Source organism: Scophthalmus maximus, chromosome 22, assembly GCF_022379125.1.
Source record: "Scophthalmus maximus strain ysfricsl-2021 chromosome 22, ASM2237912v1, whole genome shotgun sequence".
In the NCBI taxonomy this organism is placed as follows: domain Eukaryota; kingdom Metazoa; phylum Chordata; class Actinopteri; order Pleuronectiformes; family Scophthalmidae; genus Scophthalmus; species Scophthalmus maximus.
Window position 1 is genome coordinate 9,965,724 of NC_061536.1, and position 72,089 is coordinate 10,037,812.

At 44.3% G+C, this 72,089-nt stretch overlaps 3 protein-coding genes across 5 annotated transcripts in view; 1 reads left to right on the forward strand and 2 right to left on the reverse strand.

Annotated features, from left to right (window-relative positions):
- Positions 1-1,037: 1,037 nt before the first annotated feature.
- On the reverse strand, positions 1,038-18,633 carry tmem170b (transmembrane protein 170B). Of its 2 annotated transcripts, XM_035620878.2 has the most exons (5): positions 18,358-18,633; positions 13,452-13,589; positions 10,749-11,289; positions 5,934-6,104; positions 1,038-4,606 (listed from the first exon to the last, which is right to left on the reverse strand). In XM_035620878.2, exons 3-5 carry the CDS (start codon positions 10,915-10,917, stop codon positions 4,476-4,478), a joined length of 471 nt encoding a protein of 156 aa, XP_035476771.1. In that variant the 5' UTR covers positions 10,918-11,289; positions 13,452-13,589; positions 18,358-18,633; the 3' UTR covers positions 1,038-4,475. The 2 variants fall into 2 exon arrangements, with proteins under 2 accessions (XP_035476771.1, XP_047186142.1); XM_047330186.1 differs by lacking the exons at positions 13,452-13,589; positions 18,358-18,633 and having other exon boundaries at positions 10,749-11,446.
- A 4,925-nt stretch (positions 18,634-23,558) lies between these two features.
- Positions 23,559-27,420, reverse strand: LOC118292503 (myosin heavy chain-like). Its single transcript, XM_035621490.1, has one exon. It carries the CDS (start codon positions 27,418-27,420, stop codon positions 24,325-24,327), a length of 3,096 nt encoding a protein of 1,031 aa, XP_035477383.1. The 3' UTR covers positions 23,559-24,324.
- A 31,016-nt stretch (positions 27,421-58,436) lies between these two features.
- The window catches only part of nedd9 (neural precursor cell expressed, developmentally down-regulated 9), a 33,585-nt gene continuing 19,932 nt past the window's right edge, over positions 58,437-72,089 (forward strand). The window contains exons 1-2 of one of the 2 annotated variants that reach the window (XM_035620701.2): positions 61,571-61,699; positions 61,799-61,831. In XM_035620701.2, the coding sequence (XP_035476594.2) occupies positions 61,820-61,831 (12 nt within the window). In that variant the 5' untranslated portion in view covers positions 61,571-61,699; positions 61,799-61,819. Of the gene's footprint in view, positions 58,592-61,570; positions 61,700-61,798; positions 61,832-72,089 lie in introns of those variants that run through there. The other variant, XM_035620702.2, reaches the window with a different exon arrangement.

Genomic DNA, 72,089 nt, shown 5'->3' on the forward strand with positions numbered 1-72,089 from the left:
TGATTACTTAGAAAACACTAATTACAAACAAAACACCCCTTTTAATTCCAGGCCCCAGCCCACTACCTTTGGGCCATGCGTAGTGTGTCGCCTTCTCTCTCCCCCCCAGTGCTACGCCCGTGCGCGTATGACGCGGTGACGCACCGGAGCGGCCTGAGGCCTGGTCGCAGCCGTGCCAGGCGCGGTGTGGCGTCCCCTCTCCGATGAGCTCCGTCTGCCCCGGTGCCACCAGGAGACGAGCGACGGCTGGTGATGACGCCTCCGAGCCTGCGGGGGACAATAGAGACAGAGACACAGTGAATAATAATAATTATGCGTTCACAAACCGGTCTTTGTACTTGATGCTCCCTCTGATTCCATTCAGAGGGATGGGGATGAACACAGCAGTAAACTAATACTAATGAGTTGGATTCTTTAAAATCTACAGTCATGGATGAAAACGAGTGACGTAAGAGACCCTGAAGTAAAACACACAAGCCTTTTTCTTTAAAGGCATGAAAGAACTTAGAAGTTCTAAGGCACAGGTTCCCTCAAAACTGTATTTAAGAACAAAACAATTGTACTATATTCCAACACTTTTAAGAAGCTTTCAAACGAGCGCTCCAGAGCCAGTATCAGCTCTCGAGCGGACAAATAACTCCCAAATCAAAAAAACAAAAATCCCTAATAAACAACAGAAGATCTGCGTCAGTCTGAGGTTACAGATGGCACGGTGACTGAATTTCAAGATCGGATTGGATCCACACTTTTCCAGCCTTTAAAGAGCCTTTAGAGAGGGGGGGGGGTCAGTTTCTGCCTTCAACTAATGGAGTATTTCCCCGCTCTTTCACCTCTTAAGTAATGACAGGAAAGAGGAGGGAGGTGAGGATAAGGATGAAAGAAAGAAAGATAAAAAAAGAAGAGCTGGAAGGAGAAAGTAAAGAGGCAGCCAGAAACTGGAGGGAGAGTGATGGTGGACCACGAAGGGCACAGAGGAGGTAGACGGATGAAGAGACGACTGACAAGGTCGTCAAGAAGGGAAACAGCACTCGTGACTGTTTATACTGCAAAAAAGTTTTTTTTTTATTTCAACTTACTGTCGAGTATGTACAGGAGAACAATTTTGTACATAAATAGGCAATAGTTATAAATATCAGCAGTTTGGCTGGTACAAAATTAAAAAAAGAACATATTGTACACTATCTACAAAGTGCCACTTTGGGTTTTTGTACCACATTGTCTCTTGTTGGGATTGTCCGTGTTAGTCCATTCACACTGCACACGCAGTCACAGCCGGTACGTAGTACGTGACCGGGGGGGGGGGGGGGGGGACAGACATGTGGCATTTAACACAACGGCGGGACTTGAGGGGGGCAGCTTTTAGTTATAAGCCCATGAAGGGGCCCGGGCTCATTGAGCGGGGCGTCTCACTGCAGTGCGATGGCCGTTCTCGAAGTCTAGAGTTTTTATCAGTTGCTGGGTGTCTCCTTAGATATTGTAGTGTGCACACACACACACACACACACACACACACACACACACACACACACACACACACACACACACACACACACACACACACACACACACACACACACACACACACACACACACACACACACACACACACACACACACACACACACACACACACACACACACACACACACACACACACACACCAGCTGAATCACAATACCCGGAGCAAAAAAACCCCAAAAACTTCATGACCGATCATGGCACTGGGTGTGAATACTCCCGTCTGTGTGAAAATTAAAAGTATTATCCAGTGGTTAGCTGGTTCACATCAGCTGTTGGTTACACTTTTCATTGTGTACTTTGTACACGGTGGCTATGTATATACAGCTCAGGATGTACAGTAAGTGCACCGGCCGGACGACCCCAGTACAGTTCTAGGCGTCTCGGCAGCAGAAAAGTACACGTTATGTAAGACACCTGCTCAGTGAAACTGCTGAACAGTGTCACCTGCAATTAGGTCCTCGCCCTCATCGACACTTTAGGGGTCCGCTAAAGAATGTGCACAACCCCCGCTAATGAAAATAAATGAATATCCAATTTTCCACTACTCACATGCACAACCACACCACACTCCTATGGTCCACACGTACCTACGAAACATGCACAAAACCGCCCCACGAGCAGCTTCACAGAGAAATCATTGCCATGACGGCAGGTGAGTCATCATCACCAGCAGCAACTGGCATTTGGTCCCTGAAAGAACTGAGCTAAAAACATTCACAACGGGTGCGATGGACGACTCGCCCGAGCATTCGGTGGATAAAGATGACTTCAGGTGCCTCTTTTTTCCTCCTTCATTTTACAAATATGAATTTCACTCTGGGATTTTTTTGCGGGAGGAATTGGGATAGAAACATGTTGTCTCTGTAGCAACAGCCTCAATCATCTTTCAGGCTCCTGCCGCCACTTCACCTCTGTGCAACATCGCCCTCTTGTGTGCCGAGTGGGCACTGAAGGTGAACCGTGTCGGTTACATAACCATTCACCTTCAGGGCCTCACAGCGCACACACAGGTAACAACACACAAAAAATTTTGTGGTCAAATTCCCATCAACAGCGGATTTATGAAAGTCTGGGGGCTCTTTGATCCTCGAGCCAACGTGCAATTGTTTCTAAAACTGAGTGAAACAAATAAATCTCGGCTCAATTAAAAAGATGATGAATGAATAAAGCTAAATGTTAGTGATACTTTGGCATTACAACCTAACTCCTCTCACCCAGGGTGCGGTGCTATGTACAAAGGAATTGATATTGGAATACATTTATGAGTCAAGTGATGAGCAATTAATGCAAATTTAACCTTTTCTTTCTATTCTTCAAAAATATCAGTGAAGACCTCTAAGAAGTAAGTACAGTAGTTTGAAGCACACTCTTCATATATGATGCGTTACAAAGGAAAATCCCACCAAAACAAAATTATAAGTGTCTTTTCTGTGTATAGTAATAGCTGTTAAACATACCGGGGTCGGGTCACACCAGAGTCGCACACTGTTCTAAAAACAAGGCAGATTAAATTCAGTGCAATATGCAAAGTTGAATTTAAGGAACATGGGTTAATAAACAACACAAAGAAACGAGGGAGCCATAGTAAAACAATGGCGATCTGAGCAGCAGAATCGGTCTGACCTTCTCTCCGGGGAGGGATGGATTTCCTCGGGGGAAAGCAGCAGTTTATATTAATATTAATGCACCTTTTCTTATTACCAGATTAAGAGAATCCTAATCTTAATCAAACCAGACCTGGAATTAAGACTGATGAAGACAAACTGAACAGCCTTTGCACTACTGAGGGTTGGTCCAGGCCTTTCTGTGTCTACGTTAAAGAAGTATTTCCAACGCTTATTTGTTTTGCTTGTTGAGCATTGACTGTAAAGAGTGACAGCACTCCCATGTCTGTACAGTAGAAACGAAGCTGTAACTAGGAGGTGGCTTAGTTTAGCATAGAGGCCCCGCACCAGACGATTCAGTCTAGAGGCCGGGACACACACTCTGCGCTTAGAACATACGATTTTCAAAGTGCAGATTCCAGGGACTCACAAGAGTGTGTGCTCTGTTTTGCTCGGGACAACATGGCTGAGAAGACGGAGTCAACAGCTCACAATACAGGATCATTTTGGCAGATGATCTCTTCAGATTGGCCACGAATTGGAAAATCTCGCTTCATATTTACTGTACAGACATAAGAGTGGGAAGTGAATAAGCATATTTCAACAGGACAAACCAAATGTAGCAGCGATGCTGGTTTTCTCCTCCAAAACGACTGATTTCTTATGCAAAAAACTTCTCAAAAACCCACAAAGCGCAAGATTCAAAGCTGCATCTTGCTCGTGAGTTGGATGGTGCACCTTCAAGCCGTCGCAAGAAAAGGGAACGATAGTGATGTTCTGCATTTGAACATCCTGTGTGAGGCCGACATTTCATACTGGTGAGGAGAGAGTTTTTGCTGATGAAATCTGTCGGGTTTTCATTCCCTAAACACCCCTTGTTGCTCAACTTTCGTTCTCACACTGGATCACTCATTGGATCATTATTATTACAGGTCGTCACTGTTACTTCACTTTTTAAAAAAATCTGTTATTTTCCCCCCCACGAGTACGACAGACAGCCTTCAAGAGTCAGTGGCCACGAAGGCATCTGGACGTCCCAGAGAAGGTCGTTGGCACAAAGAACATGGCTTCCACGTCCAGAGGATGAGGTTTGGCGCCATCTCCGCCTGCTGTTGCTCTTCGACATGGCGACCACTGGTCCGCATTAAGTTCCCCTCGAACTTGCAGTGTGATTGTGGCAGTACCAGAACAGAGACACAGAGGGGAGGGGGCGCTCTCTGCCCTGCATCCGGCCCTTAAAGGTCCAGAGCATTTCTGCCTCCTCTTCTTCTACGGAGCCGGTCAGGATGAACGCCTTTGAGTCTCTGACTGGCTCCATTCGTCAGCTCTGCTCTCGTCGAGGGTTTTCTTTTACAGAGTGGCCAGGATACGTGAGAAGGATATGACGACAGAGAGGGTGGTCTGGCCAACGCCGAGCACCAGAGCCTCCAGAGGGGCCATGTCCTTCCCTGCCACGCGGTAAACCCCCGCCACCGCTGCGCCTGACAGAGACAAAAAGAAACACACGCACACATCAGCTGTTTTTAATACCATACGTGCAAGAAATACTCAGATACTTTACTTGAGCTTGTATCTGGAAATTTTCTGTAACTTGTCCTGCCAGGCCCCGGGTAAAATTTCCTAGCAATTAGGCAACTAATAATATCGATTAATCTGCAGATTCTTTCTTCGATAAATTGTTTATTCTATAAAAGATATATGACTTTAATGACTTTAAAAAGATGTTGAAAAATAGTTGAGCAGATTAATTGCATCTCTTTACAAATTGATAACTTCACTAATCGTGGCAGGTCTGGGAATAAAAAGTGCAATATTTGTGGATGTAAATGTAGAGGAGGCAAAGTATAAAGTAGAATAAATTGGATATTCTCAAGTAAAGTACGACCCAATCCCTCAAGAAAAGTATTTGAGTAAATGTTCCACAGACTCAAAACCACTCAAAGAATCTTTGGGTAGAAAAAGTCCATAGCAGCAAAGATTGGCGGCCTTATGACACAGTTTAGGTTGGCGGCAGGAAGCAGCAGGTGCAGATGGACTTCCAACAAGCTCCAAAAAACACAAAGTACATACTTAAGCACAGCACTCGAGTACAAACACAGCCGTCTGTCACGGCCTGGCAGGATCACCGCAGACCACAGAGGACAGACACTTCCATCTTCGTCTTTTCTGTCCGTCAGCGCTGCGAGTGCACTGCCCCGTCGAGTATTCCCTCCCTGTCTGAATGCTTATTGAAATGTGCTCGTGAGCACACAGCCACACGCTGCGTCGACTCGGCCCTATCTCCTCATGATAGTTTGTCACGCTCGTTCCTCACACTGTGCTGTAATGGAAGCACACGGGGGACCGGGGAACCTTTTTACGAATCTGTAATCCCACCATCTAAACAGTGGCCTCATTCTGGTTCAAAACTAATGAAAACAGAGATGCATTTGGAATTGAAGACCCTGAAAACATCGATTCTCAGCGATGGGGTCCTCCTAAAGGTACAAGCCAAAAAATTGGGATATTTAATCTCGTCATTATCGGCCAGACGAAGCTGAAGCTTCCTGTGCTACCTAAACAAAAAGAAACCACGTCTGAAAATCCCTCTCTCTCCCTCCCTCTCTGACTCTCTGTCAGCTCCTGTCTGGCTCTGGTTGACAGGAGTCAACAAACAAACTCCAAGCATCCTGTCTTCCTCTTCCCTGCCTGTCACCTCCCTTCTTTTTCTGGATGACTGGATACTGAACGCAGTCGAAGTAAGTCTTCAAAATAGAAAGAAGAAGTAGTAGAAGAAGAAGAAGTATTACAAAAAGGGAAGTTACTTACTGGTGATGACGCCTCCGCAGAGGGATGCCAGGAAGCCCACGCTGACCAGCACCAGGGTGATGAGGCGGCCCCGCTTGTGGCGCTGCAGCATGACCAACATGAGCAGCCCCACCGCCCCGTGGACAAAGAGCGAGGAGAAGAGGCACCACAGGAACACCCAGTACCACATCTCTGACAGGGAGACACAGCACAGGCAGGAAGTTTGATCAGATACAAGTGCAACGAAATTATGACTGAACAGATGGAAAATTGGAGATCACACAGTTGTAACAAGAAATGAAGATATGTGTCATTAAAGACTATATCCAGCTGCACCATGGGAAATGTAGTCTTCCGTGTTTTATGGCTCCAAACCAATACTGTCAATCTAAAAGTCAGGATGTCTCAGCCTCTGTTACTTTGATTCTTACCAAGTCCCAGTAAAAACATTAAATCGGTACATTTGAGAGACGATAGAATAAAAACGATCCACATGCATTGTTGTGCGACGACTGAGGTTTCATTGTATTCTTGGAGGGGAACACGATCCCGCTACGTGGGCCGCTGGCAGACTTCCTGATGCATTTTACAGATTTACACGTTACAGAACCGTCTGCTGAGACGCTGTTGGAGCTGCGCGAGTAGCTGTGTAGAGCCAAGGAGGGATTTCAATCTCCAGCCGCCGCCACAGTGTAAGTCAGGGCTCATCGAGGAGGCAGCCGACCATGGTGATGGAGCTGAGGCGAGATGTACGAAGCGGCTCCGAGTGAGATTTCAGACGAGCGGCTCGGAGCTAGACATTAAGCGGTAAATGGAATATCTCAAACAACATCTTAATTTGTTGTTTGTGAGTGTATCAGCTGGACTGCAGACACACAATCAAGTATTTTTTAATTCAGTTATCAATTTGATCGATTCACAATTCATCTAATTATAAACTGAGCTCCATTAAACACAGTTTGTTGTCTCCGAGGAAACATATCAAGCCATTCAACCGGGTCAAGATTGTGCAGCCTTAATAAATGATGTCATTAGAAAGTAATTAAAGCAAACAGCTTAACAGAAGATGGACCAAATCGGAGGTCGTCAGCCCCATTCAATATCTCTCATCGGCTTCCTCCTCGTCAGACTTCGCCAGCGAGGGTCCCCGCTTTGAACCGCTGGTTATGAGGGAGAGGAGAAGCCAATTCGCCATGAGATTATTCAAGAAGAAAGAGAGATCGGCCGAGGATGAGGAATGTCTTGTAAAGGGCAGAGCCTTTTTTTTTTTTTTTTTTTTTGAGGGGGACAAAGCGATGTAAACAGGAAACGTGACATTGTTGCGTGGTGTAAATATCCAAAGACTTCCAAAGTATTTCTGAAGGCGGGAGCCCAGAGGGAGCTCTTAAGCATATCCATTTAACCTAGTTGTTCCACAGTCGACTGAGTGCCTACATCTACTTATTGATCTGGCAGTGGACCCGTCGAGCTCGGCCCAGGGAGCGTGTGACAGCGCAGTGACACAACGGCTTTTTTGTTCTGCATGACTGCGCCCAGTTAGGTCACGCATCACAGGCCGTCCACCGCCGTTTTTTCTACAACCACCGACGTCCATCCGACAAGAGAGGAGGGAGCCGTCTGCGATGGGATAGAACAGTAACAGTCAAGTGTGGTATAGAAGACAGTGGCTGCATATTATTCTACTCATTATTCTCCTGTCCTCAGACCTGTGGCCCCACTCACTAATTGGGGTCCACCATCATCGGGGAAGTTCAACTACTCTAATACTGAATATTGAATGATTTGTGTTTTAGTAGTAGTAATCAGTATATATAATCTATAGCGTGCCCTTTAACTGTGAGAAACTGTAACAGGCATGTTTCACTATTTTCAGACATTTTAAAGATGAAACGATATTTCGAGAAAAAAATGGGTATAGTATTCAATTATAAAAAATCATTGGTAGTTGCGACCCTGATATGAAGTAGTAAAATCTACTGATGTATCGATATTGACAATTACAGTATTGTATGTATCACTCCAATTGGCCACTTTTATGAAGAATTTTTACATTTTCCTGATATTTCCTTGGCACGTTTTGATTGCAGGAGGTTTATGAAGCACCATGGAGAATTTATACATCATATTACTGGTATTTTAACATAAGTAAGGGATCTGAATGCTTCAGACCACTGCTGAGCACTGCTGGGCGGACTCTGACATTAACAGCTGGAGAGAACCAAGTGCCAGTGAAATCTGTCTTTGGTGGATAAATGGGTAACGGTTTACCTGCCAAGCCGGCCGGGATCATATAGACCCACGTTTAAACCTCTGTTGCACTTACAAGCTTGATTTAACGTGGTCAAGTTTTACAGGAAAAACTATTTCCACAGATGCTTTGAGTGGAAATACATGTCTCATTATTTACGCTGGCTGTTAAGAAATGACTCTTGGCACGTAGTTGTTTTTTTTTTTTTCTTTCAGTTTAGCAAATGTTGGAAGGTGAGTTGAACATTTAATTACAGGAGAGAGCAGTGCAGGTGGCCAGGGCTCAGAAAGAGCACCCACCACACGGGCTGAGAGATGTGCTGTGTCATGTTCAGAAGATGCGAGTGAACACGGGCCAGAACAGGCAGTCCGAGCGCGGCATTAACTTCTGCTAATCCGCAAACTACAGACTGTGGTCTGTGTCGGCACGGCATGCTTTTAGAGCTCGCCTGTCAACGGCGAGGCAGCGGAATAGAAAAGGAGGTCGCTCGATAAGAGGTCAGGTGTGAGATATTTTTTACATGCAGGCCGCTGGTGAACATACGAGTCAAAAGTGCTGCGAAGCTGCAGACTCTCAAAGGAGGAACCCCCGCAGGGAAGCTGAGCTCGGACATCGGGAGGAAGAGTGGTGACTTTTTCCTGGCATTGGGAGAGAGGGAGAGCTGGGAGAACGTTGGTTGGTGGTGGTGATAAAGCTGGTACACTGTCTTGATTTCCGAATTTGTTGAATTTGTGCATTTCCATGTCATTAAACATGCAATAATTCATGTTTTGTCCACATGGGGGCATCGTTATAAGCGGTAAACACAACCGTGACACATTTCCACCTAATAGAGCTGATATGGCCAATGTGTTATATATACATTATTTACCCTAATTTTGGTCTCCGCCAACTCCTGAGGGTAATATTTGGTTCTTTAGCTGATGCTCTTCTGTATTCACCGGCTACTAGTCACTTAGTTTGTGCCTTTTGCTACTGGGTATTGGATTTATGAGAAGTACAGTGAGAGAATGAACCAAAACATAAAGATTGTGGATGGTAAAAAAAACCTAAACAATGAGGTAAAAGACACAAAAATGAGGAGACACAAATCGTAAAAACCTTGGAACACGAAACCAAACATTTATCTGCGTGTTACCATGTAGGTCAATGCACAGAACCTTTAAAGTTTCCCCTAACAGAGTCTTAAAATACAGTGAACCCTGCTCACCCAGAGGAGCCTGGTGTCAGCTCCTCACAGGTTTTTCTAGGCGCTAGTTGCAGATCTGCTTCCGCAAAAAACTCTACATGCGCTGCAGCTTCCTGCTGAGTCAGCATCATTGACTACCCCCTTTTTTTTTTTTTTTGTCCTTTGCTTGATGTGTTTCTCAACACAGGATGCCAGCTGCGCTTCACGGGACGGGTCTGTGCCGACTCGCCATGACGCCCTTAGCTTCACTCTCACTCTGCAGCGAGGAATTCAAGAATATCTATCATCTTGTATTGATTCGACAGACCAATCCTGCTGTTTCTATATATACAGTATATACACAAATTCCAACTTTCACAAATAATGACAATGTTCTAAGCCGTGTTGTTGCTCACCCTGTCTGCAGACGAGAGAAGACGATTCCTTAATTGTTCTTTTTTAAATTTCATGTGGACTTCATCTCTCTCAAAGCTTCATGACACAGATCAGCCATCCTCCAGCAAAAGCTGTGAGATCATCACCTCTATCCAAGGTAGAATATCTGGTGCATAGTTGTCAAGTCGTGTCCACAAAAAAAAGATCTCTGAACGAGGGAGGAGGCCAAAGCCTGCAAGTTTCGCTTATTTAGTGTACAGGAAGCATCGGTAGCAAGAAGAGGCGACACTCCGGCTATCGGCCCATAATGATGATGATCCAAACACATATCGCTGCTTATTATTAATATCCACATTTAGGATGGTATCGCCTGGTCCTGTCATTAAAAAGCACGGGTTTTCACACACTCTCACACACACACACACACACACACACACACACACACACACACACACACACACACACACACACACACACACACACACACACACACACACACACACACACACACACACACACACACACACACACACACACACACACACACACACGAGTTGAGGATGCTGCTTCTTAATTGCCCGTTGATTACTGGACTGCCAGACAATAGGGAGGAGGAGGATGGAAGGGAGAGAGGGTGCAACACTTCATTTACTACCCAGTCAAAGCACATTCACGCAGCGGGGTGATTAAACTAGCCGCATGGTGTGATTCATTTCATGTCATCCACTGACTCTGCACGCGTGGACAACAGTGGCAGTCATTCTGTAGATGGGCTACTGAGATGGTAGCCTACATAGTCTCCCCCCCCCCCCCCCCCAAAGACGGATCTGCCCCTTAGCAGGTGATCAGAAACGTCATAAATATAGGTTTTTATTTCTGATTAAAGATGGAGGCACAGAGGTGTGCAGCTCTATAAGGTTACTGCTGCTGATGGTGGTGATGATGATGATAGTAGTGTGTGTGTGTGTGTGTGTGCACAGATGGAAACAGATTAACAACAACGGCACCTTTACATTCCGCATACCTGTGAAGTGCTGCAGCGTCGTGCCTTGCACCCAGAGGCTCAGCACCTGCTGCACCGACAGATTCACAGAATAATCCCTGGTCGTTGTCATGTTACTGCCGCCGCCGCCGCCGCCCGGGCTCGCACCCCTCTTTATCGAATAGCTGTACTTGGCTTTGGTCGAAGGCATGGAGGAGACCGGGGTGGCATGGGGATTGTGAGGCGGCTCTCTCCCCACCCTCCCCCCCACCCCCGGCGCGCCTTGCCTCGCCTCGCCTCGCCTCTACCGGTGCCTCTGCTTCGGCTTGACGTCCGTCTCCGCGCCGGGAAGGGAAGGGCCGCTGGCTGGTCGCTTCATCCTCGGTGGTGTCGGCTGCGGTGTGGAGGCCATGATGGGGGCTATCAGCGGGCGAGCGGGCGGACACACGCGCCGTCCTATATCGGCTAGCCCCTGCTACATAACCGTTAAAGGGCCAGCCGTCTCTTTTTGTGAAGGGGGGGCGGGGTGGAGGGGCGGCTCACGGTTTGCGACGCCACATCTTCAGGATCCTCGAGTCGCTTTCTGAAACAAAAGAGAGGTCGGTGGCGTTTCAGCAAAACACTAAGTGTGCGAAGTTTCTGGATTAGCGGCAGTGGAGCCACGTAATCAATCAAGCTAGGCAGCTATTAGCCGCTGTTAGCGCATGCAGGTGGCACGAGCTCGCCGGCAACTCAGCCAATCAGAGCCGTGGACCCACAACTGCTCATATACAAAACATATACAACATTTTGACATTTATATACATGAAAGTTGCATTAACTGTGAAGCAATGTTTATTTCATGTTCATTCATTTGTTGTGAAATAAATAAATGAATACATAAATAAATAAAAAAGGGTGTTGCCAATGACGACGGAAGGATGCAGGAACTGTCCGTGGTGCTGATTGGCTCCTGCCACACCACCCCAAAAACGCCTGATATCACAAATGGATAACATGATAGGATGGATGTAAAGCAAGATAGAAAGGAATAGTCAGTTTTAGTAGCAGATTCTGGCTAAAATAAAAATTAAATATACTGTATATATATGATGTTTACCAAATGTTAAAATGAAAGTCTAATAACCTTAAATGTTGAAAGAAATCCAACTGTTAATGTTGAGCTGGAGTAAAACACAGTAGTCCTCCTTTCACAGAGCATCTGTGTTGGACAGACGGTGACAAATGAAATGCTTCGTCAGCCCCAGTAGGATTTAGACACAGAATCTGAAAACACACGGAAGCTATTTCAAAAAGTGTGAAGATTTATACTTATACTACGTGACGCAAAGTTCAGCACCAGGGGAAAAAAGGTGATAAAAGTTGGATGTGTGAAGGCAGAGAGGGAACCTGAGTGTTACGTAGACACTGAATGTTCTGGAACATTTCTCTGAGGAGTGCAGTATTTTAAGAAGTGTCCTGTCCCAGTTCAGATGTGTGAGGGTGAGGAAATGTCTGACATTTGACATTTTTTGCATGAATTAAAAGTTAACATGGTGGCATTTAAATAGGCTGAATCACTGGGTAATTCATGCACATTCATGCTTCCCTATAAATTCAGCTATATATTGTTGTTAGACAGGCAATGAGCTATTAGAAAAATAGTTAGTAGTATAATTTATCATTACGCTGGAGAAAGGAAGATACTAGTGAGTTTTTGTTCCTTAATCCTTCATATTTTTGCTGACCATTATGAACTATTTTGACTATATGCCACACAGCCATTATCCTCTATTCAAAATATTATATTTATATATAAAGAGATTTTATTTCCCTTTATTATTTTTTTTCTTTGTCAGGGTAAAATTATCTTAGCATGGAAATGCTGTGCAAGCACTGATTTTCACTGTGTTGCAAGTCTGCTAATTCCTTTTTTTTTATAGTATATGCAGATGGAAATAATAATATAACATTTTATTTAAAAAAACGGCATATACGACTTGGACTCAGGCTCAACAGGTTGGTCTTGTTTTTATAGCCAACGAATTAAACTCAGACGGTAATTTTTAAGACTTTAGTTCCTGCCTGTTCATTTTATTTTTGCATTGTACTTTTATATCGCATACAAATATTTACACCATAAGCAAAACCTTAACCACTACAGCTTCTCTATTGTATTACTTTTGCATTCATGCCAAAGTGTAACCCGAACCTGAAGGGGGAATTATTATTTCTTTTGTTTAATTTACTGGGGAGGAAGTTGTTTGGTTGTGGGCGATCAGCCGGGTAAAATGAACCGTGTTGGGAGAGGTTGAGCTCGTGGGTGGGGGAGATAAAGAAGCTGACACATCAATGGTCAGTGTAGTAGGATGAAAGAATCCTTTGACTCTCCCACAGCTCGCTGCATCTTTGAATTGATCTGAACTGTCTCCATGCATGGATCTGAGAACAAAAGATGTATTTACTCGACAAATTTCGCCTTTTAGTTCACTGCCAGCTATTAACCACAAATACAGGCTGGAAAAGATTCTTCTGGCTTTTGTCCCCAAGATAATTCTACTTTGTTTATTAAAGGAGGTGGGTTTTTTTCACCACCATGGAAAACAAACAAGTTATTAACATATCAAATACAGTCTCAGCAGATTTAATGAACCACTGACTGAATGCTAAAATAAAGGTCGGGCAGGATGTAGGTCAGAAACATAATTAATTATCCTTACTGAATAGGGCAGCAGACAGTTTAAAATGTCATATAAAATGTTTCACCGCTTTGATATTTCATCCCAACTGGGAAACTGCTTGCTGTGATCCAAGCAGTGATTCCTGCAGTCGGCCAGCAGGTGGATTCCTTCTTCCATTTTTCAGCTGGGTTTCCATGTGACTATCACGTCCATGTTCAGATGTCTACAAAACAAAACAACAAAAGGTCAGTGGGTTAGAAGGTCGTTGCAATTACAGTGAAAGACCTTTGGCTGGCTTTGAGACAAAAGTTTTGGTATATGACTCTTGACTCACTACTACTGGCATTGTCTCCCTATGTGTGTCACTAAGCAAAGTATCACAGCATGCTTTTGAACTGTCAGTCTCTGATTTTGAAAAGTGATGTGTAAACTTCAAAGGACATGTGAATCCCCCATTTTTTTTCCTCATGAGGGGCCTCAACAAATGTTTTTTGTCTGAAATGGGGATTTATTTTTTTAGGGGCAACATGAGACGTCACTTTATCCTGAATGGATTCACGCTGGCATTGTTGCTCACCCAAAGAGTCCGCCCGAGGTTCTGTGTGGACCTGCAGCATTTTGGACCTATTATCCAAAGTTTGATCTCATGTACATTGAGCCTATTGTATTCATTTTCGCCTTGCTGTAACCAAATCCGCTAGGTGAGACGTCTAACCCTTGAACCCATTCATCTGCGGGTGCTGTGGTCTTTCTGTTGTTTTTCATTTTTTTCGGTCTTGCCCCACCTCAGGCAGATGGCCTTCACCCAGGTGAGTCATCAGCAGAGCCCCCTCATCTGGCAAACATCTCTGTCACTGCGAGGACATAAACTGGAACCAACCGGCTGTGTGATGACTCAAGGTACTGCTGCAGTCGCCTTCCACAATTTTCAGTTTTCTCCTTTTGGTTTCTTTTTGGGTGAACATCTTTCTTAATTGGATTCAACACGTTAGATTGAACCTCTACACAATTCAAAGCACTCAATTTGAGGAAATCAAGTTTTAAAATGCGAAACAGGCAAACTTCCACAAAGGCAATAAGGTTCTAAAAATACAAGAATTTTATGAGAAGATCGTGACTGATCAAAATCGTGTCTGTATTGTAAAAATGAAGCTGGAGCCAGGGGGAAGTTAGCTCGGGTTGTCATAAACACTGGAAACGGGAGGAAACAGTTAGCCTGTCTTTTTCCAAAGGTAAAAAAAAAAAATCCACCTACCAGCATAAATCCTAGATTCTTGACCTATTTCCTAGCACAGTATCTTGTTGCGTCGCATCATTGATGATCTTATTTGCCTGTTATTGTCAGTATTATGCTGAGCAAATGAGGTCAATAGCACTTTCCACTCGGATCAAGCGCTTTTCACAAAGGGAGGTAAACAGACAAAAAAATGAAAAGGTTTAAATTACTTGAAGTAAAAGAGGTTTGTTGTTAATAACCCGCAGCCCAGTTTTGACATCAGCGGCGTCTGTATTGTCACTAAATCTCACAATTCTTAAGTACTTTGATTAACTTCGCCTTGAAAAAAGAGGTTAAATGACCGAATGCATTATGCCAATCCTTAAATTAAGGGGCTATGTGGTTCATTTAATGGACAGGAAAAACCCAGTAGAACTAAATTCTTTGGAGCTACAGTACGTTGGTACACAAAGTCAAACAGAGTTCACGAGGGCAGGCACTCTGATTCCCTTTGTAGTGAGAACAAGGAGCTCCTGCAGGATCACAAGCAGGGTTATCGTGGCTCACCTTTGATGGCTCTCTAGAGGCAGGTGTTCACAATCACAGTTTAAACAGCGACTCCGTTTGAAGTGGCACGAGGGAACAAATGAAGGTTTGATCTTTCTTTGGCTCTGCATGAAAATAGCTGCACCTGAGTGGCGCTCGACCACAACCAACATCTACACCTGCACCTGACACAATCTGCCCCCAGGATGCACTTGACCTCATTCTGTCTGCTGTTTATCTTCTTTTATCTGCCAGGGAAGACTCTCAATCCCTTCAATAGTTGCAATGTTTCTTTTGGCACTTATTTCTTATTCTTACCCTCTAAAGAAAATACCCCTCTTTCTGTTTTGTATTGAGGGAAAAGGCAGCAACATGACATAAATGATTAACAGCTATGAGGGGAAGTAATTTATTTCAGTGGAAGCCAGGGCAAGATCTCAAGGTTTATGTGATTAGAGGGATCTCGTCCCTTTGAAGGGTTACATCAAAAAAAAGTGTTGAGTGACCACTGCCGCTGTTCAACTGTGGGAAACCCGGACCGAGGTCCAGATTGCTTGAGGCAATGCAATTCTGATGAAAGACAAACCGAAACTTTGCTATTGGTTTGAAAGGTTTAGCAGAGGCTCATAACTCGAGCAGCGGGTGAGTCATTACAAAGACGACGAGCTGCTTCATGTCCCTGCGCGTGGGTGGATCTGCTCTGTCGTTGAAGAAACTTTCCCTCAGGGCACATTTTCTGTTTTTGAGTCAAAAACAGGGAATTAATCATGGACAACAAGTGTAACCAAGTTGCCCTCATTCATAACGTTTCACTTTGATGGCTTTTCATAGCAGAAGAGCAAATTGTTGTGGTGGCCAAAACAGGCAAAATAAGCTAGCAGGTCAAAAAACTGCAAATTTTAAAGCAGATAACATGTAAATAAACTGAATAGCCTCAGATACATTGATGCACATTACAAATACAAAGACATATATCCATACTACAGGTACTGTAGGCAGTACTCTGGAACAGTGGTGCTTTGAGGGTTGGTTAGTTAGTTAGTTAGTACTAAAATGTCAACCTCATAGTTTTGCTAGAGGAAAAGTTGGGTGATCATCTGAGTCATCCTCCCATTAACCTTCAAAATCTGTACAAAACTTTATGGCAATCAATTCAATAGTTGCCGAGATATATCAGCTTGGACCAAAGTGGTTGACAGACTGAAAGACCATGCTGCTAACATGGCTAAAATTCGCATGTATACAGTAATACAACTGAGGCTCTGTCTCTGTTTCTGCACTGTAAACTGCAGTTGCAGTTTACTGCAGTTGAAACAGCCAAAATCTGAAACTTCACTTATTTTGACTTAACCCTTCCCAAGAGGCCCATATCCATCCCGGGGTCACTATAACTTGTCTGGAGAGAAGGGCGGAAAAAGGGGAAAGGAATACATGCCAGTGGTATGTGGGTGATGCAGACAAGCTTAACACCAAACTTTCCAGAAGCATAAATGTTCCCGGCATGTTTTGAGTCAGTCAAGCAGGCAGTCCCAACAGACCTATCAGCGTCTAGGATCTGGTTTTACACATCCTCCTGCAGTGGAGGGGGACACAATGACCCACTCAAGCTATTTCGGACACTGAGATGTTTCCATACCTGAGAAGAGACCGTATCACCAGCTAGGAATGTGTCAGAGTCTTATCAACATGGATAGACTCAATGGACAGTAGACAAACAAAGACTTAGGGGTATTTAAAGTCTTCCACTGCTCCACTAGGTTTTCTTCTTCAAAACACAAAAGTCTTTGGCAGATCATAACAACGTCAGTGGTTTTTTTGTCTGGCTGAGGTTGATCTCTCTGGGGAACTTACTCATCTTTTCTTTATCCATCTCAACATTGCGGCATTGAATTTTTCACAGTGGAAACTAAAGATACACTTGAATTTTACTTGCCTTATAGATTATATTTTAAGTTCCACCTATACAGAATTGGGTAATTACATTACTATTATTCGGGATAAAAACATATATCTCTATACTACAACATAAGGCGAGCTATGGAAGTTTGGTGTTTCTTCTTGATACATACTATTATTGTGGTGACTTTTATCTGTACATAGATCAGCGCATTAGTTCTATACAAAAATGGCAACATTGCAAGTCAAAAGAAGACCTTTATTTGCAAGTTTTGGAGACATACTTTGGTAAGATACTAAGCCAGGCCAGAGTTCATGCATCTCCGTCTTTAGAGTTGTCATTTTCTCTGATGGAGCATGTCAGAGAAAAACACTCCATCAGAGAGCTTCATTTGACTCCATTCAAATATTGCACCATAATTTTTTTATCGAATCATTAAGGCATGAAAACCTGGATGAGTACTAAAATCAGCAGTGAAATGATTCATTCCCAAAATGCATAATAAATCAGACACCCCCCAGTGACACAGCTGACTCTTTGCTTACTTTCACCCTCCTACAGCGACAATCCCATCTTAGCTCAGCAACCAGTAACCGGACTACCAAGCAACGAAACAGCTAATGAGCAAAATTCTAAATATATGTATGAAAACCTGCTGCTGTCTTTGTAAACCGTACATTTAGCAGGAATGTGCTTGGTTCATTACAGTAAGCCTGTGTACCAGGAAAAGGAGCGGCAGCTGGTTGAGAAATATTCCTCTGACTGATTTAATTTCCTTTACAGACCTCTGATCAGCGCTTTCATGCCTGGGCAGTTTAATCGGAAGGGGAGCCTGGGGGCAGGTGGAGTGTCTAATTCCAGGTGAGATGAGGATTTGCTCAAGCAGTAAAAGAAGAGAGCAGCCCTATTAAAGTCATGCAAGAGGCCAAATGTCACATGGCTTGTCCCATGATTCCTCTTTGCAGGGCGAGTAAAGACGGCTGCCTATGGTCCAACATGGAAGGCCACCTCAGCTATATGATTTTCAACCATTGAGCACAGTCCTACTGAGTACACAAGTAGCCTCATTTGAGGAAAAAAGAAAATGAAACTCAGACATAACTTAATTGAAAAATAAACATGATTTTAGTGATAAACAATGATTCTCATGTTGGATCATGAACAGTCTCCCAGTTCAGTTCTGAGGGTTACACTTTGACTTCTTGTAGCCATATAATTGGCTGAATTAGTTACTTCCTGATCCATGGAACAAGTAAAACACAGGGTATTCATTCAAAAGAATCATTCGAATTAATGGCTATTAATATAATATATCAAGTATACTTTACTCACCAAGTTCCGTCTTTTGCTTGTTCTGTAGCTCTACCATTCATTTGATTCTACTGAAGTTAGCTTGCTAACTAGCTAGTCCTGACCCGTCTCATTATGTTCTGTCTGTTAGCATTAACTATAAAGAACTTTAACACACTTCAGGTTAAAAGATGAATCCCTCTCCAAAAGTCTGCACTTGCCTCGGGACACACTACACGATTTTCAAAGTCGTACGATCACTGTAGCGTTCATACGAAGGCGACATGCGGTCTTGTAATCACGAGGCTTTCATTCGTTGTGCTGTTCACGTGACTCTTCGGCGACACGGGGGGAGGTGGGGGGGGGGGGGGCGCGAAGTGACTCGCGATACACGCGATGGATGTAACTCTTATGTTGAAAGGTCAGAACCCGGAAGTAGTTTGAGCGGGCGCTATGTGTGTGTTGTGCGGACGAAGAAAAATAACTCGACGCATTAACATGTGGTTCGGCAATAAAGTCAGCTCGAGGTTACAGTGAAAACGCAGTAACAAGCCATGCGTATAGTCTGCGCGACGATTTGTTCAGACAATAAAGGTGAAGAGTGTTGTTGTGCTACACATCCTCACGCTGGTTTCCAGGTTGACGCACTCACTTCCTGTCACCTCACGGCTCACACCGCAGGTGATGGGCTCGCCGAGATCGCGTCTTTGGTAGTTCACACATGGCGATCGAGTGCCGATTTGCTGACCCCTGATTTTACGCCGTTTTTTCTATGATTTGTTGCAGCTTCAGAAGTTGTTGGCAAGTGGGAAATCGTACTTAATAATTGGTAAGCCAGTGAGCATTTTGATATATTTTTTCAAGATGCTGAGTGGGATGAACTGCTCTCCTCAGTTTTCTATTTTAAATTCTGAGATTGAACAAAAAATGAGACTTGGATGGTTGAAAAATAACTGATGAAAAAATGTTTATTTACTACATTGCTTTTACACTGTGTGAATCAATGGGGCAGGCCCTTCACAGTTGAAACGAGACCCTGGGATGAAAAGTGAACGGGAAGTGTCAGAAATCATTGCGAAGTGACAAAACAGCAAAGGTAAGTATGTTGCCATTTGTTTGCTCTTGTTCATCTGCTGGTTCAGTGAGGTTTGGTCATAGCAAGATATGAAATACTGTTGGAATCTTGGTTCCCGCTGCTCTTATATCCTGTATATATATGCTTGTGTAGTTAACATGAAACATTATGATCATCATAGCCAGCTTTTGTGTTTTCATAGAATTTGCGTGTTTGAGATGCTGATTTAGTTGATTGGTTTGGAAATTGTGCTTCCTTCAGGTCAAATGCAGCAGAGATGCGGAACAGTTGTGTAACCATTGTTTTATGCACTGTCAGACGGATTCTTAAAATGACAATGATGATACCGACACAAATAGTAGAGTAAAAGTAATTTATTATTAATTCTAAAATAATAATATTAATAATAATAATAATGATGATGATAATGATGATGATAATACTACCAGAGAGAAAGAGAGCGAGAGAGAGAGAGGAAAAGCACAAAACTATTGGAGAGATTAAACAAAATGCTAGTGACATGTACACTTTGAGATTGCTTTTAGCAATGAAAAGTGCTCTATAAATGAAATGTATTATTATTATTACTAATATAAATACATGGGGGAGAGGGAGAGATGCTCAGTGCATGATGGGAGTTCCCCCAGCAGTCAAGGCCTAAAGGCCTAGCAGCATCACTAAAGGATAGTTCCTTTGAGTCTTTCTTTAAATATAGGGAGGTCGTCTGCCTCCCTACTTTCTTATCTTACATTCTCATTACATTTCTACATCTGAAGAAGTTGGAGATGCTCTTTTCTCACTGAGGAGAAGAATCTGGAGGTGGTGCTAGGTGTTTTGGGTAGGTGACTTTTCATGGGGGAGGACATACATTTTTCAAATTGTGGTTCCCTTAGGAGGGAAAGTCAAATCAGTCAGAGGTGTTGGAGTCCTTTGACGTCCTCCGATTCTGTGGTTTCCTCATTCCCAAACATTGTTGGACTCTCTTACATGGTGAGGGTGAAGCCTTCCTTGTTTTTGTGGGGGTCTTGTCAGGAACCTCACTGGTGAGTTCTACTTGGGAAGGGTGATTTTTCTCTCTCTGAGCCTTGACCGTTGTGGTGAGCTGACTTTTCAGCTCCTCCAGTTCTTTCCGCAGGAGCATTTCCTGCTCGGCAGCATTTTGCAGCAGAAGTGTAATCTTCTTCACCATCTTTTCACCGAGGGCGTCCTTCTCAGCCCTCAGGTGTCTCACTGTATCTGCGTGACACTCGTTTTCCTTCTCAAGGTCGTCAGCCTGCTTGCTGACTGTGATGACGTCAGTTTCATATCTTTGGCTCAGCTCTAGGTATGAAGCCCTGAGTTTCTCCAGTTCCTCTTTGAGAACCATGTTTTTCTCATTTTGCATCAAGTGCTGGTCTTGTGAGACCATATTTCTGTTAGACTCCATTTCCTTCTTGAGCTGACGCTCAAAGTTGTCAGCCTTCTGCATGACTGTGCTGAGATCGGTTTCATATCTTTGGCTCAGGTCTTCGTAAGAAGCCCTGACAGTGTCCAAATCTTCTTGGAGAACCATATTTTCCTCCCTTTGCGTCAGGAGCTGGTCTTGTGAGACCGTATTTGAACGTGACTCGATTTCCTTCTCGATCTCACGCTGAAATTCCTCAGCCCTCTGCATGACTGTGCTGAGATCGGTTTCATATCTTTGACTCAACTCTTGGTATGAAGCCCTGAGTGTCTCCAATTCTTCTTGGAGAACCACGTTTTTCTCCTTTTGCATCAGGAGCTCCTCTGCCATCTTTTGGCAACACTCGTCCGGCTCAGCCCTCATGTTTTGCATCAGTAGCCGGTCTTGTGACAGTCTGTTTGCATGAGACTTGATTTTCTTCTCGAGCTCACACTGAAGGTCAGTTTCATATTTTTCGCTCATCTCTTGGTATGAGGCTCTCAGTGGTTCCTGTTCTGCAAGGAGAGCAATGTTTTTCTCCAGTGCCACCTGCCACTCCTCAAAATCTCTTGAACACGGGTTCTTCCTCTCTTCCTCTGTGGAACACTTGGCTTTGTAACCCAGCTCTTTGCAAAGCTGGATTCTCCAGTCCCTCTCCAGGCCTAACCAATGTTTGAGTTTCCTCATTTCCTCTTGAACTTCCTCGTTCTCCCACCAAGCATCCCGGTTCCTAGGTTGCTCCTGTGTAAGCACCGTCTTGGAGTAAGAACTTTCCATTTCTTTGATGATAGAATCAGGTTTTATATATGCGTGATGCTTAAAATTGCTAATCACTGGGCAAGACTGATCTGAAATGTTTCCTTTCTTTCTGTAGTGTGTCCTTGCTGAAAAGTTTGAAATTTGTATCTCAGAAAGAGCTGCAGTCCCATAAAGAGTAGCGCTAATGATGTCACAAAGGGAACAAAAGGCATTTAAAATATGTCTTTGATCTTCAGGATTTCATTCCTTGATACATTTTAACTCATGTCTCATGTGTCCAATGTTGCAAACTCTTTAACATTCTAGGTGTCTGCTGAATAAAAGCACAGATATTGTGACCCTGAATCCCTATTCTCAGTCCCAGTCTTATCATGAATTTGCATTTACTTTTTAAAGTTCTGTGTGAATGCTGATTCTCTGAAAGCGGTGATGGCACCCACTGCGTGTTTGGTTGCATGGTTTCACTGCATTTCAGCCAATCAGAAGTGGCTACATACAGACAAACAGAATATCGTGGACTTATTTTTTGACTAGTATATATAAATATATACATATAAAATATGCATATCTCTATATAGACATGCATATCTATATAAACACACACACATTCCCATCATTTATTTGTGTTATATGGTCATATGTCTCCAGGAGACGAACTGCATAAACATTGGTGATCCTCTGATTTATTATCTAGCGCCACCTTCAGGTCAAATTAAAATTGTGTCCAAACCTCTGCAAAACGAATAATGTTTGAATGAGCCTTAGCTTTGCCTTTTCTTTAATGCTAATTAGGAAATGACAGCATGCTAACACGCAAAACTAAGATGGTGTATATGGTAAACATTACACCTGCTAATAATTAGTATGTTAGGAGAATTTAAGCATGTGGGCATTCACATTTAGCATTTAGCTCAAATAAATATTATATGCCTAAGTGTATTATGCCTGATTACATCATTACATTTATTCACATATCCACCATGATCATCATCAAGTGGATTCATAGACCAGTAAACAGATGGAAACAATTTGTTACTAATAGAGTTGTGGTGATGCAGTCAGTGACTACACTGGTAAACTGGTCATATTTGAGTGGAAAGCTGTTTTTGCAGTTTGCGTGTTTTAGCGACATGCTGATTAGTTGTTTGGTGTGTGACTTATGCTTCGTTTAGGTAAAATTGAGTTTCTCCCCATCATGTGCTGTATGTCATTATTGCTTTATGTTAAAACACAAGACCTGCTCCATTGTCAACACAATTGTCAAATCCGTTATCGATCCCACACTCATTGACAGGCCGAACACAACAATTACACACAGCAGCAGTTTTTTTTATTAATGATGAGATGAAAATCACAAAAAGTTCAGCTCTTCATTGAAACCTTTACAGAAGTCTGGATTAAAAAGCCAGAATTCGCCTCATACAATTCCAACTAGTGCACCATGTTTTCAATTAGATATTATTTGATATTCCTCTTTACAGACACAGTGATAAGTGAAAGATTTATAAACATTTCAGGTTTGAAAGAAAAAATCACACTCTTACTAATAAGTAAACCTCGGCATGAGTCTACATGAGGCGTTTCAGCTACATTTTTCACTCATCTATCTCAGGTGTCCTTGGTAGTAAACTCTTTATCATTCCAGGTATAAAATATATATACTTCTATGTATACATGCATATCTAAATAAACATACATACACATACAACCACAAGCAGAACTAAACTCAATTGTGAGAGGACATCTGCCTCAACCGGTCGGGTTGAGAGGAGAGAAATTGGGGAGAGAGGAGAGGTGGGTGAAAAGAGGGGGAGAGAAGAGAGAGAGACGAGGAACAGTTGCGTAACCATTGTTTTTAAGCACTGTCAGACTGATTCTTATAATGACAATAATGACACTTACACAAATAATGAGGTAATAGTAATTTTAATTAAAAAATGAAATAGAATAATAAAATCAATAACAACAATAATAGCGATAATGATAATGATAATAAAGTGATAATAATATATTGTATTTTTTTATTGTAATAATAATAAAAAATACCAATAATAGTCATAATAAAAAGTAAAGGGCGATTTTTGAAGAAATTGTGGTGTGAATGTTGGCTGCTAAAAGGCAGACGCTAAACTTGATTGTTGGCTTGAGTTTGGATAAAGAAGCTGAAGGAGAATGAAGAGTAGGAAAAGTGTAAAATGGGTGGTTAATGTGTAATTCTAGAGGGGTTTACGAATGTATAAGGAGAAGAGGGCCAAAACAACAGGCAGAAAAATAACTTTTTTATGTATAATATGCTCCCAGCATTCACACCAATAATAGTTGAGTAGTATCGGATCTGGATCCTCTGGAGTTAGAGATAGCCACAGAGGGAGAGAGAGGGAGAAGAGAAAGCACAAACTGTCGGAGAGATTAAACACAATGCTAGTGACGTGGTAGTAATATAAATAACATGGGGGAGAGGGGGAGTTGCTCAGTGCATGATGGGAGTTCCCCCAGCAGTCAAGGCCTAAAGCAGCATCACTAAGGGATGGGTCCTTTGAGTCTTACTTTAAATGTAGGGAGGTCGTCTGCCTCCCTGCCTTCCTATCTTACATTCTCATCACATTTCTACATCTGAAGAAGTTGGAGATGCTTTTTTCCTCACCAAGGAGAAGAATCTGGAGATGGTGCTAGGTTTTTCTTGGCAGGTGACTTTGTATGGAGGAGGTATTGCATTTTTCAAATTCTGGTTGCCTTGGGAGTGATAGCAAGATCACTTTGAGGTGTTGGGTGCAGGGTCCTTTGACATCTTCCTACTCTGTGGTTTCCTCAGTGTGAAACATTTTTGGACTCTCTTACACGGTGAAGCCTTCTTTGTTTTTATGGGGGTCTTGTCAGGCACCTCACTGGTGAGTTCTACTCGGGGAGGGTGATTTTTATCTCTCTGAGCCTTGACCGTTGTGGTGAGCTGACTTTTCAGCTCCTCCAGTTCTTTCCGCAGCAGCATTTCCTGCTCAGCAGCATTTTTCTGCAGAAGTGTCATCTTCTTCACCATCTTTTCACCGAGGGCGTCCTTCTCAGCCCTCAGGTGTCTCACCATATCTGCGTGATAATCGTTTTCCTTCTCAATGTTGCCAGCCTGCTTGCTGACTGTGACGACATCAGTTTCATATCTTTGGCTCAGCTCTTTGTATGAAGCAGTGACTGTCTCCAGTTCTTTCTGGAGAACCATATTTTTCTCCCTTTGCATCAGCAGCTGGTCTTGTGAGACCATATCTGTGTGAGACTGGATTTCCTTCTTGATTTCACGCTGAAAGTCGTCAGCCTTCTGCATGACTGTGCTGAGATCGGTTTCATATCTTTGGCTCAACTCTTGGTAAGAAGCTCTGACTGTGTCCAGTTCTTCTTGGAGAACCATATTTTTCTCTCTTTGCATCAGATGCTGGTCTTGTGAGACCATATCTATGTGAGACTCGATTTCCTTCTCGAGCTGAAGCTGAAAGTCGTCAGACTTCTGCATGATTGTGGTGAGATCGGTTTCATATCTTTGGCTCAACTCTTGGTATGAAGCCCTGACTGTGTCCAGTTCTTCTTGGAGAACCATATTTTTCTCCCTTTGCATTAGATGCTGGTCTTGTGAGACCATACCTGTGTGAGACTCGATTTCCTTCTCAAGCTGAAGCTGAAAGTCATCAGCCTTCTTCATGACCGAGCTGATATCGGTTTCATATTTTTGGCTCAACTCTTGGTATGAAGCCCTGACTGTATCCAGTTCTTCTTGGAGAACCATGTTTTTCTCACTTTGCATCAGGAGCTGGTCTTGTGAGACCATATCTGTGTGAGACTCGATTTCCTTCTCAAGCTGAAGCTGAAAGTCATCAGCCTTCTGCATGACTGTGGTGATATCAGTTTCATATCTTTGGCTCAGCTCTTGGTATGAAGCCCTGACTGTGTTCAGTTCTTCTTGGAGAACCATGTTTTTCTCACTTTGCATCAGGAGCTGGTCTTGTGGGACCATATCTGTGTGAGACTTGATTTCCTCCTTGAGCTGAAGCTGAAAGTCATCAGCCTTCTGCATGACTGTGGTGATATCAGTTTCATATCTTTGGCTCAGCTCTTGGTATGAAGCCCTGACTGTCTCCAGTTCTTGGAGAACCATGTTTTTCTCATTTTGCAACAGCAGCTGGTCTTGTGAGACCATATCTCTGTTTGACTCGATTTCTTTCTCGAGCTGACGCTCAAAGTCGTCAGCCCTCTGCATGACTGTGCTGAGATCTGTTTCAAATCTTTGTCTCAACTCTTGGTACGAAGCACTGACTGTGTCCAGTTCTTCTTGGAGAACCATGTTTTTCTCCTTTTGCATCAGGAACTGGTCTTGTGTGACCATATCTGTGTGAGACTCAATTTCCTTCTCGAGCTCGCGTTGAAAGTCATCAGCTTTCTGCATGACAGTGCTGAGATCAGTTTCATATCTTTGGCTCAACTCTTGGTATGAAGCACTGAGTTTCTCCAGTTCCTCTTGGAGAACCATGTTTTTCTCCTTTTGCATCAAGAGCTGCTCTTGTGTGACCATATCTGTGTGAGACTCGATGTCCTTCTCGATGTCATGCTGAATGTTTTCAGCCTTCTGCATGACTGTGCTGAGATTTGTTTCATATCTTTGGCTCAACTCTTGGTACGAAGCCCTGAGTGTCTCCAGTACTTCTTGGAGAACCATGTTTTTCTCCTTTTGCATCAGGAGCTGGTCTTGTGCAACCATATCTGTGTGAGACTCGATTTCCTTACCGTGCTCACACTGACTGTTGTCAGCCTGCTGCCTTACTGTGTTTACATCAGTTTCATATCTTTGGCTCAACTCTTGGTATGAAGCCCTGAGTCTTTCCAGTTCTTCTTGTAAAGCCATGTTTTTCTCATTTTGCACCTGGGGCTCTTCTGCCATCTTTTGGCAGCAGTCCTCCTGTTCATCCCTCAGATTTTGCATAAGGAGCTGGTCTTGTGAAAGTGTGTTTGCGTGAGACTCAATTTCATTCTCGTGCTCACACTGACGGTCGTCGGTCTGCTGCCTGGCTGTGCTGAAATAAGTTTCATATTTTTCACTGATCTCTTGGTATGAGGCTCTGAGTGTTTCCAATTCTTCTTGGAGAACCATGTTTTTCTCCTTTTGCACCTGGAGCTCTTCTGCTGTCTTTTGGCAACAGTCGTCCTGCTCAGCCATCAGGTTTTGCATCAGGAGGTGGTCTTGTGACAGTATTTGTGTGTGAGATTCGATTTTCTTCTCAAGCTCACACTGAAGGTCGTCAGCCTGCCGCCTGACTGTGTTGAGGTCATCTTCATATTTTTTTCTCAACTCATGGTATGAAGCCCTGAGTGTATCCAATTCTTCTTGGAGAACCATGTTTTTCTCCTTTTGCACCTGGAGCTCTTCTGCCATCTTTTGGCAACAGTCGTCCTTCTCAGCCATCAGGAGCTGGTCTGGTGACAGTGTGTCTGCGTTAGACTCAGTTTCCTTCTTGAGCTCACACTGAAGGTCGTCATCCTGCTGCTTGACTGTGTCAGTATCATATTTTCCGCTCATCTCTTGGTATGAGGCTCTCAGTGGTTTCTGTTCTTCTAGGAGAGCCATGTTATTCTCCAGTGCCACCTGCAAATCCTCGAAAACTTGCGGACTCAGGTTCTTCCTCTCTTCCTCCGTGGAACACTTGGCTTTGTAACCCAGCTCTTTGAGGAGCTGGATTCTCCAGTCCCTCTCCAGTCCTAACCAATGTTTGAGTTTTCTCATTTCTTCTTGAAGTTCCTGGTTCTCCAACCAAGCATCCCGGTTCCTAGGTCGCTCCAGTTTGGGCACCGTCTTGGATGTAGAACCTTCCATTTCTTTTGTGAAAGAATCGGGTTTTATATATGCTTGACACTTAAAATTGCTAGCCATGGCTGATCTGAAATGTTTCCTTCCTTTCTGTGGTGTGCCCCTTTGCTGAAAAGTTTGAAATGATATAACTCCGAAAGAGCTGCAGTCCCATAAAGAGTAGCACTGATGATGTCACAAAGGGAACAAAAGGCATTTAAAATATGTCTTTGATCTTGAGGATTCCATTCCTTGTTACATTTCTCACTCGTCTATCTTTCGTGTCCAATGTTACAAACTCTTTAACATTCCAGGTGTCTGCTGAATAAGAGCCCAGATATTGTGACCCTTAAACCCCCGTTTATAGTCCCGGTCTTAACATGAATTTGCATTTACTTTTGAAAGTTCAGTGTGAATGCCGATTGGCTGAAAAACAGTGAGGTCACCCACTGTGCCTCTGGGAAAATCACTGAATGCTGATTGGCCGATAAAGCCGACCAGATTAAAGGAGAGTGCACGATCTCACTGCATTTTTGCCAATGAGAATTAGCTACATACAGACAGACAGAATATCATGGAATAAGTCGATAATTAGGGCCCAGGTCCACTGGCAAAGTCAGAGCGAGGACCTATTGTAATTGAAGGAACTGGAGAAACTGTATTTAGAGTCACAACCTAAGTTAAACGATTCATCTACAACTCATGTCTAAAGGAAAGGAAGCAAGGAAAGCTGACAGCCGAAGAGGTAGCTGAAGCTGAAGGACATTGGATTTTGGAGACAGAGACATGGTTTCCAGAGGGAGACGAGTGAAAGGAAAGCAGGACATTCCATTCAAAGAGAACTTGTGACCTGAAGCTGTTCCATGATGAAAATGGTTTAGTCTGGGTGGGACGGAGACGGCGACTTCCAGACTTGAGCTTCAGTGAGCAGCATCCATGGAGCTTGCCTTCCAGTCACACACTACAGTCTGAAATGCTCATCAAACACATTCATGACCAAGTGATGCAGCCAGGTATGTGAGACACTCTTGTGGATCCCTTGAATGGTAAAAGGACAGTGCAGCAGATAACAGCACCCCTGCCCAGAGATCGGATTACAGAATCACCTCCCTTTGGAATTGTCAGAGTGGATTTTGCAGGTCCTCTATATGTCAAGACCAAGAGCTCAGTGTAAAAGGCGACAAAGCATTGTTCACCTGCTCTGTAACCCGTGCAGTCCACCTGGAATTGGTGTCAGACTTATCAGCAGAAAGATTCCTCCTGGCATTCAAAAGATTTATAGACAGGGCCTCTGTAGAGTTGTCTATTCAGACAATGGCTGGACTTTCAAATGAGCCGATCAAGACCTCAAGGTGCTCTGGAAAGCTGTCATTGAGCCTGAACCGCTGAAGTGTCTTTTCTGAAACAGGCATCTGCTGTGATCATTGTAGATATGTTTCAAAAAAAGTGATGAGAAAACCCTCTGTCTCTATCGGCAGAGGTAGAGGCAACAATCAGTTCAAGACCAACTCATCTTCATTTTAATGAACCAGAAGAACCTCAGCCTCAGACGTCATTCACTTTCTGATTGGAAAGCAACCTTCCTCTTTGCCACCTAAGCCCTTCCATGCGGCCAGCCAAGCTACCTTTTGTCTTTATGGTCACATTTAAGAGAAATCTAAAACTAACCAGGATCTTTGCTTTGGCGTGACTTGAGTCACACAAAACTGCTGTTAATTTTGACAAGAAGAAACCTGATATTCAAATGGAGGACTGTGGAATTCGGGAACCACAGAGGGTAATGTTTTTACTGGCATAGACGGACGCTATTGGAGATTTCATCATTGCTGTTTCTGAGTAAGGTGCCTATGTCTGGGTCAAATTACACCCGTACCTGGATTTTATGAGACTTGAGTGCATACAGTGTTTAGGGATAATACAACTTATAAATCTCACTACACTACACTCCTTTGTTACCAATATCTCAAATCACCAGTGTTGTCAGGCCCTGAAAGGCATGTACTAACTGGACAAACCCCCACCAGTGTTAAGTCCATATAAGGTTGCTATAAACGCGTCTCTGCATTACCCAGTGAACCCAAGAATTGCCCAATACCTGCGCAGTCAGAGAAGAAGACCAGACTTTGTCCTGTCTGTACATTTAATCTATTTTACCGAATGAGCAACTGCTGCTGGGTAAAAATTATTTCTGCCCACGCAGCTGATGTCATTGGGTGCGGAGTTGCAGCAGTCTGCAGCAGCACCGCTGAAAATTACAGGGCATCGCCAACAACCTGGATACACTGCAAGCACAAACAACAAACAATGTTTCACCCTGTCGTTGTCTGTTGTTACTGAAATGTTTTCAGTTTCTTCCTCGAAGAGACAGAACAATAGACAAAATGAGTAGATTTTACGTTTCATGAGGTTAAAATAAGAAACTGTTTCCACGTTTTATGGGTTAAAAGAAACAGTAGGGAGCAAAGAAAAATAAATGTGATGTATGTTTTGAGTATTTCATGACACGTGGAGAGTAACAAACAGTGTTGATGGGATGACAGAGACATGCGTCAGTTACTGTTGTTCGTGAAGACCTGCTCTGAGCCACAACATGGATTCAAATTCAAACATCTGGATTAAGTTTGTTTGAAGGAAAGAATTACAACATTGTATTAAACTCATACTGAAGAAAAAATTCAGAAATTTCAAGAATAGAGGAGTGATATTTCAAGAATAAAGTCGTAATTTAATTGGGGAAAAAACAAATAATTACAAGAATAAAGCTGTCATTTATTGAGGAAAAAGTCCTAATATTTCGATAGGGGGCACTGTGGTAAAATTATATTTGCACAGTGTGACAGGCACGACACCATCAGAGTGTATTAGGGGCCTCTTGACAACATTTAACATACTATTTTTAGAATCATTTTAGAGGATAAGAAGATTAACTGTTTTTTGTTGACCTGCGGCAGATAATTCCTTTTAATCCTTCATGTGTTTACAAAACTTCTGCTATCTGCTCTCCTAAGCAGCAGAATATTGGAGTGTCTAATCTGCAGTCTCACATTCACTGTGAGTGAATTGGGATCTTTGTGTTTTTTCATGCTCTCACTTGTTCGTTGTGTTTCCTGCTTCTTGTATTGTTGTTGTTGTTGCTTTAAATATTTCATGAGGTATCGTATGTACGACAGATGCCCCCTTCTCACTTTTCTCTTTGTTTGTGTGTGCGTGCTGGTGTGTGGCTGTGGTGCAGGTCGTTGAGCGTCCTGGCTGAGTGACTTGATGGGTCACAGTTCAGCGGTGGAGCTTCAAATGAGGAGGAAGGGAGGCCTGGCAGGGGACGGCTGCTTCTTCCATCTGCATTACCTGTGTCTCTGGTGGCCGCTCTTTGAAGAAAGACACAGAGGGTCTGTGAGTAAGTAGAGTACCCATGGATGACTCGGCCAGGGATCATACACAAAGGACGAGGAATAAGGTACTACATTTACACATCCTCCCTCAGAGAGTATTAGAAACGCACTGCAGGAACAGTGGACCCATTTGCACAAGAGGCAGCATTCCAGGGTCCAAAAACCGGGTTGGAGGACAGATTTCTCTGTGTATATGTGTGTGAGAACAGGAACATTCCTCGGGATAAAACATCCCACTCCACCATCTGATATGTTTAGCAGAGTTGCCCCAACTCACGGTCCCCAGAATGCCGAGTATTTTCTTGATCTGGGCTGAGCTCAGGGGGAAGGCATGCGGGCCTGATCCCAGGGTCACCACACTTAAAAGCCGATGTGGACGGAGGCCAGCGGAGTGAAGATGCTGCCACGGGCTCACTCGGTGTGTGTTTGGCCCTCGTCGTGAGTCAGGCAGACCAGATTGACCAATTTCTGACATGTGAAGCATTTGGTCTTTGAGCGTTCTCCACAGCGCGAGGACCTCAGCTGGTGGGATGCGGTTCACGAGGCTCCCTGGAAGCGGCTCGGGCAGCGGCTCGTGTTTTCCCGCAGGGTTACAGAACTGTCGACTTTGCCAGATGAGGAAAAAAGCAGGTCCATTAACCGGAACAGCTGCCAGACGAAAGCTGGAGGTGTGTTAAGGAGGAACTGTGTCTATTATTGCTGCTTATGAAAGCGATGTTCAACAAGTGGAGCACCACATGTGGATTAATCCGCAGATGAAAATAGACCCCAACAAACGCACAATTAACATTTGGTGAAAACTACAGTATCTGGCTTTGACTTTTCGTTCCAATCTTTCGCTGGGCTTTTCCCGAAAATTGAACAATGTAAAATAACACCAGCTTCAGTCGTTCATTATGCCTTCAAGAAACATTAGCATTGCATTCAAATAAATATTGACTGTCACTCGTGGTTAAGCCGTATTGATTTTCTATGAGTTGATTGTTTCCATGTTTCCTCCATACAGTGAGAGCTGAGTTGTATAAGAAGTTGTTTTGGAACCAGCAACTATGACAGGAACTGCGTTTTGAGGCAGTAGTGCTTTGGCTTCTACATTATAGCCACAGTGGTTGCTGTTTGCTTTTGAAAAGGTTTTAAATGGCATATTTTCCTTTCCGCCAAAGGATAAAAGAAAAATCACAACCCAGAGTTTATTGATCAGAATCAGGTGGTGGCAGAGGGAACTCGGAGTCAGACACATGCACATCTACAAATCACCACTTTGTAACCTGACAAAAATAATAATTACCAAACACATTCATCTTTTCATCTGCTCTCAGATTGGTACTTGGTCTTGTTGTCTGCTGGTTACCTTGCTTCTCGTACTCAGCTACACTTTCAATATTGTAAATGAATCATTTTGTTCGTCTTTGCCTTCCGTGTGCCACACTTTGTAACCTTATGTTCAGTGAAACACAGAGGACGCCAAAAGAACACAAGTTTAACACGAGTTACCAGGTTTAACGCAGCAGCAGCGGCGGCATGTTTGATACAGCAGCAGTACAGTAACTACCTGCCCAGATGCCCCATAATAACAGGGTTCTCTTCCTGAATTGCCCCCTCCCACTCAGAGAAGGATCCACCCTCGTGGCTCGGCAGCCAGGCAACACATCTTAACTCCCTGACACTCCTGAACACCAAGCCACAGAGCTTTCACCAGCGAGGCCCCATGGAAAAATTAAACTGGACACCGAGAGGAAGCCCAGCTTTGTGGTCAGGGCTGGGGAATATGATTGGATAAACATACGGCAAAGACTCAAACCGATTCACCCGGTGCCCAGTGGTGATGTGACGAAAGACAGCGAGCGAGGTTTTCATTCGGGGAGGGGGGGGGGGGGGGGGGGGGGGGGGTGTCTGAAGGGCACATACTGTTCCCTGAAGTTCCTGGAGATTCACGTGGATCGAAAGGGTCATTTATCCAAGTAGAGCAGGCCAGGCCAGGCAGCAGTGACATCCTCGGTCACTGTTTATTAAAAACAGGCCTAATTATCCAGCCCACTCCGCCTGCCCGAGCTATTTCAGTCCACAATGAGCATTGTGACTTGTGTCTGAGCAAACTGGGTCATGTGCCTGTACGTCATTAAACTCCTAACCTGAGTGTGGCTCTGCCAAAGAACCTCTCATTTTTCAATTAATGCCAATTATTAGTGCGTTAGTTCCTGTCTGAGTCTGTGGCCAGCTGTGTTCCTGAGATCATCAGTGTGTGCGTGTGTGTGTGTGTGTGTGCCTGCCCTCTACACATGGATTATAGTTGGTTTCAGGAAGCCGGAAAAAATACATTAACATTAAACATTTTTTTTTTTAATAAACTCTTTATTTGGACACATTGAATATATAAAACAAACATGATTGTTCTTTTTTTTTCTCACTTTCTTTAACATTGCAACATTTTTGGTACATTTTTCAAGGAAAAATGCACAGATCATGATTTAGTGGGCTGATATTAATGAGTATGTACTATTTGGTATGAAACCCCCCAAAAAATGAGAATTTAGCAGATTGCAGCCAACGTGCACGTGCAAACGCGAATACTCAGGTGAAGAAACTGAAATCCAAGAAATTGTTTCACTTCAAGACTGCCACCAATAAATATGATCATAATCTAATTCCTGTTATAGAAGCAGAAGAAGAAGCTTTTGGAGGGAACCCCCATTATCTCACAAAGCAGACATATCGTTATGGATATAATTTTGAAAAATTCGCTGTAGAATAATGACTAAACTTTGCAGTTTGTTAATTATTTACAAACTTATTCCCAAAGTGGATATTCGACAATTTAGATTGGAATTCTTCCTTTGTCTCGATCCATCACAGTAGAATAAACTCATCAGTTTCCCAAAATATCATCAGTGCCGAGAGGAACATTTCTGCTATCTGTTCCTCATCGTGTTCTTTCTCCGTCTCTCACTCTGGTGAACTCATTTGCATGTCATTATCCTGCCGTCTGCGAGACAAAATATGAAATTATTTACACCATGAAAGGCAAAGGAGACTTGCGTGTAATCTGTCTTCCACGAGAGGGAATAGAATTTGAAATGCAAATCATAAAAATAATTACTCCTTGGGAAAAAAAAGGGGGGGGGGGGGGGCTGCACAGCAACAGATGAGCTGCCTTTGCATTGCAAATGGCATCATCCAAAATAAATATGATTGGACATTATTATTATTATTAATTCATCTACAAAATCTCTTTGTTTTTGTCTTCTTTATGCTGATTTTGAGATTCCCTCTCAGAAATGAATTGTTTTCCGAAAGAGGGAAGTTCATTAAGTAGTCACTAGCCTGCTGTTGTCAAAGCAAACCTCGTAACTGTGTGAGTGTATTTTGACACGCTGGTGTGAGGATTAATTCAAATTCTCCACACAAACGATTTCCTCCAGACAGAATGCTCTCGAGCCCAAACAGTTGGGCTGCAGTCACAAACGAATCCAAAATGCATACGGTGTCGTTCAGGTGATTTATAGTGTGAAAACATAAATAAGGAGAGATCATGTGATGACAGCCAAGACATCACAGTGGGAACAAATGAAGTTGATGAAGTAAATTGATCTTAAATTGAGATTATTTCCATCAAAAGGACGAACTGAACGGATGATTATGGTACTTTGATGATTTTCTGCAATTTGCATTGATGTCAACTAAATTTTAATCCAATGGTTTCCAACATTTTTGTCAATTTGTTTTTACAATTGCAAATGTGTGAAATGAGTTTTGCCCCAAATGTCATCATGTTTGATTCAGGCTTCACCAGGAAACTTGTAATAACCCACTGATGCAATCCGCTCAGTGTGCCATGACTTTTGTTTTTGTGAATAAATTCATACAAAATGAATAGATTCTTGCCATAATGAACTGTTGATTTCGTGGTAAACATATTTTCCTATAAACAAACAAACACCCGAAAGAAAACTCTTTTCTTGTTTCTAAACACTTTCACATTTGTGCATTTAAATGCTCCCCTTTCTTAGCAAACAACCTTTCCACTGATACCATTTTCATGCAAATTGTATCCTATATCATATAATCTGTGGGGATTATGTCAATGTGCTTCTGACCGTTTCGACGTCCTAGGCTGTAAAGAGAGCTGAGGAAGAAACTTTACGACTTAAGTTACATTCACTCTAAGTTGTTTATCTGCTGTAAGATGTCACTCGCGTCTCGACTCTTCAACCCGCTAATAGAGCCAACATGTGTGCCAGTGTTTGTGTGACACGCGCGCCCAGCCGATGACAGAGATGAACCTCTGTCCGTGTTTAGACAGGCTTGTCAGGGAGAGTCTAGCAGCAGAAGCCTAATGGCCGGCTTTTTGCTTTTTCAGGTGGAGCCACAGACAGTCGCTGAGGTCAGACGGAGACGGCGGCCTCCTGCGCCCACGGCTGCTTCCTGTCCTGCGTCTGCCGTCCCACCAAGTTATCAATACATCTTTTCATGCGCAGCGTTAAACTTCATTCTGACAAGAATGACCCGGCGGTGAGGTCCTCTTCTCACATGTTGTGTATTGCATCGCTTGTCGGGTGAGCTCCTAGGACAGCGTTCAACCCAAATAATAATAAAAAAAACTACCTTTTAATAAAACAAAAGATACGTACATAATGACACAATGAGCTAAAGATAATGTGTTACATACACTGCCGAATGTTTACCATCCAAAAGTCAATGCTAATAGGCTGACAATTAGCAAGTTCTCGGGGTCATTAGCATGGCAGCATGCTAGCATTTTGTTTCCTAGCGCTAAAAAGAAGTACAATATAAGTTGACAAACTGATGAGATTTGTTTTTCAGATACTTTTTTCAGCCGGGGACCATGAATGTCTGTAACAAAATGTACTGGTAATTCCTCCTCCATTGTTTTTGAGACATTTTCTCCGGGACTTGAGTTGTGGAATGACCAAACCGCGAGTCGTGCTGCTAGCGTTGTAATAGGCTGACTGTACGTAAATGGATACAAATTTAAATATGTTGACTTTTTGGAACATATAATAAAATAATATAAATAATATGAATTCTCAAAATATTTAAACCTTTAAAAAAGGTTTTAAATCTGGCTGAAGAAAACCCTAAGCCTTCAAAACCCAACATCTATTGCTCACTACGACCTATAATTACTGAACTATTACGGTAAGATATTATATAGCATAACGTTTAAGATATTAAGGTTAGGGGTAAATAAAGGACTTCTGAAATCCTTCTAAAAACTTTCTTCCCCCAAAATGCTTCCTCTCAGGATATTTAAACCCACAGTACATATTAACTCTAAACTTACATGCACGCACTTTGTCATTTTCTGTCTCTGCTATCAGTCTGCCCACATCTCTCTGTCTCAATCTGTCTCTCTGTCTGTCTCCCTCACCCACACACATCCAAAACACAACAGGGAGCTGAGATAATCCTCTGAACGCAGCCTCTAGTGATGACACAGGCCTGTGGGTGGTCTCGCTGGTCAACAACCTCCTCGTCTCTTAATACCCAAAGAAACCAGCGATGATGTGAATCAACAGCTCCGGCGGCTTCTGTCTGGCTCCTCTTCTGCCTTCACCTCTCGGCCTGGAGCCAGTCACACCAGCTGCTTGTAAAGTAAATCTTAGTAAATGTATTATAGCAACACTCGGTGGAGATTTGCACATCACTCAATGAAAATTGACTTTACGACAACACTTTTTTTACTTTTTCACTTTTTTTTTTTGTAAATTAACAATATCACAATACTTCAATTACAAAACAATACAGACACAATTTAGTCTAACATTAGGTTAGGTTAGCAAAATCTCATTTCTCGCTGTAAACTGCATGACATGACAGTTTTATATAACACTTACACTTGTAACAGACTACCTCATGTGTAATCAGTAGAACATTTCACACAAGAGAATGGAATACAGTGTGCTATTCACAGTAAGGAATGACGTGATGGATTCATGAATGACTTGGCAGATTTATGATATCTGGTGAGGCCCAATCCAGGAGTGCTTGTTCATGCCAGTATGTTAAAGTGTTGTTGTTTTGTTTTTTTTAGATGGATCAGAACTGAGATGGAAAAACAGAGACAACCAGAGCCTCTCAATAATCATTTTCCTCTCTCCGACATCTCACGACCCTCCTCCAACACTGAATATTTCCATCAGTTACCCCACAGGGCTCACTGCTTTTATTCTTGGCCTGTTTCCGTGCTCATCCTGGCCCCTGTCAAATCCCTGATGACTGCAACCTAGACCTAGTAAATCTCTCTGTGAAGCGCTGGCGAGCCTCGTGTCAAATGATAAACTGCACATGTGTTGTCTCCTGGAGTAAGTGACAGTCTGCGAGCGGTGAACCGACGGCCCGAGGATGAGGTAACGCACGTCTGCACGGTTATTGTTAGAAAACACCACCGTCCAAAGAACGATATCATAGAGCCGAGAGTCCAGTGGTCTGATGAGCTGCAATTCTTCCATATTTATTCCTATTTTCATACCAGGATGAGACTGTCATTTGATTTTAGTAAGTAAATGAACAGCAATACCATAAATGCTTGTCACGGCTCTGTAATCAAAGCTGTAAAACTTGTAATTTTTTGTAATTTTCAGTTTTAACATGTAAAAACTAAATACACCTGTTTCAACGTGAAGTTAACACTTTTGCGCGGGCTGAAGAAATGTGTGAAGTTACTTCAGCTTTTCATCGTTGGCTTCACAAAGACACTGAACGGCTGTCTCCATCCCATCCGCGCTTGTCTCGATTTTTCTGGACAAGATCACATCGTTATTTTTAAGTCCCACTCACAAATTTCAGATTCTAGGTTTTTGTATCCAACACCGGGAAAACGTCTGTCAAGGAGCACACGAAAAAAAACAAAAAAAAACCCATCAGAGAATTAGAGCATTCAGAGGCCTGCAACCAAGTTTCCTAACTTAAATATGTTTTGTAATTTCATCCTGCTCAAATGGTTTTTCGGATCTTGGCTAAGGTCCCTTCCTCTGCACACAGGGAGTGGTAATACAAAGCTGGTAACTACTATTAGGATGATGAATATATTCTTTTTTTCATTTATTCCATTGAGGGCTGTAACGTGAGCAGCGGGAATCATACTTGCTTTGTACGGAGCGTTGCGCCTCACAGGACAGAGACAGATAATGAATCCAGCAGGAACCTCCTCATTTGATGTTGCGCCTCACATTTCAAAAGGACCTGAAACCAGTGGGGACGGAGGAACCCCGGCGGGGATTTGTCGGCCCCTGGGCAGTTGTCCACTTAACGTGCCCATCCAGTCTTTGCGATTGCTGTGGTGGCGTAGAAGTTTAGGCGGCCGCGCATCGCAGTGTGTGCCGGGTTCACATTTGGCTGCACGGTTGCATCTCCTTTCCTATCTCACCCTCCTCATTTCCCGGTGTTTCTCTACTCTTTGCTTTTCCAAAACACAAGGTACATATGTCTGAACAACGCAACACTTGAGGAGGTAATATCTACAGCACGTAACTGCCCCGAAAAAACCCCAAACTTTGACTGTTTGTGCACAGATTAAAAAACGCCTTTAGTGTTGGGACGTGTAGGTAGATTTTATTTGATGTTTCCAATGTTTCCAGTCTTTATGCTGAACAAGGCTCATCGACTTAACGCCCCAAGCGCCATGCTCTCATTTGGCTCTCGCAAAGAAAGCAAATAAGTGTATTTCACCACAAGTATTCCCGTTAAAGCACGTGCATCCCCAAGCTCAAAGCATTTCAACACTGCCGATTTGACGATGATAAATGTGCAAATGTGTGCATGTTACACAGGATCCGAAGGGTATTAAGTCAAATTTTTTACCAAGAAGCTATCGCTCGTCATCATTCGGAGCTGATGCCCTGCAAAGTGTCGCCTTCAAAGCAAACACTGGCCTGCTCGTCGTCACACCGGCCTTTGAACTGAATAAGAAAACGGTCGGCGAGCGTACCAATGAGGAGTTAGTTCTGGACGCGGGCCACACGAGCAACAAAAGATTTAAAACCTCATCTGGGAGCGAGACCTGGGAAAACAAACACCTCATGGGTAAACTCATCCACATGGCTGTGGCAGATTTCACAAGTGAGTGACGTTGGAGCAAGAGGTTAGTCGTCCCGTATCCAGCTTTCATACTGATGCATGTTCACGGGTGTTGGCTGAACCCCCCCCCCCCGAGGCACAGAAAGAGCAAATGTGTGTTTTTGTTTTCTGCCTTTAGAAAACAGTCTCCCCGTCGCAGCGTTGTCATGCTGTCTGCGGACGGGTCCGCCCGGGGGATTGTCTGTAAGACGAGAAGAGTGTGAGATAGCTTGTCGAGTGCAAAGGTCGGGGTTTTAGCGGGGGCCTGCGGGGGGTTCAGGGGAAGACACTCTGCAGCGAGGCGGGATTTTTTTTTGTACAGCGGGCTTGTTGATCCTAAACTATCTGATCTGTAACCGTCTGTGTTAATTTCATTCGTGAAAACTAGGATGAAAGTTGTTTGACGAAAAACCAGACTAAAGACTAAAGCTCATCTTTGGGAGCGCAGGCGCGATGACCCCTGACTGGTAAAGCAGTTTTCCTCCGCTGCCCAAAAATAGCCTGCTTGATTTGTTGCACTATACTATTAATAAAAAAACACACAAATAGGCTACTGTACATGTCCGTCGGTAATGTCATTTGATGTTAACTTTTCCTGGAAGAAAACAGGCTTGTGGACTAAATCAATCTGCAGTCCACTGAGAATTAGACAAGAGGTGGCAACAAATTTGGCAGAAACCAAACAGTCAGCAGAACAGATTTATGGGAGAGAAAAAAAGCTGACGTCCATATCAAGCGCTGTGGATGTGGGGTAACATTGACCTTACTTTTAGACGGCTGTCTTCAGCGCTGCTATCAGGACGAGCGAGCAAATCCCAGGAGTAATGTCGGCGGTCCATCCAAGTCGACCTCTAGATGTTTGCCAAACATTGATTGCGATGTTCTACGACATCGTGGCTCAGGACTAAAGCCGAAAATGAACAGCGTTCCAAGGAACAAGCGAGTGAATCCGCGTCTGAAAGATTCAGCAGGAAGGGTACAACTGTACTCGACCAGATAAGATTAGACAGTGTGAGTCTCTGCACACGGGAAATGCTGCCCTTTTTTTAAAGAGGTGAGTCAGTGACTGTATCCGGGAGAAGGAAAAGCACATGTCAATCAATGCAGGGTGTAATTACTTTGCATTCCTCTCTATTCATGTGTTTGTCTCGTTGTGTCCTTTGTAGTGATTTGGCGTCTCCTTGTTGTTTTCTGTTGTGTCTCCTTCAGGGACATTATGCGGGTGGAGGCAAGTTCAGCCGCGAGGAAAATTCACTTGGGCCCCATAGGGCTCGTGGCCGATAGGCCTGTTTAGTAATCCATCCATCATTGTGGTGATTAATGGTCGTAATGTTCCCCGTGCTTCATAATTAATGTCCGTCTGTGTGTTGCTCAGCGTAAATGAGTCATAAAGAGGAGGCGGGCACCGCCGCTCACCTCCTCTGCCACGTCCCTCGGCCCCCGCGGGTCGACATCTCATTGAGCTCTCACAGTGGCATACGTGTCCCTCGTTCATTGTGCGCTCCAGTCGCCGTCCCCGGGGAGCGCTTTTAACGAGGCGGGGGAATACCTGAGCCCTCCTGCGCTCTAAGTGGTTAACGCTCGGGTTACGCTCTCCGCTGGGGGTGAGCCACTTGCATTTCGCTCCCCGTTTTCCCACAGAAAACCCGGAGCACAGAGGCCTCAGTACATTCTGTCCCGCATGAAACGCTGGAAACCGGACACCCCTCTCTCTTCGGATCCAGGCTGGAGGGATGGCAGCACACAGGGAGATCGTCTTTCAGCTCCCACGTCTGACACCGGGTTTAGCCGAAAGGGACCGCGCCAGGTTTGGGCCTGTCGACGGCCGCCGACCGTAAGTGCTGTAAGCGTAGGTGCAGCTTTAGCATCTCGGATGCGTTGATCCGCGACCTCTGCCGACCCTCTCTTCGTCCCACACACCTCCCCGTGTCAGGAAGTAATCCCACTCATTCAATCAAAAAAAAAAATCCAAGAGAACATTGCAGAAGCGCTGTACTTCCCACCACAGTGATAAATTCTGGAATAACACTCAGCTCTGGTTAGAGAGTGAGGGAGGTTAATGCTAACTGCCAGCTGATACTGTATTTTTTAAACCAATATCAATATGTATTTCGGATATTTGACACGGAAAAAAATCTGCTGCATGAGCGGATGTTAAACATTTTAGAAAAGCGGTCCGTCAATTGTGGTCATTAAAAGAGCTGCAAAAGACATGAGGCAAGATGCTTATGGTAAATATAATCAACCTCTTCCTCTTAGACTTCTTTTTACATTTTCTAAATCAAAGATATATTTTGACAAAGTTCCACTCGCTGATCCGACTCCATCCGACTGTGAGGTGCAGTGAAAAGCCCCTGGAAAAAGGATAAGTCAGACTTTTACCTTTCACCTTTTTTATTCCCCACTACATCAACGCTGACATCGCATGTTGTGGATTTACAACCTCGGTTCTCCCATGTGTTCCGTCAGGAGGGACCTAATGAGCCCCCTCTGGCGCTGCACCAGAAGTCTGGTTCTTGATATAAAGTAGGAATCCTATGGATCAGCACAATGGGGATGTTTTATTTTCCGGTGGAGGTGCAGACTCGCGGGGCCTCGCTGTATGGGAACTGTGTGCATGTGCTTACATTAGCAGGTGTTTGCGACTGTGACGCCAGAAGCCAGAGCACAAAACAAGACGGTGTTCAGGAAGTGGATTTCTGGGAAACGATTCTTCTCTTTTTTTTCAACAACCCCCCCCCCCCCCCCCCCCCCGTGTTAAGCGCTCACTCTGAACGTGTGGCCGGTCTGCTCTGCCGAACATGGCCATGACTTACCGTCACAGATCAGAGGGGGAGTTTTCAGAAAAACCGCTCGAGTAAACACTGCCTCTTTCCTTTTTCTTTTTTCTTTTCTCTTTTGTGGCATCGGCCTGTTGGTTAAACCCATGACGGCAACATCCGCCCGAAACCGTGAGACTCCGCATTGTCGGGCGTGCTGCCAGCGAGGCTCTGGGCGTGTGGCAGCGTGGATGTGGCCTGGTCCAGATCACCTGGGTCCAGATGGAGATGTCTCAGCAACTCTCATGTTGCCACGGAGCTGAGTAACGATGTTCACGGCCCCACCAGCGACGGTGGCGACCCCCTGCCTTTTCTTAGAGCTTGTATTATTATTGTTTGCCTTTATTGACAGGACAGACTCGAGTGTGAAAGGGGAAGAGAGACACGCAGCACAAGGGCCACAAGCCCAGTGGCTCACCTGGTCGAGAGGACACCTTGATGTGACGCCGTCACAGGTTCGACTGAAAACCAGAGCAAAACAGTTATTTTTTTACATTTAGCTCAGCTGATAATAAGCGTTAACCCAGTAAGTATGGATCTAAATCTGTTGGACAATGTACCTACTAATCAAAAAATTCAGAGGCTACAATTAACTAGCGGGGCACCGCACCATCATTTCCTCCCACCCGACAAAAACAATGATGCCACCCGCACGCCGTGGATTACCATGGTACCTCGGAAAGTGGAAAATTGGCTTCCAGCGTGAACTCACTCTGGGTGATAGACATGAGGCGTCTCGGTTTCCCTCCTCGAGTGCCGCTCGATCCTCGATAATGGGGAGGAGTACGCGGCAAACGCGCGTGTTAAGTCACCTCGCAGCAGGATTTCTACGGGGCCTCTCTTACGTGACGAAAGGGGGCGGAAACAAAACCCACTGGCTCGCTCTTTGTGTTGTTGTTTTTTTGTCACGCAGTAAAACCGAGCAGTAAATGAAGCACATTCCCCACAGTGTGAACAAAGGTGTGGTCGTGTTAGTTTAACTTCGGATGAACGACTACAGATCCACAGCGAAAAAAAATAAAATGACCTCCACCCAGACAAGCGTCTAGCTACGTATCTGAAGTCATTTTCGTCGAAAAGTTCCTATCACTTGTTTCTCTTGAAAGTTCTACCGACAAGAAACAGGTATGACCAAAATCAAAACCAGGCATTTCTGGGAACTGTTATGGATATTAAGTGTTAGGGACACTTTGTATTCACCACCTGTAGTCGAGTTGGGACTGATAAGACTCCTTCAGGGAGTGGACGTGGGTGTCCACGTCACTGTTTCCAAAAGTCTGGGGTAATGTGGGGACCAGGCAGGGCAGTGAGTGATGTTTTTTATTACTAAAATGTATTAGTGTAGACGTAGGCCTAAGGAAAAGGCCCTTTTCCTCCTCATGTGAACGTTGAACATGAACGTTTATAACGATTGTCCTTTAATTCTGATGATTTTATGTCTTTTTTTATTTCAAATTTTGCCTTGTGAAACACCTTGTAATCTGCATTTTTTGAAAAGTGCTCTATAAATAAAGTATAATAAATATAAAGTTTTGTCTCTTGGCTTTATATGATCTAAGGGGCCAAGGTCAGTCGGGGGTCTAAATAATCAAACTGTCTGTCTGCAGCTAAACTCCGGAACGAGCGCAGGATGTTTCCTAAACAACGCTCACAGCTTTGACAGGGCGCCGCCGGTCAGACGCGACCAGAGCGTTTTGTACACATGTCGGGGGTTTATCCATTTAATCCAGTGGAAGGGCACTGATGTAACCGTATGTTGCATCATCAAACAACCTCGTCCAGATCGGGCGAACTGTGACGGTCAACCTTCGAGTCGCCCGCGGGCCACGTCGGGTGCTGTACAGAGTGACAACGTGCGTGTTGACCTCAGTTGTCCCGAGGGTCGTTTCATGCCGTCTGGGACGAAGCCTTAGCACCAGTTAAATCAGGGTCGCTGACCTCGACCCCTGACCTGAGGCTGAAGAAGATTTTTCCCAGCATAAGAGGTGTGATGAAAAAACCTTTCCGACGCTATAACAAGAACAAACCGTACCTAATTTAAAGTTGAGTGTCAAATCTGGAAAATGGGGTGGGTCGGGAGAGATGATTGACAATTTGCTTCCGTCTGTTTTAAATACTGTAATTTGGATATTGTGAGAAAAGGGATAAAATATCTCCAAACGTATTGTCAATAATTCACATGAAAAGACCCCGACCCCACCTTTTGTCCGTGTATGCGAGGTAGGACTGACATGATCAGCTGATTCATCATCTTTGTTGTTTTACAGGAATTCATCTGCAAGTAGATTGACAATATAGATTCATTATTTCCATCATATCTCAAAAAAAAAGTGCCCAACGTTTTCTGGTTCTATAGTTTCTGCTTTGCTTTGTCTTGTGACAGACTGATTATCTCTTGACAGTGGGTCAGACAAAACAAGATATTTGAGGACAACAGCTTTAGGCTCTCGGAGCTTGGGGATTTTATAGAACCGATTATCAGCAGATCAACTGATACTGAAAACTATAGCAGGGAGCATTTCTCCGCCAAGGCTAATGGCCTATCTGAAAGAAATAAAAAAAAATAAAAAATGCAATACACTAATTAATCTGGAGCCGATCCCAAAGTTTGAATTGGCTCTTCCTTGGGTCATGCCCCACCCCTGCACAACATTTCATGGAACAAAACCCTTGAGCAGCTTTTGCGTTCTCCTGCTAACTGAAAAACAAAAGAGACGAACAAATAACCTTCTTGGCCGAGGTTGTAATAGTTTCTGCCCGCCAGCTATTTTTTTGCACAATGGGGAAAAACACATTTCCAAAGCCAGCGTGTCTTAGTGAATCCGTCACAATGAACACAAAGCCCTTCGTTTGGTTTCCTCTCCGTCGTCGTGTTTCATTGTGCCCACGTTGCATTGTCATATCGTTGCACTTTCGCTCCGTTTGCTGCCAATCAACTGCCGCAAACACAGAGAGACGGAAGAAATCACTGCCAGGATATTGAACGTGCTGAGCATTTGGGGTCTCTTTGTTCAATTCCAGCTTGGGTTGACGCTCAATCGGTGAAAAACAACATGAATAATGTGTTCATATAAGAAAACCCCCCCCCACAAACTGTGGACCATACATTGCTGACAGGTTGGGAGAAATACAGACTAGACACAGGCAGACAATCCATGAGTGAAGAACAAAGATTGAAATTGTGACGTCTGACGCGGAGATGCTCAGACAGCTCGGTGAAACAAAGCTGCGTCTGTTCTTGTGCTCTGCAGAGACGGATGTGGAAGCAGCAGGGGAGGCGCGCCTCGGCCTGCTCTCTCCCGCTAAACCTCGGACCAATATTTCATTGACCCCCCCCCCCCCCCCCCCCCCCCTCTTCTGTGACAAGGTAGAGAATAAGTTTCAAAGACATCATACCCTCAGAGCTCCAACCTGAATGTGGCAGCAGTGGAAGCGGCTGGAGGCTGCAGACCGCCGTCTGGCCGGGGGCTTTGCCGAGAGACGCCCCGCCTGGTTCGGGACAGAGCCGCTGCCGTGACCCACTTCTGTGCCCCTCGTGGAGCTCGTCTCTGGATCTGATGCGGCGAGATTACGGCGGAGCGGGCGCCGAGCAGAGGTGGCGTTCTGATGCCTGATGTTTGGGAAATAAAAAGTTGGCTGTGTTCTACTGACTCAAATACAAGCTGTGTCATTCCCCTGATCAACACTGAGAGAAATACGCAATGAGGGGAAACCCGGATTCAAAGGAAACAAGGTCAGCGAGAGAGAAGCTTTCTACTGAAGCAGGTTAGGGTTTTATTTTGGCAAAGTAACACACCCCCGCCGATTTTCAATGAGTCCTGGTTACCGGATTAAGCGCCGTTCTCGGAAATTGAAGATCCCGAATTTGCCCGAATTTCAGTTCAAAGAGAACCCGCTTGGACACGTTGAGCCCCAGCAAGACGCATCAGGCACTAAATCACCCGCCCCGCAGCCGTGTCAGCCTCCCGCCTTCGTTTGACTGACGCGGTTTGGGTTCCCAAACTGGAGTAAAGCAAACAACTTTGAGGGAGCGGCTCGCTCATTAGAGAACGTCGAGAGGTAACCCGACGCTGCTTTCAGACTGAGGTCCGGACAAGTCTTCTGCATGGAGCTGTACATGCACATGCACATGCACATGTGAGAATCGCAGATGTTGTTCTGGACATTTTCCAGATCTTCTCCTGCAAGACGTCTAGTCTAGTGTCACAATTAGCCCCCTGTGAGAATACAGCAGGACATCTCTGGCAAGCGAGTGGGCGCGTTTGGGGGCTGCAAACAATATACATTTTCTGCAGCCGAATCGTCCTCACGTCCTTCCCCCCCCTGCATGATCTGCACCCAGACGCCGCGGGATGTTCTGGGAACGTTCCGGTTGGCGTGAGCGCGTCTGACTCAGACAATCTCCCAGAGTTCATGTCTGAAAAACTGCTTGAGACTTTCCGATATGAATCTCTCAGACAGTGTGCCAAGCAGCGCGCTCGCTTATGTATGAGGCCTATCTACAAAATAGAAAGCTGATCCAATCTTTCCAGGTCGTGGCCTGCTATCGCTTTCACTCTCCGAAAGGCCGCAGCGACACAGGTGGATAGGAACGCTCAGCGTTGCATCATGTCGATGGTGGACGTGCAAAAAAATACTTGTATTTTCAAAAATACCTGGCCGGTTGGATGCCAAAGTATTTTGCAAACGGCATGTCTGAGTGAACGAAGCCGTGAGTGACTTTTTAAAAGTCACCCGTATCTGAACGGCACGAAGGCCGTCGCTTTAACAGCTGTTGTAAAAAAATAAAAAAAACGGAGCCAGCAGGAGACTAATGTATAAGGACCCACCGTTAACGGGCAACCGACGACAACGACGTCACGGATTTTCATTTTTTGAACCTCTCCCTTTTCATGGTGCTGCCGTCCTGTGACTGAAAAGCCAATAAAAACCTCAGAAAGGTTCAAATAGTCCAACGCATTCAGTCTGACCGAAGCAAAAATGCATTCGTGGAGTGAGAGTTCATTCTTATGCATTAATAACAGGCTTATTTTTTTTGAATCCAAATTTTAATCACACACACACACACACACACACACACACACACACACAGTCTGATGACAACTCTTGACAAAACTCCATGTAACTACGCCAAACGTGTCTCCTGCAGATGGACTTGACCTCAGACATCCATGCTTTCTTTAGTATCCCACAGAGGAGAAAATGAGAAGCCTTCTTCAAAATAGAAACACAAACAGCCATGCGACATTTTAGAACGGGACACGGGACAATTACGGGCTATACGAGAAAGAAAATGTTGTCTTTGTGGGCCCTCGAACCGACACTGTGCTGAAGTTTATGTTTCAATGTGCGTCATCCAGCACGGAGGACTTGCTGCACATTCGTTCCCCCACCGCCCGACAGAAAATGTTGGACACCGCGACGTCGCACTGCTCCGGGACATCCGCGGCAATGCAGACTTTGTTTTCGTCTCGTATCCCTGCGCACACTGCAAACGGCATCAGAACAATTTTTCATGCTTGCGATTAAAGGGAAAGTTAAGGGAAACTTGTCCAACGATATTATTCATAGTGAGCGATTCTCTGTTGGTTCTATCAGACGTTCCCACTTGTTATTGTCGTGAAAGTGTCTGACGTCCTAGTTAAAGCCTTAAAGTTATTCAAGGCGATTGTGAAACAAAAAAATGAAATGACACGCAGTGTATTTTCCGTCCAGACAACAAAAGACAAGGTGTCGTTTGAAAACCCTACATTTACACGAATCTAACCTGTGACCTGCACACGATTAACACATAAGACTTCACGAACAGTTTCAGATTTCCGAAATCTCTATTCTCTTTGTGAGAGGACAATGGACATTTTGCTGGTTCTCTTCCCATCGTGACAACACTGGACCAGATCTGCATCCAAACACACGAATTCGACATTAAATCCAGCCACATGTCCATGTGCACTTTTGTGTTTTCTGAAAACATCCCCCCCCCCTCACAATTTCTTTGAGATCCACTTCAGCTTCCAGCCATTGACGTGTAGTGTTGTAATAAAAGAGCTCAAGTTGCCAGTGTGTTTTCACCGGAGACCTGGTACGGCAAACAAACAAGGAGAGCGAAAGGCCAACCCTGTTGTTTGGAGTCAACTACATCCCGCACAGTGTAATCCCTGAGCGGAGGTCTTTTGTTGTGAAGGACTGCGCTAACTGCAGGGCGTGGCGGTGTTCCTGTACCGTACCTCAACAGAGCTGTCAGGATGAAATGGAGCTGCCTTCGACTCGCACAACAACCAGGGGAAAGGAGAGAAGGGAGGCCGAATCAAACCCACGCGAGGAGATAACATGAAGACCAAAATGGAGGGACTTTTTTTCCCCTTCAGCATTGTTGTTCGGTTGTGGAAACACAACATGGATTATGGTCGGGACACAAAAGAGCCTGCGGTCGACGAGCTTAAATCAAACTCATGGCTCTGAGGAAAATCAGGTCATTTCGTAATGGGAATGTCGTATCCCAAATGACAGACAAATCCAGCCCCAGTGTGACACTGACAGTAAACACTCCTGCAGGCTGTAAACCGGCGAGGGGAGGGGAGGGGCGGGGGGGGGGACGACAGTGATATGTGAGAGAACGGCTCAGCAGACTTGTTGTCAGAACAGGACGTGGCCATTGGTTCGCCTCGGCTTCGGCACACACGCAGCTGCGGAATAGCATCATTTGGGGAAGAGGAAATTCCGCCGATAAACTCGCTATTGTTCCCAAAGTGCCAAGCAGGCCCGGCAAAATAAACACGGCATGGGTTTGTCCACTGGTTAGTCCAAACAACGCTGTGGGCTTGGTGAGATGAATGTCGGAAGGTGCTGCGCATTCCACAGGGGATTCTACGATCAAATAAAAAAAAATAGTAAATACACACAGTAAATATAGATCGCAGTTTGTTTTTTTTCAATCCACATTTCGCACAATCCTCGAAAGGTTTCGTTAGCGAGCCCCTCAGGACTCCCCTCCGCCCACGAACAACCGCCTCTCCCCCCCGGCTGAAGCCTAACGCGGCCTCCGCACAGGCTTTGCGTGGATAACGAGAGGAAACTGGGTCTGGCTAAAGTGGGTGAAGCTCGGCTCAGAAGCGGTGAGGCCTTGGGGGACCCCCATGCACGCGGGTTATATCGGGTCACGGTCGGAGCTGGATACCCTGCGGCGGCGGGCAGAGTCGGTGTCCTGCCCTGTTTTCATTACAGCCGGCCGCTCGGGGGACCGGCTCCGGTGGAATTGGTTTGGCCCCCGGGTAGCGGCGGATGAGGAATCCATATTTCCAGCTAAACAGGGAAATGTGCACCGCCTGTTTCGGTGCAATAACCTCACCGTCAGTGGTTAAACCCACGTGTGTGGCTCCGAGACAAAAGGGTGGCTGTTCGCAGTTTCCCTTTTGTGCCTTTATATACGAGAAAAAAAAGCCTTCACTATTGGTAAATTTAATAGCAACTGAGCTGGAGGGACCAAATGACTTGTGATATAAACTTCCAAACTTTGTATTTCATGCAAGGATTGCTGTACGAATAGTCACCGTTTCCCAGGATCCTGACACAATCCTGACTCCGGTTGGCCGGTTTGTTTCAGCCACGACTTGGAATACGAATTGATTTACAGCGAGGCATATTTTTCACCCACATTCGAACTCAGAGCGAGCCAGAGGCATACAAAATATAAACATCACTTAAAGTTCCCTGCGCCCAGATGAGCTCAATAGCAAAAACAAATGGCTGGTTGAGTCAGGCAGTGAGCCTTGTGCACATTCCTCCACCAATGGATTTTTCATCTGCCGTGAAGGTTTGTCTCTCTTCTTCAGCATCTGTTACTGGGAAATCTGAACCCGGCATCAGTCGGAGGTGGTGAGAAATGTTTCTGTCATGTGAAGGTGCAGAAAACCTGAGGGGGCATTCATTCTGTAAATGGAGGGTTTGAGAGTATCATGGGGAAAAGAAATTGGAAAAATGTGGAAGTGGTGACCCATTATGAGATTCATTTTTTATTCTGGTGATGTTTAATAATGCACAACGGTTATATTGAAAAACATGCTACTGTGAATCATTGGAGAAGCATTCTCGGAAAGACGCTAGTGAACCCGTGCATACTTTGGGGTCAGTTTTGGGAAAAACAGCGTTCCTCACACCAGGCCTTGGTTTGGCCTTAAACTCGCCATGTGAAAAAGAAAAAAAAGGTCTTTATATGCAACAATACAAAAAAAAGTAATCAGATATAGAGGGGAAATGGCGGGAACGGTAAACAGATTATAAAAAGCTCATTGGCGAGGGAACTTCTCAGAAATGAAAAGAACAAACCCTCGTTTACGGGCTCGCAATTATGCCCTTTTGAGCCACTGAGTTGATCTTGACCTCGGCCTGCACTGCAACATTTCCTCTGAGTGGATGTTTTTTTCAATGTGGCTACATTTGCCCGGCGCAAGTAAATGATATTGTTCAAAACGCAAACTGACTCCTGTTCATTCACCTATATGTCTTATTCCCAGGCTGATTACAGTCTAAGACGACTACGCAGGATGTGGCTGACTCCCGCGTAATAATGACTCTCAACGTGATGGAACTAAGAGCAAAGACAGTCAGCTATGGTTGACTGATGTACGGACACTTGCCACTGTAGGACCAGTGTTTACGTCACGAGCGGCTAAGCGTGCATACAGCGTGCAGACATGCGCGTGCATCATAAGTGCGCTCCCTCACATAAACAAATACACCTTATGCTGAGAGATTCAACGCTCGCTGGAGTAAAGTCTCTTCTTATATTTCCAAAAGAGATTTAAAAAAAAACCTGGACTTTGATTTCTCAGGACACTGACCGTTTGAAACGGATTGAATTGTCGGTCGGTGATGATCATCGTCGGTGACCCGCGATGTCGTCCAACGCATGCATGTATTACATCTGACGGCTCGAGTATAACAGCTGCATGTGCGGCTGCCGTTGCTCCGATTGAGTCTGACTGCACGGTGGGGGCGGGGCGCTAGCGTGGCATCGACGCGAAACCACTGCGGATGGCGCAGAGGAGAAACTGGATCAGGCCGTTGGCCACACGTTTGGCTTGCGTTTGTGCCATGTGTGTCAGAAAAAGAGAGAGACGGGAGCCGGACGCGTGGAAGACTTTTTAAGTGACGGTACAAATATTGGACGTCCTTGGAGCTTCTGAATATAGAAAAAAAACGTCGTCTTAAAAAGACTTGAAATGTTTTTTTAGTTTCTGAGCAGTTGGGTTGATGACTGAGGTTTGATCATGATCATTGTGTGCTAACAATCACTGCCTTGTGAACATCTATTTTGTGAGTTAATGTGGCTGGTAGAAACAAACTCAGTAAAAACTCAGATCTCCAGTCCAAGGAGATCCATTGCCTTGTTGCCACAACACTAATGACTTAGCTGGCTTGTTTACTGGCTAAAAAAAACCTCCAAATCAAACGCAACCTGTGTCAAATTCTACTCTGATGTTTAGTTTGGCGTCCCATCGACCAACATCTATGAAGCACAGTCCATGGCCTGTACTGCGGCCAGCCACTGGGGGGCAATCCAGATGTTTTGGCCTCGCTCTGTGACGATAGCTCCAATATTTCTCTATCCAATCAGCAACAGAGCAGAGGAGATGAGACGGGAGATGGGGGAGAAGGGGGGGGGGGGGGGGGGGGGGGCAATGGGATGGAAGGACGGTAAATCTGGCACATGCTAATGGATAGTGCTAATTTAAGGTTTACCCGGGGGAGGAGCAGTCTGGCCTCCTGCTGCTGCCAGACTATGGAGATGGTTTTGAATGGTATTGATCAGCAGCTGAAGTGAAAATGTTGCATGTTGACACGTTTAACTACGATGAACATTATATACTACACTAAGCTAAAAGTACTACTGTAAATTCCTGGCTTTCCGCTATCGTCTTTTTCCCTTGTTGTTGTTGAACAGACCGCCGGTTGGTGCGGCCTCCCGGGTGCGTATACACCCCGTTGATGTAATCTGTTTGTATTCATTTTAAATCGAGGGGGGAAACATTGTCAACACCACAGATATTGCTCATTTCGGCGCGTCTCGTCATGTCCCTTCCGCCCACGCCAAATCCTGATGTAAGCCCAAAAAAGCTCCCTTTACTTCTCAGCCACAGATCCCGGGCAGAGCTCTGTGTCCTGACAAGGCAACCAGAGAGCAATCAGTCTGCTCCCGAGAGCCACAATTAGATTTGTGCCGTTCTCGCTCCAGACTTGGTGTTGAGCAATCAGCCCGGCCCGGACTACACCCGGCTATGAGTCCATTAAGAAAAATGCCCGCACTACACCCATTCATCTCAGTCAGCAGGGTATGCGGGAAACCAGAAACCCCCGTTTCCAAGACGCCGCCAGTCAAACTAGAGGCCCACATTCGGACAAAGACCGCATAGCACGCACGGCTCGCATTGTAGCAGTGATCTTCCTCCGTGCGTATATTCAGATATTTGCTCAAACCCTCTGCTATGACTGAGGATTGGCTTAGGAAAATATCCGCATGCAGGTACGACCGCAGGGGATCAAAGTCACGGTGAACATGAGAAGTGCTGGCTAAATAAAGCGGGAGGCAGAATAGGCTTGTGTGCAGAAGCTAAAAGTAGGTCAGTTGGCAGAGAGGCGTTTTTTTGCCTCGCAACAGAATGGTGAGTAACAGGACCGCAGGTGGAGGCAAAGGTCAGGAATCCCTCTTCAAATTGTGTTTGTTTTTTCTCTGTGTGCATGTTTTAAAAGGGAGCATGTGCCTGGGTTGCACTCTGGAGCATCATGTGCTGAAAGCCAGGGGCACTGGTGGTCCTCCCCAAACCCCGACATGTTCGGAGTTGGGGGTCGTTGCCTCATTTAGATCCTTCACTTCCCAGAATCCCCCCCCCCCCCCCCCCCCCCCCCCCCCCCCGCACACATCGCTCCTTGCCCGCAGCGCACAAAAGGATGGATGGAACCTCTCCATAAATAACCAGCAGAGCAAAGCCAAAACCACTATGTTTTTCTCTCCATGCTTTGTCTCAAAGCCCCTGACAACCTCGCTCCAGAAAGTAGCTCCTGACCAAGTGTGCTGGATCTATCGCACAAGCAGATAAATCTTTGGCACACATTTGGATAAAGGAAAAATAAAAGCATTGGAATCTGATAAGTAGAGAAGAAAACCATAAGATGAGATGGAATATGATAGGATTAGACTGACTTGTCTGCGCATTAGACTGTTCATACAGAATAATGTCAAAATGTGTTGATAAAAAGGGACAGTTATTTTTTCTGTGAAACGAAATGAGTGATCGACAGTTTTGACAAAGGATTAACGGTCTCGGCCGATCCATCAAGTAAAAAATGTCCAACATTGGCTTGTCTCAACTCCTCAAATGTTCAGTTTTTGTCTGTTTTATATTATCCGCATTGAATATTTTGGGGGCTTTGTGTGTTGCTTAGACAAATCAAAGACATTAAATATGTCACTTTGGGCTTTGTGAACTTGTGTGGAGACCCCGAGGGTTTCCGTTTGGAATAAGACATAACTCAGACATGATGAAGTGAATAAATACAGGCAAAATAATCTGCTCATTCCGACCAAAACATGAATGGCTCTGTCGTGGTCTTAATTGGCCATCAGAGACTTTATAATTAAAAGTGTCAATGGTCTTGTGAAATAAAGACAGTGCTTAGAAAAATTACGTTTTGAAATTATGACTTTGTAAAGAAAGAACAATCCAACGTTTTTATTCGATACTTTGTCAGAATTTACAACTATGATCCTTTTCTTGATGCATTAACTGCTTCTTTTCTTTATTTGCAGATAGTTTTCTTTTGAATATATCACATTTAAAGTCCCTTAGTGTGATGCATTTGAAATTTAGGGAAAAAATAAATGATCAGCTAAACATTCCAAATGGCTAATCGGAAAAATAATTGACCAATTCATTTAACAACCCCCGTTTAAGTGACACACAGAGACTTTGACAAATACACACACACAAAAAAAAAACACCCTCTTCATCTCAAGCTCGGCTCAAAGTGTCTCATTTCACTCCCCTCGGTGCTGCAGCTTTGAAGCGCCCTGGGATTATTGGCCTGATTCGAGCTGCGTGTGCTCGCACATCCCGGTAACACACACACAGCACATACAGTAAACACACACATGCTCACAGACACACAGTTACAGACACAACTCTCCAATCAGACGGAGAACGCGGGGGGTCAATACGCTCAGTCTCTCACCTTGCCAACCGGAGGTCTTATCACACTTCCAGCCAGGCGGAGAATCTCACAGCACTAATGTGAGTGTCGACACGTTATCAGGCATCATCACACTCAAATCACAGCCCAGACTCCAAATCCCAGACCGGTGGTTCACAACCTGTTCTGTCTGACATACTCCCACAGCCCCGACAGATGAACTCCGGTACCTTCAGCAGCAGCATGTCAAGCTCCATGTGCTCATTTGAATTGATTTGAGCATGTGCACAGTGCAATACGTATTTCGGGAATTTAACCGTCAAGCGTTTGTCCGTTTTGGTTGGGTCCCCGATATGCTACCTACACCACTGGCGACTGCAGCAGAACACCCTGCAGGTGAACGTACCGCTGTTGGGAATCATCGCCGGGCTCGTCACAGGGATAACGGTCACGTTAGGAGGAACAAAAGGTTCATGGGAGCCGAGGGTCAGGTAGAACGACGCCGTTCACTGACTTCGAGCTGCAAAGTCTGCTCCCATCTGTTGGACTGAGGGACATACTGTACGTGGCTCACTGTTCACTGGAGGGAATGATTGGGTGCAAGACCTGAGCCTGTGTGGTGTCAATAGCCAATGTATGACCTCAGTGTCCTCGCATTCCGAGTGCAAAGTCGAGCTTTTGCACCTCTCTTGTTTCCATTAATGCAGCTCTGTTGTATGCAAGGGATCTGTATGTCGTCTGAATTTTAAAAACTGCTCTTGACACTGAAGCATTATCCTGCAGTGGCTGCTGACAGAATGATGAACAGTTAGCGCTGCAGCAGAATACTATACCAATCCAGAGGCAAATTACTCACTGGGGAAGGTGTGCCCGGGCAATGTACAATGAATGAACAAGTGAGACGGATGAAAAACAGAGTGAACATTGAACTCTGCGTTTTAAAGGATGGCCTTGGCGTCCAGTTTGGAGTAACTCACGCTCACGGCGGGCACCAACGTGTGCAGCACAATCTGAGTCTAATACAGACTTTTACGGCCTTGTCTTTCAGCGGGCGTGGATCATTTATATCGCTGCCAAATTGAAGGCCAATTAAAGCAAAGCCTCTGGCCGCGCACAAGGAGCCATTCAGGTCATTGAAATATAACTGTGACAATCAGGCGTAAATGAAACCCTTCATATTAGCGAGCTTGGTCAAGCTGGAGCCTCGGAGCGGTTGCCAAAGGCTTACAGAGCTATGGAGCTGTGACTGTTTCCCCTCTGATCTGTGGTTGATTCAGCTGATGACGCAGAAGGAAATGAATCTAGTGTAATGTTTGAGCAGTGTGACTGAGAACATCAAGCACGGCGGGCACACCGACGGTGAGAGCTGTTGTGATCACTTGAAAGGCCTGATGTCAGTTTGGCTTCATTGTGTCTGTTCAACCAATACTCTACTTTGCAGATGGAAACATACTAGATGTTGCATTTTCACATTTTTGTTTGTGAATGGATTAAACAAGCAAGATCAAACTGGTGTGCCGTAGAAGTTGAGAAAAACCTTCAATCAAATCAAGTATAATGCAAATACAGGCCCCTTAAAATGAGTCTAGAGAGAAGAGGCAGCTGGCGAACCTGGTGTGTGTTCATCTGGTTGTGGACTTTATTTTCCCTTTGCATGGACAGCTAGCATTGGGTGTTAGCACGAAGGCTGACTGTGTTGTTTGTCCTGGACAGGAAGCTACGATTGATTGTTGTTTTCCTGGATTCCACATTTCACACTCTCAGTTTGAAAAGTTAAGGGGGCCCAGTGATGCTACTTATTTTTGGGGGCCCACATTTGTATCCTAGGCCACTGAGTAAACGAGAAATTTGGGGTTTTTTTGTATTAGGGGAAATGACCCTTTAAGGCACATCTATTCAAGGTTCAGGGCACAAATGGCAGAAAAACACCAAGACCCCAACTGTGTGTCAGACTCATATTTTCTCACTCCTCTCTGTCTTGTGTGTTTTGTACATTCCTCTCTGCTGCTGCTCGGCCACAAGGCTGCACAAGGTCACAGGGCACAAAGGGGGAGACACTGAGGACGAGTGGGGGTCTTCGCCTCTCTGAGTGCTGACTGTGGAGTTATAGGCAACAAGAAGGGTGGTGGTGTAGGGGAGGGTGGGGGGTTGGTCCCATAAATCTGCCTGGCCTGGTTTGCGAGAGTTGGAGGGACAAACTTTCACAGGGAGCAGTGAGGGGCCGCCTCGGCTCGCCCCGCACACAGGAGCTGTTGTCAGGCTTTTTCCTCCACCGCCGCCGACACCTCCTCCTCCTCCTCCACCTCCTCCACCTCCTGCTTCTGTCCATCCAGTGAAACCTGCAGCGAGGATCCCTGCTCCGGGCAACAGAGCCCTGTGATCTCCACTTATGGAAGACGTATGGCGGCTCTGGCCTCCGTGAAACCCGGGGGTCAGATCTGCATGGGGCACTTATGTAACCCAAACATCACAGGCACCTGGCGGAGATGAAAGACGGGCGGCTCGTTTTCCACTCGCTATTTCCGCGCTGAAATGTCCCATAATAACACCTACAGGACCTGTGCACCCATAAGGACTGGAGGCCTCTTCTGCTCGTGTAATACTGTTGGTATGAGCGCACAAATACTGTGGCCGGGGTGGCAGTTGTCATGGCAACCGTGACTCCCCGCTCTTCCTTTTGGCCGCTGAGATATCCAAGTGAGAATTTTGGGCTGCAGCTCAGGCTCATGGGCACAATATTTTGCAAGAGTCTCTCCAAAGTCTTTGATTTTACGATTCCAGGCTCACGGTCCAAAGCCCGTGGTGCATGCGCCTTTAGGGCGATTCCAAATCCACAATTGCTTTGTTTAACTGCGGAATCTTTTTTTTTTTTTTTTGCTTTGCCACGGCAATAGTTCAAAAGGGTTGTTCTTCTATGGTCTCAGAATTAATCATGGGCCTGTTTTGGGCGTAACGTGCAATAAAGCAAATAAGCGTGACATCTCCCATTCCGCTTTAAAAGCCAGGTGCCCTCGCACCTTGACAGATTGCTACAGTCAGGGGCGGATATGCCGAGTGGTAAGAGACAAAGCTCCGCCGGAGTGGGAAACAGTTTCACTTTGCACTCGAGCAGACTATCTGTGTGTGTAACAGGCAGAGTGTATGGATGTTGTGCACATTTCTGTGTTGATAATGTCCCCTTAAAATAACGCGCTACTGGCTTTAGATTGGGCTTTTCTTGGTCAAAAGTGTAAGGCTGGCTGCACCTCATTTCACGGCCAAAACGCCCACGGGTGCTCAGATGGCCGCAACTGCATGTGCTGTTTACAGGACGAAAAGACAGACACTCGGGTTTGGGGTAGGGCTAAGGTTAGATTGACCGGGTGTAAGATAGGGTCCTATATATCTGTCGTTTCTACCTAGGATGAGCTGGCAAGACAGAAATGACACTGGAGACCAAAGACTGATGGACTCATTCAATCCACCAGATGTTCTGAAGGGGGGATAAACAACCTTTTTGGCTTATTTCAGGCTGTGTTCTTTTTTCTAAGGGGCTGATACAAACAAATGGGAAAATGAGTCGTGTTTGTCAGAGGAAACAGGTGCTGGCGTGCTCATAATCACATGCCATACACAGAAAATAAATCCCCCCCAGTACCCACTTGTGGCCCAGAGAATGGGCTCCAGCTGGGCTCGGTGTACATTACACAAACGTGTGTTTTGAGAGCCGTTACGAGAGGCATTCGACTGAGGATATGACTGTTCACGGGGGACAATGGGAGCCAATGGGGTCCATGCGATCGTGATAAATGAGCTGACACAAATTAGAGCATTCGGAAACACACGAGAGGCAGGCTAATTACAGGAGATGTTTGCCACTTAAAAGACGGCAAGGGCACAGAAAACAGTCTCTGAAACAAACAGGCAGGCCCCAAGGACGGACTATGAGAAAATGGGCCTGAACAGAAAATGTGGCACCACTCTCCGCCTTTATATGATATGACACCCAGACACAAAGGAAAGTTTTTTTTTTAAAGTTGTTGTGTCTGTTCTAGTTCATTTTTACTTTTTCCGGAACTTTTCCAGAAGGGATGTATGTGTGAACGCAAATGTCTGCAAATGGAAAATGTCCAGACATTTTGTGGAAACAGCTCCCGCTCATTTTGTGTTGTTTGATACAAACTCTATGACTTTGAAACAAGATATATTTCCACTTACAGAACAATACATGTGCAAAAAAGGGAAAGAGGCTCGAAAGATACAAAAAGACAACATTTATGTGTAAAACGTGACATATTGAAAAAATATGACTAAAAAGTGAATGTTTTAGTCAAAGATCAAGCTGTGTACAGTAAATGTACCTTTCACTTTCAGCGTGCAGAACGTTTAAGTGAATGGGACTGTGAATTTTTGTTCCTTGACACTAAACATTAATATTAACAATCACTTTAAATGGCTTTTTAATGGCTGACAAAAGGGCCTGACAAAACTTCTCTTTCCATGTTTATAGCTTTCGATATAAAGATTATATTTCTTAGCAGTTCAGATCAGTTACCAGAGTGTGATGACTGTGACCATGCAGGGACGGGCTTTGTGGATCAAAGGTGTGAGCGGAGTGCTGCAGAGCGAAGGAGGCTCTGACAGCTCGACAGAGATCAGCCCGGGTGTTTCTCGTCACCTCTCTTAGATACTGAACTGAGTGTACGGAGGTGACAACTCGGCTATAACATCTGCATCGTCTTCAGCCAGGTAATTCTGTCATTCTTTGTCTTGCATGTTCAACTTCTCTATATGTTAATAGTGATTGAGCATAAAATCCCAACATAACATCTATGTTGCAGCAGCTCTGGGGTTTTTTTGTTTGTGGTGGAAAGTAACAAAATAGTGTTCATTTTTCATTTGCAAACGTTACACCTTTACTGCGATCTTACAGTACTTTTATGAAACAACTTCAAAAATCAAGCTTTTATCTGCTGAATATATGATCAGCTTATGAAATGTGGTTTAAACAGCTCAGCAGACTATGCGACATTGCACCACCTGCAGCAGCTACGGTACACTTTAAAACTTTCCTTAAAGAACATGTTAATTTTTGCAACCTTGAGTGTTTTAATTGTGGTACTTACTGTAAGTGCATGTTGCTCCTAATACCTCTGGGTTATGGGAGTATTTGCAAATTGTCACACTTCTATACTTAGTGAAATTATCTCTCTCACCACTGTCAAGATGAGACAGACAGACTTAAATTATCTTTGTATGTGGTCTTTGTGCTTGGTGGTTATAACTAAAGCTGCACTAATTGGTGGTTGGTTATTTTAAAAATCATATTTGATGCATTTATTTGTTCATACTCACAGCAGGATGACTGTGTTCGGTATAGAAAGGTGTAAAAGCTGTGTCAGTGGGTGTTGCAGTTTCCTGCTGAACCAACAGAAACATTTCTGTGCACAGAAAAAAATCACACTTCCTTCACCCTCGGGTGTGAGGCTACTTCTCAGAAAAAGCAGCGACGCTTTTTTCCTCCGTCACATAACTCAACAAGAACGTCCTGATATGTATTCAGAGAAACTATATTTCCAACTATATTTATTTACCAGCAAAATGTCACTAGATGGGGTAATGTGAGATATTAGCATATTCATGACATCATCACTTTGTATTTGCATTCGACCTAGTGTCAGCGGGTTTCAACCCTCTCTCTGTCTGTTTCCTTCTCTCTTTCTCTCTGTCCTCACATACACAGTATTTTGATATATCCGATTTAACAATATTAATTTAATTTAATACTCATCCAGCTGTTCTCATTTGCATGTTTTTTTCTGTTTCTGCAGACTGACGACAGATTGAAATAGTGAAATAAGTGAAATATGTCCCATTAAGACATGTAAACCTGCGGTCACTTCCAAGTCACATCCAAGCTGCTCGTCGTCTGATGAAATCACAACAAACATGAGTCAAAGATGACGTTTGTGTGGTGGTTTCAGCTTTATTCACTTAAAAATGATCATAGGCGGGTGTGTCTGTGGAGGGAAAGGCACTAGTGACTCTGTATTATGGAAAGTAAATCACTTAAATGAGACATATTGTGCTCATATTCAAGTTTAATCATTTTGATTTATATTATTACTCTAATGTTCAATAAACACATCAGTTTTGTCACACTGTCCATTCCTGCTGCTCCTCTTTCCAGCCTCTGTCTGAAACACTTGGGCTGTGTCCGAAATCACCCACTCATTCACTATCCCCTAGTCACTATAAAGGGAATTCGTTGTAGTGGGCTATATAGTGCACTCACCAGCTACGATTTCAGACACTACTTGAGTCGCGACGGTAATTAAGTTTTTGTCGTAGGATTATGATGTAACCACAACGACCCGGTCGGTGGACGATCCTATTATATTTAAGATATTTTATATTTATCTCTGTGTCTATTTTCACCAATATTCAATGTTTTTTGACAAGAATTAGGCGAAATAGAGCAAGAAGACAGAGAAGGCTGAGACGTGTTGCTGCTGCGAGACGCGGTCGAGCTCGCGCTGCACCGCCGTCGTCTCGTCTCTTCCCCCCGCCGTTTATCGGCACAGCGAGTGCAATGCATCATGGGATATATTGCTCGGTTAGTGAACATTGGATGTCTACTACTTTTCACGATGCATTCTGGGATACATTCAGAGCACTATATAGGGTATATGAAATCTAGGGGGTGATTTCAGACACCACTACAAAATGGAGAAGGCACTATATAGTGCACTATATAGTAGTTAGGGGGTGATTTCGGACACAGCCTTGGTTTTAGCTCCTGTCTCTTTAAGGCCCTTCCCTCCCAAAGAAGCCACGTTTGCTCTGATTGGCCAGCTGGCCCTCTTTTTTTTTGTGATTGGTTAACCGCTTCCTGCGCGTTTAGGAAGTGTTGGCCTCGGCTCTCACTTTTACCTGGCTTTATTTGGGGGCGTGTCCATAAGGCGTACCTTATGCACGTCCATCCATTGTTACATCACAATGTTAAGGAAGCATCGGCCAGACCACTGACGGCTTGTTTCAGGAGTGTTTTCTGTCAGGGAGACTTTGGGCTGTTTAACTTGTTACCTTTTACATACACAAAAAAACCCCGTTACCTTTTAAGGGGACTGAAAAGTTGGTAAATCTAGCGACAAAAGCGCCAAGTCGGTTGTGTCCCTTGGTCATTTTGTGTCTCTCTCTGGTCTCGTTGGGCGTTATGCATCTCGTGGTCATTTTTGTTTCTCCTTGTGGAGGTTATGCCTTTCCTACATGGTCATTTTGTGTGTGTGTGTCTCTCTGGTCTCTTTGTGCTCATTTTATGTCTTACTATCTGTTTGTGGTTATATTGTCTCTCTCTCTCCCTCTGTGATATTTTTCCCATGGGGCCTGTTTCTGTTGCTCTCTCAGTGATCCATCAATCTAACACAAAGAAGAGTAAAAAAAAAAAAAAAAAGTCCGTAAATATCATCTTATTCACTATATTTCATGCTCGACAGCGCCTTTGAAATAAAACAACTTAAATTTATTGTAAAACATGATTTTCCAACAAAAAGAAAACCTACACATGATTTAATGCGCTGTCGTATGCGGTGACAATGACGTCACTTTTGCAACAGAGGAGGAGGGTGAAGATATATGGAGGGGGGCGGGGACAAACGGTTTCTCCAGACCAATCAGCGGCGGCTCATGCAAATGAGCCGAGGACGGTCAGTGTGACGACGGGCGACCCGGGCTCGAGGAGCAGAGAGTCGACAGCGTCGGTCCGGGTGTGTGTGTGTGTGTGTGTGAGAGAGAGAGTGTGTATTCCACCGTGTGTGAAGGTCGGTGTCTGGATGGACGGTTAACCGCGCAGAGAAAGTATAAAAGCAGCCCCGGTCCTCCTCTCCTTCAGATGTGTCGCTCCTTGGTGCGATAAAAGCGGATATTTCTCACTTTTTTTGTCTTCTTTCCCTGGAGTCGCGGAGAAGAGGCAGCAAGATGAAATACAAAGTAAGTGGATCCGTCACAGGTTGGACCGCTTCTCTCCGTCTCCTGTGGGTTCTTTAAATTCATTGTTGTATACGTTTGCTGGGGGCGGGGGGGGGGGGGGGGGGGGGGGGGTCGACGTGGTGGCTTTTGTTTCCGACACTTCTTCTCCACTTTGTTTGTTTGCTGGTAGTGAACTTATTTAGATCAATGCTCCCAGGGGGTTAAGATGAGGATGATGATGATGATGATGATGACGATGAGAAGAGGATGCTGCCTCTTCTCGTCGCATCTGTCTGGTTGACACGTGTGAACGTGTGTTTTAAGTGAGTGGATGTGAAAGTATCAGCTCAATGCTTCCACAGGGGCGTGAAAAGAGTTTAAATGCAACCAACACCTTGCCCCTGTGGACCCCCCCCCCCCCCCCCCTCCGTTTTGTCTATAAAATGGTCAAGTAAATACTAAAAGCCCAGTTACAAGTTCCCACTTCATGCGTCTTGTTTTGTCCGACCAACGGTCCAGAACCCAAAGATGATTCACTATGACGAAGAATAACTTTTGAAAGTTGGAAACCAGAAAATCTTTTGGTGTATTTGATGTTTGTTTTGGAGCAGAGATCAGGTGTAGCAGATGTGGACATAATCTTCTGTCATGGTATAAGTACAGATCAGTAACATATGATATTGATTCAATTGGAAAAACAAGCAAGTATGTATTGAATTATACACCCAGAACATGGAAAATGCTTGATGACGGCTTGAGCTAACAACTGTTTTTAAACTTTCTATTAATCCACCGATCGTTTTCTGGGTCAATGGATTCATTGATTGGCCCACTGAATGTTGGCCAACGTCCCAGATATCCGAAAATGGCTGAAAACCCAAATATATTTATTTTCAAGTTTTGCATAAAGAAATGTACGTAACATGAGTTGTCAGCTACCAGAATGTTAATTTCCTGTTCATTCACTAATCAATGAATCTCGCGGACCCCGGATCTCAGCTCCTAGCAGCATCTGGGGGAACGTTGTGCCAAAAGAATTTGCGACAAGATGTTTGTGTTGTACCAAATTGAAATCTCTGTCTTTTGTCCCAAACCATTAGCTCCGTCCTTTTTGGTCCGAGTACTGACTCACCGTTAAAGGGAAGCAGTTCTTCTCCCGTGCGGAATTATGCAAAGTGTGATGATTCAGGGGGTTTGAGTAAAGTGGGTTCGCTTCTCAACGGGCCATTTCCTGCGTTGTGAAGTTTGCCAGAGTTTTGGCTCAGACTCTAGACTTGACATAGCTCAAGCTGTAAGATGTGTAATGTGGGTCTCTCTTCCCTCGGCGGCTGCCGGGCCTTGTGTCGGGGTTGGGCTGTGATTGGAGGGTGTGCACACACACTGAATCATCTGCGTCATGGCTCCTAACTGACTCATTGTTCGGTCTAGTACACAGTTCACAGAACCAGGGCAAGATGGTGGAGGTGTGGACGTGAGGCCAGTGAGTGAGCGTATAGCGAGGCAGCATTTTTTGACTGTAATCATCGTGAGACGATTGATCAGTGGATGTTCATAACATGTGGTCTTGTCTGCAGGTTGTGGATCTGTATAGTTCTGTAACCTCTCTGACGTAGAACCTCATCTCTCCGTCTTTGTCAGTCACTTAAACATTCAGGCAAAACAAGGAAGTGCGTGGAAACCTTGCACTCCGTGCTCTTTGCTTATCATAAACACATCTGCATTATGTAACACCGCCAGAGGAAAGGAGGGTGGCGGGCAAGCAAGGTGGGTAACCAGGCAGCGAACACCGCCTCGTCATGACACACTTTGCAGCACGACTCTGTTTGTCAAGTCACATGCGTTTCTTGGATCCTTGTTCAGAAGCTGTTAAAGTTTACAGTGTCGCAGTTTACGACGTCCCCGCTGCTGTTTTTTTTTCTTCTCTTGGTCCCAGCAGTGATTAATTATTCACAGCTATATTAAGCGCTAAACTTTCCACGCGGAGTGGTAATGTTTAAACAGAAACTTTTAACGAGGTCGCCCCGGCGTCGGCTGCCCCCTTCACGTCACATGTCCCATGAGGTGAGATGCTGCGGTCCGACCAGACGCTGCCCTCCACCTCCTCCTCCTCCTCCTCCTCCATGACATCAGAGATGGTTTCCAACAGGTGTTCAGGTGTGAATGCAGAGCTTTTCTTCCATAGGTCACCTAATGCGTATAATCCCCATGATGGGTCCGGGCCCGGCACACAGACGGATCTCTGGCAGCGCTAGTGACGCCCAGGGATTTATGAGAAGAAGCGGCCTGGAAGATAAATAAAGGAAGAGATGATGCCTGATGTGGTTTAAAGGAATAGTTTGTAAAAAAAATAGGGGGGGGAAGAGCCGTCTTGTTGACTAGTAGAGAGTTAGATGTGTAGCAGCAGTCTACCGCTATGCAAACAAAACAAAATCAACCTCCCAGCACCTCCAAATTCATGAATAAACATTTTATATCTTGTTTGTTTAATCTGTACAGCTCAAATGTAAAAACAGCTGTGTGTTAAATATAAGGCTACAGCTTAGCAGTCGGGTAGCGTAGCATAGCAGGAAGAACAAGGAGTCAAAACATTTCCTTCTTTAGATTTGGTTTTTCTATTTATTAAAACAAACTAAATGTAATGTGTGTTAATCATTGAGCTCGAAAGGAGTCAGGTTAGCAATTTTCCTGTATTTATGCTAAGCTAGGCTAACCAGCTGCTGGGTGTAGCTTCATACTTAAAGTACAGACGTGAGAGTGGTATCCAACTTCTCATCTCACTCTCTGCCTGCAATTTTCGCCACCTTTTGAACAGAGCCAGGCTAGCAAACATCCCTCCGTCTTGATGCTAAGCTAACCGACAGCATGCCCCGATATCATATTTAAAGTACAGAGAACGCGAGAATATGTCAAACTTTTCATCAAATCAGTTTGACCGATGCAGAATTCCTGAGGCCGATACTTTAGTTTATGATATATCCACTGAAAGTCATTATTTAAAACATAAACAGACAACGTCAACAACAATGTAGAGACCGATCACAGAGATTTGTGACTAAAACACATACTTAGCAAAAATCTACTCAGTGCAACTTTTCTGGTTAAAGAAATGAAATATACCTTAAACCTCAGTTGGTTCTTCTGTCCAGCACCTTCTTGTCTTGTTTGCACTGATACCAATATATCTGCTTTAAGCTGATATTGGCCAATTTGTCAGTCTAGCTCGAAATGCACATTTCCGGTAAAGTCAAACTGTTTCTTTAAAGTGTTGTGACACAAATTTACCAGGGGAAAAATGACTAAGAAAAGCCTCTTGCGTACTTTCCCGATCCAGAGACTTCCACAACCTTTCAAGTCATTCCTCAGTAGCTGACGTAACCGTTGCAGAAATAGCTTCACAACCGCAGCGAGGAGTGATTAGGTGAACCCACACACTGGCCAATATGTGTCTTTTCTTCAGCATTTCTTCTTCTTTCTTTTTTTTTCATGGGTTCAGGTTCCAGGCACTGGTCCAAAAGCAAAGGGAGGAGAGCAGACATTGTTCTGAGAGGGAGGAGGAGGAGGAGGAGGATCTGTAACGCTGAAAGAGGCTACAGAAAATGAAAGAGAGAGGAAGTTGTGGGGGGAACAAGAGGGCAAACAGAGTTGGGTGTATTGTGGGGGAGGGGGCGGGAGTTGGGAGGTCTGGGGGGCGCCCCGTGAGAATGAGAGCAACCCGGGCGATCGGGCATGGGAAGGTTGTGCACATGATTGTTTCAAGGTGCCTCTTAACATAGTTGATGACTGAGTGTTGCAGCAGGTTCGGTTCTTCTCCGTGCTTGTTTGGTTGTGCAGGGCGGCGGCGGCGTTGTGCAGAAAGAGACATTTGTATTCCCCTGAAAAAAAAAGAAAAAAAGATTTTAATCAGAGAAAAACACAAAAACTCCTATTTGTTTCCTCTGTGTGGAAGTTTTACACCTTTTTACGTCTTTCTATCGTGTCATATTTTAGACTTAATTCAACACAGACCCCTTCATTATTGCCCTGCCCGTTAAAAAAGTAGTGGTATTATCACGCTGTGACCTTGTGTGGTTTTTTTTTTCTTTTCTTCTTCTGTTCCTTTGCCGCGACATTGCTCCCGTGCAAGATTTCCAGTGAGCGTGAAGAGCTTCTCCCCTAGCCAGAATGAATGAATAGCAGTCCACTCCACCCCCCCCCCCCCGCCCCAAACCCCACCGCTCGCTGTGCCCTCGCACCGTGAGCACAACCATTAACCATTTTTTCAAACCGTCTGCGGGGACACAGACTACATTGTGTGTTACTTTTATCCAGAGAGAGAGTGAGAGTCTATCCAACGTCTGCAACAATGCATATAATCATTTTCATGTTTGACCTTTGGCGGAAATAATTCTCACCATCCCCACCCACCCCTGTCTTTCGTGCTGGGGAATGCCAACTATTTTGCAGGGTCATCTCTCAAGTCCCAGTGAACCGCCGGGTTTGACCCTTTGATAATGTGTTGAGACTTTCAGCCAATAAACCAATATGTTTGTAATTTTTCTTGCAGAAATGCCAAATGTTCTCTGGTTTCACCTTCCATCAATATGATAAATATTCATTGTCATATACAAAAGTGAACTAACTTTGTGTTTTGGACTGTTTGAATTGACAAAACAATGAATTTGAAGACTCAAAAACATACGTCCCTTGAAGTGCTGAAGCAGTTTGTTGACTCAACTGTATTTGACAACTTATTTTGTAAAGCGATTTATAATTTAAATATCTTTCATTGTGAAAAATTCCAAATTCTATCTTGTTCCAGCTTCTGGGATGTCAAGATAATCATTTTTTCTCTCAGTTTAAGAATTTAAATATCTTTGGGTTGTAGACCTTTTTTTTCATCACCTGTGGTTCTAGGAATTTTTGTCAGGCCTTTTATGGAGTAAACAACTAGTCTGTTTATTAAGACAAATCTCACCAAATCAAATGCAATTTAAAAATACTCATCAGCTGCAGCCCTAATCATAAATAAAAATTAGAATAAAGAAATTACAAAATCATCAGTAGATTTTCTCAACCGTATTAAAGTGTTCAACATGGGGGAATCTTTCCCTCTAATAAACAAGAGAGGCTCCTCTAATGTCAGCCTTCATCTTTCAAAAGGGAGAAGATGGCAGCCTCAGTTGTTTGTTCTTCTAGTGTCTGTGAGATCCTCGCGTAGCGTGAAATCGTGTGGACACGGGGGTGAATCTCCATCTCATTGGCTATTCCTATATGTAAAACCATTCAATGTGGCCCCGCGGAGATACCATGAAACATATTTCACATCTCAGCTCTTGCCCCGTGGAGGGATTAGCTCCCGTCTCTGGGGGTTACCACGATTGCACTCATGTACCCTCGTTTGGCATCGGTGCCAGGCTTGGAAATAATCCACATCGTCTCTGCTCCAACAAGCCTGAGCGCTTGTTGGCCGAGGTCCCGCGAGTGGCATCCGTGCTGTCGTCTTCTTGAGTTTGCGATGCTTTTTCGACCCCTGTAGTTGCAGTAAATCGTCTTTTTTTTAAAGTCATAGGTCAGTGTCAGCAACCAGACAAAGCCCTTCGAGCTGGCAAGGATTCAACAGCGTGTACATATGTGTCTTCAGTTTGAAGGACAGTTTCTCTTCTAGTGAGCATTTTGCTTTAATATGCATTTTTGAAGGTTTGTACCTTCAATAGCTCAGTCATTTATAAAGTTATTGATATTAAACCACCTCTTATATGTCCCTGACATCCTCTCAAATCTTTTAAAGCTGTTAGTTTATGAAAAAAGCCAAAGTAAAAGCCATAGCATCACAATTAGTGAGCATTTTTCTTTAATATGCATATTTGAAGGTTTGTATCTTCAATAGCTCAGTCATTTATGAAGTTATTGACATCAAACCACCTCTTATATATCCGTGACATCCTCTCTCAGCTTTCACAGCTGTTAGGTTGTGAAAAAAACCTGAGCAAATTTCAAAACATCCATATCAGTGAGCATTTTGCTTTATTTTGCATATTTGAAGGTTTGTACCTTCAATAGCTCAGTCTTTTATAAAGTTATTGACGTTAAACTACCTCTTATATGTCCGTGACATCCTCTCAAATCTTTCACAGCTGTTAGTTTGTGAAAAAAGCCAAAGGAAATGCCAAAGCATCAAAATTAGTGAGCAATTTGCTTTAATATGCATATTTGAAGGTTTGTATCTTCAATAGCTCAGTCATTTATGAAGTTATTGACTTCAAACCACCTCTTATATGTCCGTGACATCCTCTCACATCTTTCAAAGCTGTTAGTTTGTGAAAAAAGCCAAAGGAAATGCCAAATCATCGTTATTAGTGAGCATTTTGCTTTAATATGCATATTTGAAGGTTTGTATCTTCAATAGCTCAGTCACAATGTGCTTCCCCCAGCAGCCCGTCCACTTAACAGAATTCAATACACTTTTTTTAAGAGTGTACCTTCAGTGTGGCTTTCACATCTAATAATGGGTTGCACATAGCTGTCAGCACCAGAGCGAGGGAGTCCGAGATGTGAAATGATAAGACTCGGTCGGTCGCGGCCACGATCTCTTTGGTTTCTGCGGGAGGCAGGAAATGCTGCAGGCTAAGGAGTGGGACGCAGACAAGAGGAGGGCATCATGTCGAGTTACCTTGTAGTTTATGTGACAGTAAAAAAATAAAACCTCTGTGATGAATGGGCAGAGTGAGGAGGAGGTGACGGAGTGCCGTCATTTTACTAGAGCCCAGTCGATGTGTTGGACGGCTGAAAATATGGGAGGCTTTCATGGAGATATCAGTATCTGCGTTTATGTTTTCCAATAACGCAGATACTACTTACGTTAAAAATACTCATAAAGATGTTTATTTTCTTAATTCAAGTTCTACACATTTGGTTGTATTTGTGTTTTCCTCTTATTTAGAGTTATTTATGATGAAGTTTGTGGGTAAACAGTGAAATATAAAGCTTCAATTACTGTTATTGTATAATTGTTAACTCCCTAATATCGTTATCAGCATTGGCCCCGAAAACTCCATATCTGCCGTGCTATACATTTTACCGGAAGAATATCTCAAATCACTTCCTGTGAGTTTATCAAAGTGGCTGACAGTTGTTTTCTGCTCAGATCACTTTTGTTCGTTTTCCTGCTGTAATAAGGTTGCTAAGCTTAGGTAAGTTACAATCCCAACACAGTACCTAAACAATACTTTTAGCCTTACTTTAAGCGACATATAGTATACGTGAAAAAATCTGGGGGGGGTTTTCAACCAAAGAAGCCTGACTTCTCAAATTAAGTTATTTTAGTCGGTAGAACTCTCGAAGTCACTGAGGCTGTAACGATTCTGGAACCTGAAATGACTCTGATGCTGATGAAAACTTTAAAAGCTGTTGATTCTTAGCAAATTCCTGCATTTCTAAAAGGCATGTTTGTCCACGGTTTCATGGTTTTCGGACATTCATTACATCAGTGATGAGGATAGTGAAATGTTATAGCTGCATGTTTTGAGTAACCTCTACCGTGTTTTCCTCCGTGTTGACAGACGCTGCTGCAACTGTCAAACTCGTGTGTTGACACCTGGACCAAACTACAAATGTTAACTTCCTGTTGTTCTCAGAACACGTGCACTCGTGCCTTTCACCTCGCACAGTATCTTTGCCTCTCCTTCTGATCCCAAAAAATATATTATATTTATCATATTTTGGTGGGGGAAAGTTCCCTAACATAAAGTTATCAAAAAGTATATCACAAGTAATATATTTACTTGTTCAAGAAAAACTATCACCTGTTTTTGAGTACTACAATATGCTACCAAGACTTAATGCACTCTCTGGTCTGACTAGGCCTTTACATTCAAAACATTTGTTATCATTGGCTAATCATTTGGTCTATAAAACTAAAACTTATAAAAAGCTAATTTATTACTTATTATATAAGTAATAAAAGACAGAATAATACTGATGATAATAATAATAATGGTAAGATAAAATCTTATTATCTTTGTATCTTAAGATGTAAGATAAGATGAAAATATAAAGTAATAGAATAAAATGTGTATATACAAAATAAATGTACAATAATAAAATAAGACTACTCAGTACAAAGTCATAATAACATTGAAGGGCTGAATACAGTTTTACACAAATATTTGAGTTACTATAATGTTAATAAAAAAAGCAGTATTACAGGAACTCTGAAAAGAGCTGGGGTTTGATCACAAGCTGTTAAAAATAGCTCAAATTTACTTATACCATTTTTGTTTAAAGGGAAACTCCAGGGTTATGACCCACATTCACTGACTAAACAAGAATATCTAATGTCTCAATCTCCGATGTTCTGAGCCTCGGTGGTTTGTCGCAGCTCGCACTGTGGGTGAGACACAACACGGCAACATATCCTGTTGAAGAGACCGTTGCTATGCTGCTGCTGCTGCTGTTAAAGTGCGCTACAGCTCGTGAATCACAAATGAGAGAGAGGGGGGAAGGTGGTGGTGGGTGTCATATTTACCCTGAGGAAACAATAGTCTTTTTATGCAGAGTTACAGAATGAATGGAGCCTTTTTCTATCACTTTGGAGGAGCTTGGTGTGCTTTGTCCTGACGTCTGCTGTTGAATGAAAACACAATGTGTGTAATTAAACAATAGTTAGTCACAAAACAAGGACAAACGAGGACTCTAAACACTGCCGGAAGAATTATGAAATAGCCGATCAATGGACTACAAGGCTAACATAGGCTATTCATTGATTACAGTTAGCTATTAACAACTCTCTCGGTGTTACTGTGGCGTAAATAGGTATCGATCTACAGCTGCTCACATAAGATATCGATGATTGTGAATGTGTTGAATCCATACGTATAAATTCCAACACGACAGCTCCCAAAAGTGAAGCCATATCGTCTGGATCGCCCCCTGGTGGCTGGGTAGAGTATATGTCATTAACCCCCCTCTTTCATGTTAGCGGATTGGACATGGGCCAAACTAAAGCGTTAAAAAACACATTCAATTATTTTTTTCCCCAAAGATGGTTGCTGTCCTTTTTAGGTGTTATCACACTGACTTATGTTTTAGTTTTATTTCCATTAAGTCTGGTTTTAATTAGTTAGTCGATGCTCTAAAAATGACATGATTGACAGCTGAGACTGAGTGCGATTGGTTGAGTCAGGCGCAAGATGGCCGCACTCATATCCGGGCTATTTTGGCTTCATTTCTGGAGGAAGTGAAGACGAGTCGTCCATCTTTATTTACAGTCCAGGCTTGGATCCTGTTGTGCCGAGGCTCAAAATGAAAGCTCTGAACTCGCGACAAGACTTTTTCCGAAACAGAGAAGGTAAAATTTTCACTGAGGCTGCTGTGTAATTATGTTAATACATGGCCACTGGCAGGGCTTATGAAGAGGCTGTAATCAGAGGGTCAGCCTTCCTAAGAACTGTCCAAATGAAGAAATTACCGTGTACGCTGAGCTCTGAACCACTTCCCATGAGGCTTTCCTACCCGGAGCCCTTCGCACGGCCCATTTACTTGAACTGGCTCTCACCCGCAGCAGGCCGCACTCTAAGGAAAGACTTGTAAAAGTCATCAGGTCCTCATTACCGTCATTACTATAATTATTTTCTATATTTAACCATGTGAAATGAGGCCAAATGAGTGTGTATGAGCCACCCCGGGACACGTGTTACAGTAGTACGGCCCTAACTTTCACACCGGCTGCAGAGGTACCGTGCGTTGGTCTCGCAGTCGGAGCGTACCACTCTTCTCTTTTTTTTTGGGAGCATGCTGAGTTTGTTTGGGTTGAAAACATCCTCGTCTCTTTTGAAAGCAGGACTGGTCCCGTTGCCGTGGAGACGCGGGTTTGTGCTATGCGGTGTGGTGGTGCTTTTGGCCGCAGTAGCTGGGGAATTTGAGCATTTGCAAAGCCACCTTCATTATTATTAGATTGATGTGTGCCCCAGAGAGCCAGAGCCAAAACCACCCAGAGAGCTCTTACTGAAAGCAAAGGTGGGGCGGCAGGCGGTGAAGTTACGTAAGGGAGTTTTTGACTGGTCAGCGCAGGCTCCCCACACAACTGAGAGGACGTTTGTGCTGTTTGTGTTCAGGCGAGACGCTAGTGGGAAAAAAAAATGGCCTTGTTGATGTAGAGATGTGTGAGTCATGAGAGGGATTCAGAGTGTGTGTGTGTGTGTGGGGGGGGGGAGGGGGGGGGGCTCAGACAGCAGGGTCCCCAGGGTGGAAATCGGGCTCCAGGTGCGAATGTGCACAGCTCAGCTTTGCACGATTCTTCGCT

Coding starts and splice junctions, on each gene's coding strand:
- tmem170b (XM_035620878.2), bottom strand. CDS start 10,917: ATGCCTTCGACCAAAGCCAAGTACAGCTATTCGATAAAGAGGGGTGCG. Junction 6,105..10,748: donor GACGCTGCAGCACTTCACAG/GTATGCGGAATG, acceptor TCTCCCTGTCAG/AGATGTGGTACTGGGTGTTC. Junction 4,607..5,933: donor CTGCGGAGGCGTCATCACCA/GTAAGTAACTTC, acceptor TGTCTCTGTCAG/GCGCAGCGGTGGCGGGGGTT.
- LOC118292503 (XM_035621490.1), bottom strand. CDS start 27,420: ATGGAAGGTTCTACATCCAAGACGGTGCCCAAACTGGAGCGACCTAGG.